Source organism: Lygodium microphyllum, chromosome 3 (genome assembly GCF_053477565.2).
Source record: "Lygodium microphyllum isolate KBCC chromosome 3, Lygodium_microphyllum_v1.1.10, whole genome shotgun sequence".
NCBI lineage: Eukaryota > Viridiplantae > Streptophyta > Polypodiopsida > Schizaeales > Lygodiaceae > Lygodium > Lygodium microphyllum.
In genome coordinates this window covers 87,537,887-87,609,975 of record NC_141137.1, presented here as the reverse complement: position 1 = coordinate 87,609,975, position 72,089 = coordinate 87,537,887, and the positions used below count along the sequence as shown (strand labels likewise).

The 72,089-nt window shown below is 39.4% G+C and overlaps 1 protein-coding gene, 1 long non-coding RNA gene and 2 pseudogenes across 3 annotated transcripts; 3 read left to right on the top strand and 1 right to left on the bottom strand.

Annotated features, from left to right (window-relative positions):
- The first annotated feature begins 21,652 nt into the window (after positions 1 to 21,652).
- On the top strand, positions 21,653 to 22,513 carry LOC148038594 (UV-B-induced protein At3g17800, chloroplastic-like; annotated as a pseudogene).
- Positions 22,514 to 24,464: 1,951 nt separating this feature from the next.
- LOC148038593 (protein DETOXIFICATION 16-like) lies at positions 24,465 to 30,041 on the top strand. Of its 2 annotated transcripts, none has more exons than XM_087673765.1 (8): positions 24,465 to 25,892; positions 26,709 to 27,253; positions 27,508 to 27,594; positions 27,684 to 27,740; positions 27,882 to 28,120; positions 28,489 to 28,668; positions 28,860 to 28,946; positions 29,469 to 30,041. In XM_087673765.1, the coding sequence occupies exons 1-8, from the start codon at positions 25,557 to 25,559 to the stop codon at positions 29,558 to 29,560; spliced, it is 1,623 nt and encodes a 540-aa protein (XP_087529891.1). In that variant the 5' UTR covers positions 24,465 to 25,556; the 3' UTR covers positions 29,561 to 30,041. The 2 variants fall into 2 exon arrangements, with proteins under 2 accessions (XP_087529891.1, XP_087529899.1); XM_087673773.1 differs by having other exon boundaries at positions 24,468 to 25,892; positions 28,489 to 28,607; positions 29,469 to 30,021.
- Positions 30,042 to 33,537: 3,496 nt separating this feature from the next.
- Positions 33,538 to 36,637, bottom strand: LOC148038592 (uncharacterized; annotated as a pseudogene).
- Positions 36,638 to 47,883: 11,246 nt separating this feature from the next.
- On the top strand, positions 47,884 to 51,253 carry LOC148038591 (uncharacterized). The gene is made up of 3 exons (XR_015690437.1): positions 47,884 to 50,815; positions 50,912 to 51,013; positions 51,109 to 51,253. It is a non-coding gene; the product is annotated as an uncharacterized LOC148038591 (long non-coding RNA).
- The last annotated feature ends 20,836 nt before the right edge of the window (positions 51,254 to 72,089 follow it).

Genomic DNA, 72,089 nt, shown 5'->3' with positions numbered 1-72,089 from the left:
GTCTTTTAGTCCCTAAAACAAAAGATTGGACAATTGCCAATGTAGGCAATTGGGAGCATAAGAGAGAACAACCCCTTTTTGGTGAGCAACATGTCATCCGATGTGTACGTAGGGCAATCACATAGGTATGGGCTACTTAGGATCCATCCAATGAGCATATGGGGAAATACAAATAGGTTGGGTCCCTTTAAGTTGTGCCCACATGGCCAAGGGAAAAGAAGTCCTAAGGCAACAAAAAGAAGGGAGTTCATAGTGTGTAAGAAGGGGCTTTTGCAAGTTTCTTGTATATTCATGCACTGCCAAGGCCATTTAGTCTTCACGGATACCATAGAGTACCTCCACAACTTTCCACTTTACATTTGCTTATAGATCCACCAATACCACCGACCCTTACATCAACCTTGGAAACTTTTTATAGAATCTATCCAATAGAGGTGTGGCCTAGGGTGTAAATTACTATCCATTTGCACAATATCACATGCAGTTAGGGTGCATAATGCCCTATGTGTTTGAAACACTAGCGTGAAGCATAAGCCTAGGCACATATTAGTAGTTGGTTTTTGATCATACATTTTACAAATAAAGCATTAATAATCATAATAAAATATAAAGAGAGAAGAAATAAAGTGAATATTTAAAAATAAATAAATTACTATATAAAAATATAGTCTTGAAAAACACAATATAGAAACAAATCCAAGGTCGTGAGTGGGGTTGGAGTGACCTTAGATCAAGGCATAGAGAGAGAAAGGGGGGGGATGGCAAGAAGAGATCATCACACAACAACTTTTCTTTGCACTAAATTCCATAGATTATACTCCCTATTCCTTGATGTCAACCATACATTTAATAAGATCGACCAAATGCAAAAATAATGATACCAATATGAAGCATCAGTAGAAAAGGAGTAAACCAAAGGCAACATTTCCCTTGTAGCATAGAAATGGTACTTGTGAAGGGAGGCATGAAAAATTTCATATTGCCTACTAGCAACCCTTTCCATATTTCCAATCAACCAATCAGAGACAATGCTATCCCTTGACATGGAAACTCAAGTGAAAACTAGTCCATTTGTTGCATGATGTAGCCATTACAAACATTGTGACTCAAAAACAAGGAACTAAAATGCAATGTTAGATTGCCAAAAATTTTTGCAAAAGTATGAGTGGGCTATCTAAGCATTACAAAGTCAAAAAAAAAGTGACAATATAGAACATACTATTGAAAATCTTCTTTTTCAAGATCTTTGGCAAGAATCCATCATGATGCATGACATACACATGATCCAACTTACTTCATCTCTCTCACTCATTCACTCCCTCTCATATGAAAATAAATTGTCCCCTAAGCCTATCACACTTAGGTGATACTAACATTTAGAATTAAGCTAAAAGAGCCTCCTCAAAGGTATTTCATTTTACATGTGTGTATGTGTGTGTGTGTGTGTGCGTGTGTGCATGTGTGTGTGTGTGTGTGTGTGTGTGTGTGTGTGTGTGGGTGTGTGCATGCGTGCGTGCGTGCATGTGTGCACGCGGGCATGTGCACGTGCACTCAAATCCTTATCACACAAACATTGATGATGGGTAGAAGAGTTGAGGTTTGGATGCTAATATGAAAACATCTATTATGGATTTAAGATATTACATTTTTCAAACACTTATATTTTGTTGTATGGGGGGGAGAGAGAGAGAGAGAGAGAGAGAGAGAGAGAGAGAGAGAGGAAGGGGGAGGGAGAACTTTTGGAAGTCAATATAGCTAGACATGTAGCTATCATCCATAATAAGCCATTATTGATGCATCAATAGTAGTTCAAGGGAGCACTCTTGGTGCTCCATATGTAAATTAACATTTAGATACATTTCAAATCACATTGGCAATGTCTCATCATTCACATGTGGCCAAATACTATGAATCCCTTCATTGATTGGATCATTAAGCCCTTCTTGCAAATAGTAAAGATGTTGTAAATATACTTAATGATATCCTAGCTCACTTAACATTTGCATTTCACTAAGACTAGGAGTATACTTTAAATCTAGCCTTATGTGAACCTCCAAACACCTAATTTTGCATTCAAAAGACATCTCTATAATGAAAAGGAGGATCTAGAAGCATAAGTTGGGAAGTGAGAGCTTAGAGATGAGGTGTTCAATGGGCACCCTTGGCAGCAAGACTTGAGTGGAACTTGTGTGGCATTATTATGCTTGAGAGATGACTCCATGCAAAGAGGTTTTGCTAAAAATTTATTATCTAATTCCAACCTATAATGGGTACTAATCTTTCATTAAAGTTATCCTATATGTTCACAGTTTATTGAACATATGAAATCCTTTTGGCAAAAGTTCACTACTTGTTATAGCTCGAAATTGAGTGATAGAAATCTCTAAAAGTTTTGCATATGTAGAGTTTGTAAATGTAATGATAATACAACATAGCCAACATTCATGCCTTGCTTCATGGCTGTTATCACAATATTCACTCGGGTAAGTTACTCATGGATATATGTGTGCATCATGTGGGTTCAAAATAAGGTATTTTTAAATACCAATTTTATACATTTTTTATATATAGAAGGGTGTAATATAAAAGGATTATTTACAAATGGAATAGAAAAGGGTTATGTTTTATTCAAAAAAAATTCACATATAAGGATATTTACAAATAGGCCTTGAACACACGTGATGTAGAGGATATACATATGGTAACTTCCACGAGAATATTCAAATGCCACTACATTCTCTCAATACTTAGTTTGTAGATGAGATTGTCATCTAAATGATCTTGGATACTCATTTTGGCCTGTGTGACATCATTTCCTTGTGGATAGTCCTCTCTTGTTGGAGGATAGTTATACATGGTTAAATAAGATGGCAAACTTTATAATTATTCATCTAAATGCAAGGCCCTTCTTGAATGTCTTCTAACTTGTTGCATTGTCATAGCTTTTTGACAGAAAATACAAGATAACATGTGTCATTTTCCTACAATTAACAACGATTATGGAGTGGACTTAAAGGTCTTTAGGAAGGGTCTTACATTTTGATTAGCCTTTGTAAAGACTCATCTTCTTTTACTAGATATAACTTGAGACTATCCATGATAAAGTGATTACACAAGGAAGTGAATATATATATGCTTGTCACTTTAAGTATTTTGGATTCAATTGGATAATAATCCCAAGTATTGATATCTTGTGTTCATAACTATAATTACTATTATCAAATTCTTACATGGAGTGAGGGAGAAGGTAAGGGGGCAAAAGAGAATAAATAAGAGGGATAGAGAGCATGGGAGAGAGAGAGAGAGAGAGAGAGAGAGAGAGAGAGAGAGAGAGAGAGAGAGAGAGAGAGAGAGAGAGAGAGAGAGAGAGAGAGAGAGAGAGAGAGAGAGAGAGAGAGAGAGAGAGAGAGAGAGAGAGAGAGGAGGGAGAGAGATGGGGAGGAGAGAGAGGGGAGGGAGAGAGATGGGGAGAGAGAGAGAGAGGGAGGGAGAGAGATGGGGAGGAGAGAGAGATAGTGCCTGGTCATTTTATGTAGGCCAACCTAGTTATTTTTATTTCATTCAATTGATTGACCTCATGCATATTGTGCATTAGTTTATGCTTATACATTCAAACTTCCTCCTCTTTGGTCAGTCATTCATTTGTGTACATTGATAGCAAGTATTGGTGGATAGGGGGAGCTAGTGCAAGTGCCCACATAATTGGTGACTCACGTTGTTTCTACACTATCTCATATCTTGCTTGAGAGATATACTTGAGAGATATAAATTAGTATGAGAGATGTGGTTGAGAGAGATTTCATGAAATAAGAAAGATGTATATGAGAAAGAAAGGAATATACAGAACAAGATGATCATGCCTTTCCAAAAGTGGTATTAATTTATTCTCTTTCTTTACTATGGAAGAAATACAATTTTATTTGGTCATGTTTAAATTTATTTGTTTTAATATTTGGTATGCTTAAATTTTTCATTTTTTATTATTTCTTAAACTTTTAATTATCTTGTTGTGTTTGTTTCTGCAAATGGAGGGATATATTATTATTAATCTTATTATGGGTGATATATTACCTTGTGGCATGGTGGCTTGTGTATTCAACAAAACAGTGCAAGCAAGGGTAGAGGTGCATGGATGAGGAGCAAAACATTATGCTCACCCCATGCACGATGTGCATATCATCATGAGGAAATCCAAATCCTCATCCCAAATGAGCACTTCTCAAAGAGCTTGCAAGCCCCACGTGTACCAATAGGGCATACATGTTAGGATTTGGTAGCTTTCAATCCTAAATTATTGTATATAAGCCAAAGTTGGGCCTCTTGTAAAGTGATCCTCCTATTATAATACAAAAAAGAATATCATTTCATCAAGTAGTTTTTTACCCTTCAACTTTTTGTTGTGTCAAGAAATATGTTATTATGTGTATGTTTCAATACAAAATGGATTACACACATTCATATAAATGCATAGTATCATGCAATGACAAGAATAAAATATTTTTAAATATTATGGCTCTTAGCCAAATGAGGCCAAAACATCCCTACCATTCAATTCTTTTTTTCCTCTCCAAGGGTCGCTAATTTACTGGAACTATTGCTTTATTGATGTTGCAAATATCCTTTTGCCAATAATGATGCTTATAACAATAATAATGACACTCTTAGTGATAAAGAGGAGGTCTTTTTCCTAGACTAAAAGCATCACTAAAGGCTCGTCATGGGCCCAATGTGTTGTAGTGTGCACATATGAGGCACATATATCTATTTTGTTGGTTTTAAAAAAACGATTATTATGGTCCATGTGTACTATGATAAGAGAGAAAACATAAAGTTTGAAGCATAATATTGTGTGTCATGCCATAAAAATGGAATAAGAAGCTTGTGTGACATGGATGGAAATTTGAATACAACATGTATCAACATTTGTAGCCAAGTGTGAAGCATCCATCTAGGAGTTATCGCACCTAGTTTGTCTTATGAAGCGTAAACGACCTACCATGGTATGTGCAACAAATTGGCCAATAGTAAAAGTGTACTTGTCGCTTGTAGCTTAACTCAACCAATAGACATGTTAGATGCACTATTTGAAGTGCTCGCATGGCAAATATGGCAAAAAGTAGTTTTAAGATGGTTTGAAACCAATCAGTGTGGTGTGGATGGCAATATGTTGTTTAAATATGCTTTGGACTTCCTCCTTGCATTCATTGTTGCAATAGTTGATCTTTTCACTTGTCCCTCTGCTACCGTTGCTCCTCTACTGCACTCTTTATCATCTGTATAATCCATAATCCACCTTCTTGCCTATTTCTCCACCTTCCTAGCATAATCCACCATAATCTTGCTTTCTTTCTATTAAACATTTCATCACCTTCTTGCCATAATCCACCCTAGCCTTTGATCATAATCCACCCTCTTTCCTTTTTGTTTCACCTTCAACTTATAGCATTATTATTTTCCCACACCCCTCCTCTCCATTAATCCTTTTCACATTAGTCATATACATATTCTTGCCTTCTAAAGTTTCTTCCACTTCTTCCCTCCCTCTTTGGCTAGAAAAGCACATGGAGTGCTCACTTTAGATGTTTCGATTTCTCACCATGTTGGAGATCCTTTCCATTTATTCTTTTTACATTACTTATCTACATATTCTTTGCCTTCTAAGGTTTCTTCCACTCCTCTCTCACTTTGGCTAGAAGAGTAGATGAAGCTCTCACTTTAGATGCTTCAATTTCTCACCATTTTGGAGATCCTTTCCATTAAATCTTATTACATTAGTTATCTACATATTCTTTGCCTTCTAAGGTTTCTTCCACTCCCCTCCCACTTTGGCTAAAAGAGAAGATGCAACATTCCCTTTAGATGTTCCATTTTCACACCTTGTTGAAGATGTTTAAAGTAAAGGAAAGCTCACCCTCTTTTATACTTCTACTTGGCATATTTATGCATGTCTTCATTCTATGTCCAATACTTGTGCAAACAATACTTCATTCCATCTCTTTCTTTCTCAACAATTGGTGGTTTCCCAAGGAAACTAATTTTTTCGCTCAACATTCACTTGGGGGGGGGTGGTCACCCTATGAATATATGTGTACATCAAGTGGGTTCAAAATAGGGGATTTTTTAAATAATATTTTTATTAAAAAAATTACATACAAAAGGGTATCATTTAAAGGGGTTATTTACAAATTGAATAGAAAAGGATTGTATTTCATACAAGAAAAAATCATTGATAAGGATATTTATAAATAGGCTTGAACGCATGTGATATAGAGGATATACATATAGTGAACCCCTCACTACAAGGGCGAGGTGGGGTGGGGGGGGGTAGTGACATTGATGGGCATTGCATATGCGATTCCCAAATGTCATTATACGCATTGCATTGTGACGCACTTGAGGACACAATATGCGACATTTTTGGATAGCTTATATGACATCTTATACATTGCATATGCGATAGCGAACGTTGCTTAAGCAACTAAAAAAAGGCATCGCTTAAGCGACACTCAAACGTTTTTTTTTTAACTTGCATAGACTAAGCTCTCACTCCTCACTCCCTCTCACTCACACACATACTTGCTCTCTCTCTCTCACTCACACACACATATTTGGTCTCTCTTTCTCTTATATACACATACACTTGCTCTCTCTCTCTCTCACACACACACACACACTTGCTCTCTCTCATCCTTATGCACACATACACTTATTCTCTCACTTACACACACACACATACACACACACACACACACACACACACTCTCTCTCTCTCTCTCTCTCTCTCTCATGTGCATGCGAGCGCAACATTGAGTATAAAACAGGCATGCTCTCATACAGAACAACACATACATTGATCACTTATGCAAGACACAACATGGATCACGATATGTACTTTCTTTTTTCTCTACTGATCAAGGCTTTAAAAAAAACATTTTATCAAACATGAGATGGTTCACAAAACTTATAAAAACACTTTATCAAACATGACACGATTCACAAGACCAAAACTGATTAGATATATATAAATGAATATATATACAATGTCATGGGTATGTCATAGAATGTGTTACACGAGTTTGCTGATCAAGTATGTGGGTTAGAGTGGGAGAGGGGAGCTAGTGATCTGATGCGCTATCTAATGTGCTCTCTGCATCTCCATGGGGCCTCCATGGCTTTGGAGGTACTCATGCCACAGTAGCTCAAATCCACTCTTCATCTATCCTCTTGCCCTTCGCCTCCTCTTGGGTGACAACATCCATATCTGTCTCACCATGAATCTTTGCATCAATAAAGATCAAGTATTGACATAATTAACAAATTGAATTAACAAAAAAATACTTGGAAAAATATCTAAAAGTAATAGAATGAATACTCACAAAAGGGTGTGCCGGAGGAATCCTTCTCTGAAGGGCTCTATACCCCTCATAAGTCGCTATCAGAATCTCTGCCTACTGTCAAGGGGCAACCCTAATCTTTGGTCTGTTCAAAAGTAGATCCAAAGTTAGATTATTTTGGTTATTTTTCTTTCTTCTATGCTTCTAAGTACATAAACAGTAAGAACCCATGGCATATGCTTACAAAAGTAGCAACAAAACTATCTCTCCCCATGTGACCTAGGTGAGATGTATGTCCGCTCGAGACTTTGACCGTTACTGCCTCCTATTTCAGTTCATTGAAATCAAAGGACAAATTATATTATACAATTTTAACTCTATAGGAATTTTGAAGTCAAAATACTTCAATAAAGTGATAGAAAAACATACTCTTTGGTATGGAAATGTCACTCATAAATTGTACTCCCGACGGAAGTACATCCTCCACGACTCCTCAAGAAATCCAGCAAGCCTCTTGTTGCTGGGATCATGTGCATACCTCCTGTTTGTGTTTAAAAAAAGAGTGTCAATATACTATTTTGATTTTATGTTTCTCACACTAGCACACCCGCTCTATTTGTGAGTCAATGAATAAAAAAGATTACCACCAAGTTTAATCTTTTATATCTCTATTTATGCAGATTCAAATTCCTCTCGTACACCTCCACATTATAGTCATGGTGGTTGTGTGGCATTCGTAATTCTAGAGAGTACTCCTTAACTTGAATCAGAGTCTTCATCTTATTATGATGAGGAGCAAATTCTATGTTGGTGTGATAGATGTTGAGGCTCGTATTAGAGGCCGCGATGCCATTGTCATTCCCATGAGTCAAAATATGGTGTTTTTGTTCATGCACCAGTGCCAGCACAATGACATTGTCCTATGATTAGCATTCTTTACATCCTATTTACATTATTTTCATTTTTGCCGAAGGTACATATTAGTAATCATCACATTACACATGTAGGAATATGCAACTTCATTTGATGGTGAAGATGACATCTATGGCCGAGATGCTCGTCATTCTCATGCACGATTTGGTCAAGCAATCCAACAGCTGCAACTTGATATCTTATGACAGCCCCTACCTCTTGGCCTTGAGAGCGAGACATCTCGCGAGATTATGCATTGCTCGATCATCTACGATCTCTTGTATAGACGTACGATCGTAGGCTCTACGAGAAGGATGGCAAGGAGGATCACTTCCTAGAGATGGAGAGACTTTTAGCTTTTGGGTCACTCACTATATGATAGCTCCTTCTAGTATTCGAGATGGAGGACGTGGCCTCTTCATTGCACAAGACCTACAAGTTCCACCCGATTCAGAGGTGACACTTATGTGCTTTTGCGGACCCATATATGGATGGGTCCATGGCACCAACTAGTGCGGTATACTTTGAGCATGAGCACTTATGGCATGTGCCTCAATGTAGCCTCTCTTTCAGATAGAGGCATCACTCATGCTCAAGGATAGAAACTTTATGTAGATGGGAGACCATACACACAAGGAAACATAGCAGGTCTAATTAATAGTAGTCAAGGAAGAAGCGCAAGAACCAATTGCACATTTATGGAATGTGAAAATGGTCATGAACTAGGATATATGAGTAGAGATGTTCCAAGTTATATTCTTGTCAATGCCATTAGATCATTGCATGCCGATGATGAACTGTTGGTGAACTATGGATTTCGCAGGTCTGCAAGAGCATCTCCACCTTTGGATTGAAGTTTAGATGATTTGCTTCTCTTAGGATGGTCCTTTTCCTTGGATCATCCCTTTCTATATATACTCGTTCAACTCTCTATATATGGAAACATGAATTGTGTTCTTTGTTTTTTCTAGCTTCCTCAATCTTTACATGTATATTTGATAATAACAAGATCTTTGTTTAATCAGATTGTCTCCTTGCTTAATGATGAACATAGAGAATGATGTGACAGGTTCCAACTTATGATATAGAGAATGATGTGTGTCTACCCTCTCGTGGCACCTCTCGAATGCCAAATGAGTACATGAGACTCCTTTGCAAGAGTGATCCAAAAAGTTTTGACAGTTTGAAGAAAATTTATGACATGAAGTTTTTTGGAAAAGTGCATGAAGACTTCAACAACGATGATGACATGGGTGAGTTTATTAATGATTGGTATGAAGATGGTGAAGCAGGTGAGGATGAAAGCTTTCTTAGAGCTGAAGCACTTCAGCAAATCTACGAAGGCTCAAAATTGTCACGATTAAGTGTGACTTTACTTATCTTGAACCTCCAAAGTCCTTATGCTTGGAGTAACACATCCGTTTCAGCACTATTAAAGTAAGCTACTTCTCCCATGTCAATGTTGAGTGCATGATTCAACAAAATCTAAGAGTTATGTGTGCTTGAAATGTTGTAGGCTACTATCAGAAAAGTCTTTACCTACAAACAAAGTCCTTCCTATGTCAAGAGACAAGGCAAAGAAGATGATCACCAAGCTTGGATTGGACTACAACATGATTCACGCATGTCCCAACGATTGTATTTTATACAAAGGTGAATATGAGAATGAGGAGAGATGCCCAAAATGTGAAACATCACATTATAAAGATGCAAGTGGAAAGATCCCTCGCAAGGTGCTTCGACATTTTCCATTGGCTCCCCATATACAACATAATTTTTGGACCCCAGAGTTGGCAAGACTTATGGATTGGGGAGCAAAGAATGTAAATACATGCAAGATTATGCGAATTCCCTCGAACTGTCTTTCCTTCAAGCATATCAATTCAAAGTGGTTAGAATTTGAACAAGAGACATGACACATTAAGATGGGTGTTGGATTGGATGATGTGAAACCTTTCTCCATGCGTTCAAGTAAATGGTCCACTTGACCAGTAGTTCTTGTGAATTACAACTTGCCACCATTTATTTGTTTTAAGAAACAACACCTGATTTTTTCCCTCGTAATCCTAGTAAAATGTCAAGTCAAAGACCTTAACGTTTATTTGGCTCCTCGTATTGATGATCTCCTAGAGTTATGGAGAGGCATATATGTGCTTGATGTGCCAAAACAAGACGACAAAAGAAGGTTTCGAGTTTGTAGAATTCTAACATGGACTATACATGACTTTCTTGCCTATGGATTTTGTTCAGGTATTTGATTGTGATTTAAGTAGCACATGGCAAGAGTATTTTCATTTTAATTTAATCTTTCATGCTCATGATAAATGTTTTACTATGGACACAAGGTGTTCAACCAAGGGTTATAAAGCTTGTCCCTATGCGGTGATTGGTTTAAGTCTATGTATAGTAAGCATCTCAACAATAACATATATCTTTGGCATAGACGATTCTTGCTTGAAGATCACTCACTACATCAAAAGACACAAGCTCGACACTTCAATGGAAAGGTTGAGAGTGGTCGATGTCCAATACCGATGATACCTATAGATTGGTACAAAAAGTGGATGGAAGGACCTATCATCGATCCATAGTCAGAGTTTACAAGTGATGAAAATGATGAACCTGGTCGAGGATAAAGTTCTCTAGCTCCCTCTATCTCTATATGGTTTTGTCTAGAGTATTGGAAGGATCTGAAGATTTTTCATCTTCTTGATCCTATGCATATATTTAAGAACATAGGACACTCTTTATGGAAACATCTCATTGGTTTGAAGGTCACGGAGCAAGCCAGAAATGACTTAAAGGAGAAAAATTGCAAGCATGTTTTATGGCCTCAAGTCGATGAAGATACAGGAATAAAAGAGTATGCACATGCATCATGGGTGTTAACCCCCACACAGATTTCAACGATCAATCGGCGGATACGGTTTATTCAAACACCCACAGGATATGGTGCATCATTGCAAAACATATTTACTGTGGATGACGCGAGTCTTTCCAACTTGAAAACACATGATTGGCATAATTTCATCAAGGTAACTCTTACTTTTTTTGGTCCGCAGCTCGTTCTTGCCATGACAATTCGTCTGATTGTATTGTAACTCTTACTTTTTTTGGTCCGTAGCTCATTGTTGTCATGACAAGTCATCTGATTGTATTGTAACTCTTACTTTTTTTGGTCCGCAGCTCGTTGTTGTCATGACAAGTCGTCTGATTGTATTGTAAAACAGATGTATGTAGCATGTCCTCCCTCTTGTCATCGATGGTTGTATGTTGAGTGGTGTTCGTGATGTTATCTATCGCTTGGGGAAGCTTGCAAAGTACATCTACACTTTGCACATGCCTATATCTAAGCTTGGAATGGGATTTTACTTAATGTTCATCTATTTTTTCACATGGATCACATCTAAGGAGATAGATGTGTTTTCAATAGCACAAAAGAAAAGGGAATGCATTGAGCTCCTTTTCCTGATGGAGAAGGAGCTACCAACTTCTTTTTTTGACTTCAAGTCCACATACTAATCCATTTGGTGGATGAGATAGAGATTGCAAGTGTTGTTAGCACTCGTTATATGTTTTGGGTAGAGAGGTTCATGGGAGTCATGAAGGGGCTTATTCGCCAAAGAGTCAGACCAGAGGGCTCAATGTCAAAGGGATGGTTGCTCTCGCAGAGTGCATGTACTACCTTTTCGATTACCTTGAGCATGTTGATGAGGATGCTCGTCGCAGATGGACAGTGGATGAGCCCGCTACACTATCAAATGAGGTATTATGTGGTAAGGGTGTTTCTTTTAAGGTCTCACACGAGGAACTTATGAACTTGTCCACATTTCTTATTCACAACTCATAGTGTACGGAAAAATTTGTTGAAGAGTACCATGAAGTAGTTTTAATGCAAAAAGAAGACGAGGAGGTCAAAAATCTAGCAAGACAGAACCTCCCTCAATTCTTTCATGGCTATCCCACCGTATTAGAGATGGAATCATGGAAGGGGAAGACGCCAGTGATGAGCAAAGAGAGATTGGATTTGTTTGGGATAGAGAGGTAACATTTCTTTCTTTCATGTATCCATGTTGATTTGTATGTAATCTTAGTAATGTAACTTAAAGTTTACATATTTCATTATTGCACCTTTAGGTACACGTACAAAAATATGTGGGCATATGGTCAACATCTTTGAGTCAATAGAATTGATCGACTGCAACAGACCCAAGATTCTTGCATTATCTCTTCTTTTAGCCAACAATCATGTGCAAGCGCATGAGACACAAATCTTATTAAAGAGGAGCTTGGCTATGTGGGAGCCATAGTTGGTATTTATGAGCTCCGCCACCATATTTACAAGAGGGTTATTTTTTACAACAATAGTATGTTGACAAACTTTTCTTTAGAATTCCTTCTAAAATGTTGCAAATCTTGTATGTTAACAAGTTGTGTTGAAGGTTGACTGGTTGTGTGGTAAGTACAAAGGAGCTGGAGCCACAATGAGACAAAAGGCCTCTGGGTTTTGGTTAGTTGACTCTTCAAAGCCATTATGGACAACACGGTGTCATACCCCTAGGTGCACATCGTGTGAAAAACTCTAGAGTGTGGCTTCCTTATTGATTTAGAGAGCCAATGCGATTTTATACATTAGTGCTAGTGTCCATGGTTCAAAAATATTAGATTTTTGGACAAGTTTTAGCCATTTTTTGATATTCTAGATATCATCTCTTGTAAAAATCCATAAGACTATAGACAACTTCTAGATTAGGATGATATGTAAAAGAAAGCATGTAGCTTTTAGCCAAATTGAGAGGATTTTATGTAAAAAGAGAGATTGACAAAATCGTGCGACGCATGATCATTGTTTTCAGGCACTGAACAACACTCCAAAGTGGAAGATTAAGAAGGAGTGATTTGGCAGAATTCTGGCCATGTGTCCTAGTATTTTACCTCCCTTTCGAAGCCAATGGAAGCATAAGATTGGCGATCTGAGCAGCATAGAGGAAGGTATTATTTTATACACGTTTTTTTCTACAAGAGTTTTATCTTCTCATAATGCAAGAATAAACTAACACACTTCATCTCTATTAGTATTCTTATATATTTTCTATTTCTTTCTATGAGTATTCTTCTATGTTTTCTGCTTCTTTGAACCCCTTCTCTTCCATGGGCTAATTTGGGGCTAATATCTTCAGCCATATTCAAAGAATTCACTACAACAGTGTTCTTTTAATTCATTTCTTACTCTACAGAAGACATCTTGTTAAAATATGCAAGTATTATGTGCCCCTATGGCAGGGCAGTGTTTGTAGATCATTTATAGATGGCACTTTGAGTTGAATTAAGAGGAGCTTTTTCTCTTATTTCTTGGCTATGGTAACTTATCCTTATCAAGAACTCAATTTGAAGCTCTCTTGAAGCAAGTCTCTTTGCCCTACAAGCCTTGTAATTGACTCATAAGCTTTTGTCCCTAACAGTCTACATTGAATGTAATAATGAAAAGTTGATTCATGCTATGGCATCACGTATGAATGATGGGATGCAGAGTTGTTTATGATACATGACATCATATTGTACTTGATTTTATAATTTGTGATTGCTCTTACAGTCAAGAAAAAAAAGCTTGATTTGAGTTAGAACTTATGAGATAATACTCTTGTGATCTTTGCTAAGAACATGCAGTTCGAAGCTCTATTAACATCTTCAAGAACTTGGCTCGACACCTTCAACCCTTCTCTTATCTCTACCATATCCAGAGTCTAAGCTCTTGAACCCCCATACATTCTTCTCTCTCAAACCCCTATGATTGAGCGTGAAGTACCTCTTGAATCTTTAAACATTCATTGTAATCTACTTATCTCTTGAAGACACATCTCTATCTATCTTGTCTAGTTTTCTTGCCAAACCCCTATGGTGACCTTCAACCCTACGCATTGCGACATTGGTGAGCTTGACGTGAAGGTCGGTGTAAGAGAGATCCAAGATAGGGGATTCTTCAGGAGATACTCTACAACATTGATTACACAGCTATCAAGGCCCTAGAGGAAGTTGGGCGGGTTAAAACAATTTAATGGTCAAAATGTCTCTATTTTCATTCACTTGTATGTTGAGAAAATGCTCTTCTTTGGTGTACTACAACATACATGGAGTCGCTATTTTGCTAGACTAGCCAAGCATGGTCTTCAAGAAAGAATCCATGGTCTTTTTCAACAAGATGAAGATTGGGCTGCATTCAAAAAAACCCTACGTGAAGAATTCTTCTTAGAAGACTTTGGCCTAATGACGAAGAAAAATTTCTCTGATTGGGTTGAGAAACCCAACAAAGGTTTAGCTGCAATAGCTTTATACCATGAGTTTGAAAGTAAATTTGGACAACTTGATGCTGAAGACCAACAAAGTATGGAAGGGAAAAAGATTGAATTATTCCTTAAGGCTACAGATCCCATTCTGCAAGAGAAACTTGTTGATCGCCTAGAAGATGCTACCTTTGAATCAGGAGTCAAGACTGCATGGATAGATGTTACTAATGTAGTTAACATGATTGCTCGAAGAGAGCAGATGCGACTAAGATTGGGCTCTACTTCAACTTCAAAAAATCCATTGATGGAGATTATTCCACATTCAAAATCCCCTATTCCTTTGACTAATCAACCAACTCTTTCTTCTTTTGTTCCTTCTAAAAATGATGTCATAGATGAACTCATTAAAAGCATGCGTGACCTTCATATGAATCTTACAGAAATTAGTTCCAAGGTGGAGAATATGGATGTCAATGTTGAAGAACGAGGATGATCATCAACTCAAAGACCCATAAGAGAAGGCTTTAAGAGGCGTTGTATTTGGTGTGACAGCCAACAACATGACAAAAGGGAGTGTTCTGCCTTCCATGAGGCTGAAGCATAGAAGCTTGCCTTTTGGAAAGACGAAAAAATTCATGTAGCTGAAACTGGTCTTCCACTGGAGCCAAATTTTGGCAATGGTGGAATAAAGAAAATATTAGAAGATTTAGTTGTAAAGAATGCCTACGCAGCAATTGATGCAGCTACGTATGGGTTGCAAATTGAACCAACTAAATCAAATTTGAAAGCATGTAAAGCTAATGTGCAATCTAAAGTATGGATGTAGGCACTAGATTAAATGGAACGTGGTAAATCAACCAAAGAAGATTTGGCTAACGCCAGTCAGTGCATTCGAGGAATAATTGGTTGGAAAGAATAATTGATTTGGCTAATTCCAGTCAATGCATTCGAGGAATAATTGGTTGGAAAGAATTGGTAGATTCTTTTTCCGCCTTTGCACATTTGGTTGATGTCAATCATAAAGAATTCTTGATTCAAGAAAAGAGAAGAAGAGAAGATGAACCAGGGCCTTCCTCTTCTGGTCCCCCTGAAACGGGGAACTAGAAGAACACCTGAACAACCAAAGCTTGATGAAAATATAACCCTAGATCAAGACATGGAAGATGTGCCACAAACAAAGAAGACCAAAGGAAAGAAGAAAGGCAAGTAGCCAAGCTACAAATTGCAGTCTAACATAGAATCTGCAACAACTGATCTCAAACGAGTCCTAGAACAGCGAATTCTGGGAAGCAAAATTGAATTCACCTTAGGCAAAATTCTTGGAATTGCCAAACGTGAATTCCATGATGTAATTATTAATGTAATAAAAAGGAAAAGGCAATATGTTGGTGATGAAACTGAAGAAACAGTGCATGCTTTTTTGCAAGTTCTTCGAGTTTTTGTACATGATGAAGAGAATTTTACTTCATAAGGAATTCATCTTGAAGCAGTTAAAGAATTAATTGCAGCAATTGAAGCTAAAGATAAAGAAAGCACGAATGCAAAAATTAAAGAAGTGAAAGCTAAAAATGTAATGGTGGACTGGTCCAAACCAGTTGGGCAGCCCTGTTGAGATATCGAGCTCCACTCGTGATATGCCAGGGTGACCGTTGTGTATTTATGTCACCGACTTGTTAGTTGCAGACGCGGTTGGTACACCGCCCATGAATAATAGCTACATGATAGCTATCCTTATCTACTCTAGTTCGTGGCTCAGTTAGTATGCCACCTTAGTTAGTTGAGTTTGGTTTGAGACCCATATATAGGGTTCTTCTATTTCTTTGTACTGGAGTTTGAGACCCATATATATTGCCCTCTTGCTTCACTGCGAAGGGTGTCTCAACCTGAGACAATGCACTCCTGCACTTTCCGGCTGTGCTACCTGCAGATATCTGCTTCCAAAACAAAAAATGAAAGCAACACTGCTCCTCTTACCAGAACACCACGATCTTGGCTTGCTTTCTTGAGCTCCTTACCACGAACAAGGCTCTGATACCATGTCAAGATTGTGGGAGAGAAGGAAGGAGTCTCACTTGAAGCTTTCTTGCTTGCACAATGGGGGAATACACACAAGGGTGGAGGCTGAAAACAGTTTTCCTCTTCTTAGTTGTGTAAGCCAAAAAGAACTCAAGTACAAAGAAATAGAAGAACCCTATATATGGGTCTCAAACCAAACTCAACTAACTAAGGTGGCATACTAACTGAGCTACGAACTAGAGTAGATAAGGATAGCTATCATGTAGCTATTATTCATGGGCGTTGTACCAACCGCATCTGCAACTGACAAGTTGGTGACATAAATACACAACGGTCACCCTGGCATATCACGAGTGGAGCTCGATATCTCAACAAGCCCACCTCTCAAAAAGAAGGCCGTCTATAACACATGCATGAGGAGGAAGAGGCTTGGTTCATTCCAAGCAGTCACTACTCTCGTACATATTGTGCAAGAGCAACAATGGAGATAGTCATCAAAATTGGAGAAAAAGAAACAGCATGTATTGCACTCTTAGATCATGGCTCGAAGATAAATGTCATGTCAAGGAGTCTCTATGAAAATGGCAAATGGCCAATAGATGTTGATCCAAGTTGGCGAATGAGACCTGCAAACAACTCTTCTAGAGAGTTATATGATGCATGTCCTAAAGCGCAGGTAACTATTAGAGAGTTATATGCTGCATGCTGCATGTCCTTACATTTCTGAAGAATGCTTGGAAACAAAAGCTCTTTATAATGGTTCTTCCTATGCTCGAATCCGAAGCAAGGATAATAACACAATATTAGTGAGTTTGGGAATCTCCCAATTCCCATTTTTTGAATACTAAAAAGGTGGCACCCGGATAACATACCCATAAGTTTCTCAAATCCACATGATGTGACCTATCATTGGAAAGTGCTTGAAAAATGGAATCTATTGAGCTATAGAGCGCTCCATTTTGAGTTATAGTGTTCAAGTTATGACAAATCTAAAGATTCGACCATGTGTCCCATACTTATGGAAAATTCCCAGATTCCCCAATATGGTGTTTAATGAATGAGTTATCCAATTTCTTACTGTGTGTGTTAATCATCATTGAAACAGAGATCAACTGCGTGATTATCTTGTCCCTCTTAATGCCCGAGAATTCAAGTGTTTTCAGGCTACACTGTTATAAAAGGAGGCTATGGCAGTGCGTCATGTAAAAAGATTGAACCCCCTTATGCTACGGAAACTGTGTCTCTAGCAAAATTGTATGTATGTACAACCAATAGTATGGGTTGTTATAAGTCTCTTCCAGCCATGACTAAAGCTGAAAGAAAATAGTTATGTCATGTAAAAAGAGAGCTGAAAACTTATGACATGATGGCTAAAAATGAAGATATTTTGGGAATTTTCTTTGGACTAATTACTACTGACACATTGATTGAAATATATGTAGCTGCTCATACAGAAAATCGGGCTAAAAATCAATCCATAGAAGTATGTACATTGGGTTTTTATCAAACAATTCAAGAATTTGTTAAGCAGGAAGACATTGGTTTACTCAATAAGGCTAAAGTGCAAATGGAGACAAAATATAAGATGGTGAATAAGAAAGTCAAGCATATGGCAATCCCACTGCCTCCTCAAAGTGAAGGGCTGGTAAAATCAACCAAGTCTTTGTGATCCTTCCAACATTGGTCACAAGTTCATATGTGAAAGTATAAAAGAGCTCAAAATAGGTGAAATTTCTTTCCTTTTGCCAGCTGAAAAACACTCTTTTATGCAAATGCTAATGAAACATGGAAAATATTTTGCATTTCAACCAAGTAAAATTGGTTGTGTGGATCCAAATATTGTGGCTCCTATTGTCATTTTTACGGTCCCACATGTGCCTTGGAACCTTGAGCCTATTCCTATTCCAAGGGTGCATTTGCCCAAATTATTGGAACTTTTAAATGAAAAGATCAGAATGAAGATTTTAGAACCTTCTTCAGCACCTTACTCAGATCAATGGTTTACTGTACCCAAGAAAAATGGATCTTTATGATTCATCCAAGATCTATAGCATGTTAATCGTGTCACAATTCGAAATGTTGGTTTAGATCCAATTGTTGACGAGTTTGTTGAAGCTTTTGCAGGTAGAGCAATTTATTCTATGGGCAACCTATATTCAAGATATGACTAATTTTAGCTTTCATTAGAAATCTGAGACATTACCACAATGAAGATACCTCTTGGATTGGTCCGCATGTGCACTCTACCACAAGGTGCAACAAACTCCGTAGCCCATATGATGAATGCCATGCACAAAGTCTTAAGGGACTTTATTCCAGAACTTACTCCTCCATTTCTTGATGATGTACCTATCAAGGGAAATGTAAAGTCAATGAAAAGAATGAGGAGCTTAACGAAGATGGCTACAAGACATTTATAGTTAACCATATTCATGATTGTGACAGGATTTTGACAAGGCTAAAAGAGGTACATCTTACCCTTTCTAGAGCCAAGTCGATTTTTGGAGTAGAAGAAGTCCTAGCAGATATTCGTGTTGCCCATACCGACATAAGCATTCACCAATCAAGATAGATACCATCAGCAAAACTCAAGAAAAATGCACAAATATGTCAGAGGTGAGAAGATTTATTGGCGCATGTGTATTCTATCTCATATGGATACCAAATTTTGCTCATGTCGCCAAAAACCTTTATCAATTATTAAGGAAAGGCCAAAGATTCTATTGGGGGAAAGAGCATACTCTCATTGTATGCAAACTAAAGAAGTTGTTAATTTCAACCTCCCCTCTCAAAAGGGTTGATTATTCGAATGGTCAACCCATCATCCTTACTGTGGATACAAGTCCCATTGGGATAGGATGGGTTGTTGGCCAAGAAGACCTTGAAGGTAATAGGTATGCAATTCATTTTTTAGCAAAGGTTCTCAATGAACGTCAAAGAAGATATGCACAAGTAAAAAGGGAATTGTGGGGAGTTGTAAAAGCATTAAAGTGTAATTGTGAATACTTTATAGGTGCTTCCATAGTGGTAGAAAGTGATTATCTTCCACTCTTGGGCATGATTGCCAACTACTCTACACCCAACATTGCTATGCTAAGATGGATTGCATATATTAAATCTCTCAACCCTGAATTTAAGCATTTGCAGGAAATGTGAATCCAGTTGCTGACATGCTATCACATGCAAGATATGACAATGAAGAAGAGCTTATGGAAGAAGATGAAAAATCTATACTTGCTGAATTTCATTCCATGGCTGCTGAAAGTACATTTTCAGTTGCTGCATATACAAACCTAAAGTTGAATCTTGTAGGTGAAGTTGATCTTTCTAATGGTATAGCATTAATTACAGTAAGAACAGGAAAAGGTGTTGCTGCAAATTAGCATACATCAACAAAGATCAAAGATTTATATATGGAAGAAGGGTGGTCAACTAGAAGCCAGCATGCTCATTACATTGCTCAAGTTCTAGCTCATATCCTTGAAGAAGATTGCGGCCAATATTTGAGCACAATAAAGAAAGAGGAGTCTTGGACTAATGAGGAGTTCAAGCATATTAAGAGGAAAGCTTATGGATTTTTTCTTAAAGAAGGGCATCTGTGGAAGCACACAAAGAAGAAGAAAGGAGCGTCTATGTGAGTTTTAGGTAACAAAAGATTGCAACAACAGGTAATGAAGGAATTTCATGAAAGCCTGTGGGCTAGCCATAGAGGCATATGGGGAACCTTTAGTAAAGTCAAAGAAAAATATTGGTGACAAAACATGTATTAGGACATAGCACATTTCATTGAAACCTATTATGTGTGTCAAATGTATTCTATGGTCAAGCATCGAGATGGGTTACAACCAACTTATCATTTGTCTATACATTATAGATGGGTTATTGATCTTATAACTATGCCTACAGGAATATGGAATATGCAATATTTAGTGCTTGCAAGAGAGGATCTAACCAATCAAGTTGAAGGAAAAGCCTTAACAACCAAGACCACTCAAGTTGTTTGTAGTTTTTTGCTTGAAGATGTGTTTTGCATATATGGTTATGTGGGTAAAGTAAATGCAGATAGAGAAGAGTTGGATGTTGATGAGGCACACAACTTCTTTGCTCAATTAGGTATTAAGTTGGCTTTAACATCAGCCTACATCCCGAAAGGCAATGGGAAAAGTGAGAGAGGGCACCAACCTATTCTCAAAGCTCTAGTAAAGTCTTGTAGAGGAAATATCAAAGAATGGCCTAAAATGCTACCTTTTGCATTATGGGCTAATCGGACTACTCACAATACAGTGACTGGCTATATGCCAACTGAACTTACGCATGGACAACAACCAATTATGCCAATTGGAGCTGGATGTGTGCCCAAAAGAGGCTTGCCCAGAAGTGGCTTTGTATTAAAGAACTAACAAATGATGTATGCTCTAAGAAGAGATGTCTTGTATCCCACATTCATAGTGAAGAGAGTGGAGAAAGGTCAAAGACTATATAATGATGTACTTGGTTCACTTTTCAAAAAAAAAGTCATAGCACTTGTGTCCTTCAATCAAGTGTCTGTGTCATTGTCTTAGACACAAGATTGTGTTTATGAGTCCAAGTCTCAATCTTGGAACCTATTTCACCTGTGTAGCAATTGGTGTTGTCTGTGTCTATGTCTACATGAGTCTTGTATACATCTTCCATCCTCCCTAGCTCATGCCATGCTCTAGATCCATGCCTTTTGACATGGTATTAGAGCTCAACTGAGCATCGCCTAGCTTAATCTAGCTCTCCTCTCTGCTCTCTCAAGCTTTCTTAACTTATGCTTCTGCAGCTAGCTCTTGCACAATTTGAAGGTACACATGGGACATTGGTGGGGACACTGGCTCTGGGGAGCCTATTTGGTCTAACATCGTCTGCTTGGATCTCCTTCCACCATGATGTGCTGTGGAAGACATCCTCCTTGAGTCTTTGGCCCTGGGGAGCCTATTTGGTCTAGCATCGTCTACTTGGATATCCTTCTAGCACGATGTGTTGTCGAAGACATCCCCCTTGAGTCTTTGGCCTCCCAAATGCCAGATCCCCATGAATAGGAGCCGACTGCATGGAGGGGGGTTTGTAGAGAGGTCTGCTAGCATGGGGAGAGGTGGAAAATGGAAGATTCAAGCCAAATCAAAAGCCACCACCCAAGGTAGCAACAAACCTATTGCTCCCCTGTAGCCCAAGTCACCTAGTGGTCAGTTTCTCACAAAGATCTTGCAGAGACATCCCCATCTCTTCTCTGCTGAAAAGCAACTAGAGAGTTTGGCAGAACCAAGAGAGGTTGCCAATGGAAAGGAAAAGGCTTCCACAGAGGGAACTGAGTTGGTTTTGTACAAGCATATTGCTAAGCTACGAGCCCAAGAGATGCGCAGAACCTTAGAAGATATCATGTACGCTCTGATATCTCAAAGATTTTTCAAAGCAGGGATATTGTTTATCCCTACAATGTCATCAGTTTCAAGAGATCACATTGTAGATGACTGGCCTGCATAGGACAAGGAACTTGAGGCTGTGCATTCACATGAAGCATTTGAACTGATTCAGGAACATTTAACCCTTGTCTTGGGAGGGAGAGAGCCTGATATACTAGATCAGATTGCTATGGCTCAGATCGGTAAACTACAAATGGAGCAAGTATATGCAACATCAGTTATTTATGGATATTTTTTTAGAATAGTGAATAAAAGGTTTCAATTGGAGAAGACTATGAAGGTTCTTCTAGCTGGCTTGGTTGAAGTTGATCATGTAAAGCACAAAGATGGTCAAAATTATGGTTTGAAATCCCATGTTGCACCTGCTATTACAGCTTTAGCCTTAAGAGACATCAAACAAGTTCCACAATCCTTTGGCCAAGGCGAAGGATTCAACTCCGATCGGATGACATGTCATTACTGTGGTAAGATTGGTCATATAGCCAGTGAATGTTTTCACCATAAGAAAGCACAACATGTGTAGAATGGTAACCATCATCAAAATCAATTCATGAATGCAGAAGATGAAGAAGATGCTTCCGCTATCAACAACAACTCTGATAGATTGTTTTGAAGAAATTATCTTTCCCTTAGTGGATTTTCTTTGTAAAACAAAACCCTTGCCAAAGATGTAAAGTTTCAAGCTTTAACTTGACTAGGTTGCCTATGAGCTAGTCTCCCGGGCCATGTCATCATGTAGGGGAGGCAAAAGCCAACAAGTGTAAGAACTCATCATTTCAGTGGGAGGGGGGGTGTTGAGAATAGCAAATGGTGCTTGATATGTATGCCCATAGAGGTTGGATGTCTGCCCAAAAGAGACTTGCCCATAAGTGGCTTTGTATGAAAGAACTAACAAATGATGTATGCTCCAAGAAGAGATGTCTTGTATCCCACATGCATAGTGAGGAGAGTGGAGAAAGGTCATAGACTATATAATGATTTACTTGGTTCACTTTTAAAAAAAAAACAGTCATAGTACTTTTGTCCTTCAATCAAGCGTTTGTGTCATTGTCTTACACCCAAGATTGTGTTAATAAGTCCAAGTCTCAATCTTGCAACCTAATTCACTTGTGTGACAGTTGGTCTTATCTATGTCTATGTCTACATGAGTCTTGTCTACATCTTCAATCCTCCATAGCTCATGACATGCTCTAGATCCACGCCTTTTGATACATTCATCAATCCATATGGGTTAGTGAGCTTGATGCACATGACTAGGTATTTCGAAAAAGATTCAAATTTGATTATAATGCCTTCCAGTAGCTTGGGCATCTATTGCAGCCTCAAAGACCTAGCCTTTGTTCACACACCCATTGAGCCTAAGAGAGCACTTAGTTGTGCTCTACTTTTAGTGGCTCACTATGGATCCACGCATCATATTCTTGACAACTTTGGCATTGATAAGTCTAGGATGTGCAAATATTGCAAAATTGAGCTTGTAAAAGCCCCTTCTTTATAATGGTGCACCACAAGTCCTAATCCAGTTGTGCGAGTGCTCCAACTAGTAGTGTATGTAATAGCCCCAATGCCTTCACTACCTAGCACCTCAAGTTTCTCAGCTGCTACCAGCATCTAAACACCCATCCCTTGTGCAAATAGCAGTGTGGCCAAGCAATGGCCATTCTCCACTTGGACTCGATAGTTTCTTCCCTTCCTCCCTCTCATTATCATCATCATGGCCACCACCATCATTGTTGCTATCATCATCACCACAACAGCAAGAGGCATCAATGATGAGCTAGCCTTCTCCTCTATAGATCATTTCTCTTTAGACCTCACACTACTTTCATTAGCTACTATTGTCACATTAGTCAATGTGATCTTTGCAAACTGGAGCAAGCGACAAAATGGCTCATTTCTCTTATAAGGTGGCAATGTTTAATTTTCATATATGTATATATATGTTATGTATATTAGAGGGCATTGATAAAGGTTAACCTATGGCAATCTACAGATGAAAGATATACGTCCCTCTCCTTCCTTAACACCCAAAAAGCTAGAAAAAAAGAAAGATAAAATTATTTTACCTTAATGGCCATGTGTAATTTCCAAATGGAATTGGACTCGTGAGACCCAAACATACATAATTTGTTAATTTGTTTCTTTGAACAATGTCAATATATCAAAAGCGTTGCAGTAGAGGCCAAACCATGTGATTGGGTCAAGTTAATCTCTATTGTGTCAATAGGGCTTGGGATTCCCTTTGCTGTGATTTTGGGGCAATACACTAAATATCTTCTCCTTTATGTGTTTAATGGTATCTTTTTTGTACATTCCCAACTTCGTGATTAGAAATCAATCACTAAATAATTCCATGTATAATTCTAAAGGGTTTCGATCGAGGCATATGACACTCCGCACTGAGGCCACCCCAAGCACGGTACCATGAGACAATACTGGCATTGCCTAGTCATAGTGATGCCAACAATTCTGACATTGGGATTCCAAAAGAGGAAGCAAAATGCAAAAGCCTCACCGAGGATCAGCTTTCTCAGCCGGGGTGTTTGTTTTGCTCGTTTCGGAAAGAAATTGGGGCAGTTATGCAAGACAGAGACAGAGAGGGATATGTCGTGCGGCGCAAGTCATCTGCTGTGAAGATCGGATGTGAGGACTAAGAACTGTCGTGTGACACACGACTCTCCTCTGGCCCTCTGTCTCTCTCTCGTTCTGTATGTGCATTATATGAAGCGAGAGAGCCAGGGCTTCTGAAGCATCGATCATCCTTCAGATTCCTCACCACCTTCTTTCATTTGTTAGCAGCGTTATGGGCCTGTGGATTTAGAGAGAATCGAGGAGGCTCAATGTAGGTTGCTGTCGAACAACAAGAGATTCCTCCAGCAATTGGCGATACGAGAGAGAGAGAGAGAGAGAGGCGGTTTCCTATTTGCGCCATCCCGTATGATTGCCTTCCCGTGAGTTTTGGGCACCTTTCAGCCCACTTCACTTGCATTGCCCTCTAAGCCCCTCTCTCTCTCTCTCTCTCTCTCTCTCCGGCTCGCGTCTGCGTGCGCGCGCGCCTGTCTGCCTTGGCCCTTTTCGAGAATGCCAATTTGTCTTTCTTTTTAGCCTCTTCCCCTTCGGCGGTTGCATAGAGGTCTTTCTTTGTAAACTTCTTGTTGCCCCTCCCCTCCATTTTCTAATCTCTCTTCTGTGTGAGCATTATTGTATCTCTCTTCTGTGCCAGCATACTTGTATTTGGGCATATTTTCCATTCTCGCGATTCTTTTATCAGAGTGGGTTTCCCCTAGCTTTGGTTGATTGCCTGGATTTGTTTTGCACTCCATTGAAGTTGGGCCACATTGGATCACAGCAGAAAGCACTTCACAATTGAAGGTCTGGTGCAGTACAAGACACCAGGGTTTTGCAACGCTCAATCTAGGCTGCATCCTGTCAATTTACCCGCTCATTTCCAAGTCACACGTTGATCAAAACTGCATCTTCAGAGGGATATCTCGTATGCCTGTTGCGTGATCGCCCGGCCGGCCTGTGCATCGCAATCTGGGACTAGCAATTAGTCCTCCTTTGCGATGGAGAGGCGTCTGTCTTTTGGAGATACCCAGCAGCAGTACATGCCCTTACCTGATGCAGAGAACGTATTGCTTAAGGTGGATTCCAATGGTGTTGCAAAATTCTCGTTCAAGCACGAGGAGACTATCCTCACAGCCAATAATGTCTTCTTCGGTGTCAGTTGGATGGAGCTTAAGAGACAGTGCGTTCTAGCAGGGCCTCTAATTATAGGCAATTTGCTGAGCTTTTGCTTACAGATGATTTCTATATCTTTTGTTGGTCATTTTGGAGAGCTTGAGCTTTCGGGCGCCTCCATAGCCAACTCGTTTGCAGTTGTGACAGGGTTTAGTGTTGTGGTATGTTATCTTCTCCACTCAGTTATCTGTTCTATTCCTGCTTCTCTCTCGTAAACTATAAGCTACTTCTAGCAATATTCAAGGAAGGTCCCCCACACGCATTAGCAGTTTGTCATTTGTATTCACTTCTTCTTGATCAAAGAGATTGTGTTCACTTGGTTTTTGTTACCCTTTCTTAAGAGTTATGAGCTATTGGAGATGCAAACCGTAACAGTATATGAGAGATGACATAAGTTAGTCTCCTACTTAACTCGGCCACTTTACCTCTATGTGCTGGGCCTTTTTTGTTAAGAGAATGGGGCTTGTTGAGCAAATGTATTACAGACTCAGCAAGTAGTAGGCTTTGATTGCCTGAAAGTGAGGCATCGAATATTAGACTTTGGTTGCACGGGAGCTATTGTGCCTTAGTTGGGAGCCGCTGATCATTTTATTGTGAGTTTTCACTCAGTTGATATGCTGGAATGTGATTCGATTAGGGCAGAATACATACCTGACTAACAAAACAAAAAGGTATGCTATAATATGATTCAATTAGGGCTGAATACATAGATTCTATTGGGGCTCTGTGTTGATATGTGAAAGAAGCTTGGTTAAGATGCTTTAGGATGCAGTGCCAGTTTCTTTTTGATTATACCACTCTTCAAGAATATGAAACAAGCGAGGTAGTGCATGCAATACTGTGTTGCTTAGTATCGTGTTTTATGGGTCACTTAGTAACCATCTGGTTCACAAGACGTGCTTTATTTTTTGTCCTCATCATGATTCCACCTACCTTCAAATCCTGCTAACATTTGAATGATTTTATTCTTCTAACAGCTAGGGATGGGTTGTGCTTTGGAGACATTATGCGGTCAAGCGTACGGAGCCAAACAGTATCGGAAACTAGGGATCTATATGCAAAGGTCAATCATTGTCCTCAACACGACAGCAATACCTCTTGCTTTTATTTGGGCCAATATCGAGAAGATACTTCTTTTGCTGGGACAGGATGCAAATATATCACATACAGCTGGAGAGTACTGTGTTTTGTTGATACCCACCTTGTTTGGCTCTGCAACAGCACAGCCCTTCACTAAGTTCTTGCAGGCACAATCACTTGTGGCTCCTTTGCTTGTAATTTCCTTGACAACCATGATTTGTCATGTGCCCATCTGCTGGTTTATGGTTTTCAAATCGGGGTTGGGCTTTCGAGGAGCTGCTGTTGCCAACAGCATCTCTTACTGGATCGATGTGTTGCTGCTTGCTCTCTATGTTCGGTTCTCCCGCAGTTGTGAACGAACCCGAGCTCGTTTATCAGTAGAAGCATTCCAAGACATGAAAGCATTTTTAGCTCTGGCACTTCCATCAGCTGCCATGATCTGGTCTGTGCTTCTTTGCAAATCATTTCCTAATTTATAGGTCTTGTTAAGTCAGTTGTAAAGGAGTTGAATACATACTTCTGCTTTTTTGCACCAGCATGATTGTAAAATCATAGAACCGTGCTGCTTAAAGCATTATTACTTAAGATGCATACATTGTGATCCCGTATGTGTTCAGACGATTATCAGCATGAGTGGCTTGCTAGTAGAGACTAAGGCATTGCATACATGTGTTAATGTGTATAATAAAATGGCAGCTTAGAATGGTGGTCATATGAAGTACTTGTCATCCTATCTGGTCTGTTGCCAAATCCAGAGCTTTCAACATCAACTATTTCAATATGGTCAGTACCCACTTACAAAACCCATTCAATCAAAATATCTCTTTTTAGATGGTGTTTTCTTTAACTTGTCGTTTTCCACTTGCTAACAGTATCAGCACAGAATCACTCATATTCATGTTTCCACTGGGTTTGAGTGCTGCTGCCAGGTTAGCATGCAATTGGCCCTTCTTTGTTGCTTTTGGAGTTTTTGCATTGGTGAAGTGGAAAGCATTACAAGGACACTGAATTGACTATGTAGGCCCTAGAAGTTCTTATTCTTTTTTTTTTGTTATAATGGCATTATTCAGCACAAGGGTGTCAAATGAACTAGGAGCTGGCCATGCCTTGGCAGCTCGTGCAGCTGTAAATGCTGCATTGGTCCTTGCATTGACAGAAGCATTGGTTGTGGCAACAGTACTCCTGCTTGTTCGCAATGTGTGGGGACAAATTTATAGTAGTGAGGAAGAGGTGATCCAAGTTGTAGCTAATTACATTCCTTTTCTAGCATTTTCTACGACATTTGACAGCCTGCAATCAGTTCTCTCAGGTACATGTAGACCCTTTGTGAGAGTTATGTTCTTAATGTAGAGGCTTTTGCTTAACAGTATACATCAAGTTTAATTAGATATTCATAAAGGCTCTTAAACTGAATAAATGGGAAAGCGTTCTCAAACTTTCTTCTTCACACTTCTAGTGGGAGTAGCCTACTTATAGATTGGGCATGCGTGTGTGTGTTGTGGGTGGGTAAACTTTTGAAACAGGAATCATAGGCTATGGGAATTTCAGGTTTAAGAATTGAAGACCAATTTTAATCTCCTAGACTTTTGTGAACCATGTACTAAATCTTGATTACTAATGGGTGTCAGATTGCATGGTTTTTCTCTGTTTTGCTAATAAAGAGAATTGTTTTTGCAGGGGTTGCCAGAGGTGGTGGATGGCAAAAAATTGGAGCATATGTTAACCTTGGATCCTTCTATGTTGTAGGACTACCAATTGGTTGTGCGTTGGCTTTTGCAGCTAACTTTGGTGGCAAGGTGATCTACTGGGACACAATGATTACAAGTTCTCTCTCAAGCATATGTAGCTGGATCACTGGTATCTTGCTAAGTGTGTGCAAGTTTTGTAGGCAGTAGGTGAGCCAACATGAGAATGGGAAAACAGTAATGAATGGAAAAAGAGCAGGTTCAATCTAATAGGGGCTGACCCATCTAACCGGAAATGGAAGAAGAGAAGCTTTTCAATGTCTAAAAGCCTGTAAGATTACCGGCTGTTTTCCTTGTGTGCAGGGTCTTCTGGTGGGTATGGTAGCTGGTGCTGGCTTTCAGTTCCTTGCGTTCGCAGTCATCACACACTTCACAAATTGGCAAAAGGAGGTAAATGAGTGTCTTACAAATGAGGCGAATGTTTCTTAAGTGAATGTCTGCATCATGCGCTTAATGCTGCTTGTGCTTCTGCACATGATCAATATGATTTGAATGATTTGTAAGCCATTTGAAAAGTGGCAAACAGAGATAAATGAGTATCTTACAAAGGAGGCCAATATGTCTTAAGTGAATGCCTGCGTTTCGCATTTGCTGCTTGTGCTTCTGCAGATGATCAATATAGTTTTGAATAATCTACACTTTACTTCTAAATTTGCAAAGAGAGGTAAATGGGTGTGTTACAAATGGGGTCAATGCGTCTGAGTGGGTGTCTTATCTTTTGTACTTGTGGCTTGTGCTTCTGCACATTGTTAACCTGGCTTTGAATGACTTGTTATCCATGTAAATAATGCATAAACATATCCGAATCAATCACCTGCCGTGTGGATGATTGATGTGTGATCCATCTTTTCATTGTCGACCCTTGTTTTTTCAATTTAATGAGGCAATGCATTATATCATATGTGGGTGCAGGCACAGAAGGCTTTAGCGCGCGTGGACGTTCTTTCTGCAGCGACAGAGCCGCTCCTCATCTCTACTCCCAAATGTTGAGAGAAGCCGACTGATGAAATTCACGTATTTCTAGCACCAAATCACATGTAACAGGCCCATGAGAGAGAGAGAGAGAGAGAGAGAGAGAGCGAGCCTCTCCCCTGCAACCAACATTGGGTCGAGGCAGTTTTGTAATGTGCATCTTCGGGAATGGTATGAATCAAAGTTGAGATGCTATAATAATTTGAACTAAATTCGATTAAAGAGTGGGTGGGAGTGTCCATGGGTTTGTGAGTTCAATTCTTAGGTACACCCTTCAAGCATCTTTCAAAATTACAAGCCTTTCTCAAAAAAAAAAACCCTCCTTTTGAGTTCAAATTTGAAGGTTTTTTGTGTCCATCCCATTAAATATTTCTCATCAACACAACGTTAAAACATCTAAATGCAATGCAATTTTTTGTTCTCTTTTTTGTAATGCACTCGAGACATCTATTATCAAAGGAGAAAATATGTATTTGTGATCATATGGGATGAACATGCTAAGCCAAAAGCTTTAGCAACTCTTGAGCAAGCTAAAGTAAGCAATGCAAAATTTTTTACAAGGATGAAGGTTTTTTATACTAGACATTGTGAATACAATAGATTTACATTTAACAAACAGTGAAGCATGTAATATGCAACAATGTGTTAGGTAGGGGTGACAAGGCTAATGGGGTTTTTGTCTACCAATTTTTATCATTGTTGTCATAGCTACTTACATAGTAGTAACTTTTTGAGAAAACAAAAAGAGTGCATTCATGGTGTTTGAGACCCTTTTTTTAATTATCTTAAACTTCTATATATGGTTGTATAAATAATATTTTGCAAGATGTATGCTAAACGAGTAGCAACATAAAATGGTGGGCTATCATAAATGGTGAACAATAATCAATGTCTCATGGAGAAAGTTAATGAAGGCAATGATATATAAGCTCAATGTCCCACCCTCATAAGGTGCCACCAATGATCCATGGTGTTCAAGTTGTAAGGCCCCCACTATGAGGAGAAGCAATGGAGCTTAGACATTGATTGGATCTTGAATTATAAATCTTAATAAGCTTTATTAAAAAGCTTAAGCCTCCAATTCAATCGTCTGGCTGGGAGTGACTGAAGACGAAGACCATCAAGATACACCCGATTTTACAGAAGATGATGATGATATCGGCGATGCTTCAGATATTTTACCAGGTATGCCAAATCCTCATTCATTATTAACAATGAAATGTCTTGTGCATGGTCGCAAAAAGATTGTTTTGCATGTTGATGGGAGCATACATGATTTTATTTCTACAAAATTGATCAAAGAATTGAACTTACATATGGTTTGAACTCATTATCGCATAAAAGTTATATTCTTAGGCACTAGATATAATGTTACACAATAAGTTCATGATTTAGAAATTAAAATTGGTGATTATGTTGAGCGCAAAAATTTATTGGTTGTGCCTTTGCAAGCCAGTGACATTATTTTAGGAATGCCTTGGCGTCACAAATATATTCTTGATATAGATTATTTCATATATTCAATGACAATTAATTCTAACGGAAAACAAATCACATTACATGGAATGCACACCTTTGATAATTTTCCATTGCTTTTAGTCACACATAAGCTAAACGTCACTACAAGGATATTAAGGTGTAGCGACGACACTTTCCGATGCAAAATAGTGACGCAAATAGCGACGGTGCTCAGACAAGAAAAATGCGGGCCGAAATCCGAGCGCGTTATTTTGTGCGCATACACGAAAGAGAGAGCGAAAGGGAGAGCGAACATCTTGCATTTGAGAGGAAGAGGGAGAGAATGAGAGAATGAGGGAGAAGGAAAGCTTCTCACCGCCACCGCCCCATTCGCGAAGAAGAGAAAGAAGTGTACAGAGGGCGAAGAGGAGCCACCGTCGCGAAGAGGAGCCACCAAATCCATCTTCAAGCCTTTACGGTGAGTGCATTGTTTCTTCTTGATTTGTTTTTGTATTTTCTCTTTCTCTTTTACTTGTTTTTGTTAAAATTCATGTGTATTGAGAGAGGGAGAGGAAATGAGAGAGAAAGAGAGGGAGAGGGAGAGGGAGGAAGAGGAAATGAGAGAGGGAGAGGAAAGAGAGGGAAACATTAAACATAATAGGGAAAGAGAGAGAAAGAGAGGGAGAAAGAAAGAAAGAAAGTTATATTAACGTCTTCTAAAGACCAAAACTGGCCTATGAGACAAACTGTGATACAACTGATGAGGTCCAGCTATCCAAAATAAAAGTGCTGAATGAAAAGCTAAAAACTGGAAACTGGAAATACGATGTTGTGAGTGTGATGAGTGTCGTATATGTGTATGTGCGTATGTAGCTCTGATACTCCAGATAATGGCTACAAAAGGGGAACAAATGTCGGCTGTGATAGGGGAACAACTGTCGGCTGTGATAAAATGGTGCGATGTGTATATGTAACAGATGCAGGGAGATATACTATCCTGGGATGTAGTAGCAGTCGTCGAAGTCGCTAATAGCAGGTGATCCCTCCTGGATGCAGGATGTGGTACATCGGCGGTGGAGAAAGAGTAAACTGGAGATCTGAGATCCAATGTATCGAGTGTCGTCGGATCTCAGTTTGCTGTCGATGTAGATCAAGAATCCTTCGGATCTCCTGTCGGTGTGGCTGTGGGGTTCGAAACCCCCGGATCCTCGTGCGGCGTCGGGTACGTTGGTCCTCAGCTTACTGTAGTGTGAGCCCGGAGGTCTGGCTGGAGGCTGGTATAGTAGCTCTCACTCTGTCTGTTTGAAAGAACTGTGTAATAGTCGTTTGAGTGGGCCCCTCTCTGACTGGGACCCGCTGTGTGCTCTGCTCTCTGATGTGCCATGCCTCTCCCAGAAAACGGCCAAATGATCTCTGATCCATATCAGTCATACATCCCTGAAGTGAGCTACTCAATGTGTATCTAGATCTCAACTCTGAGTATGCCGGGCATCTGAGAACAAAATGCTTCTCACTCTCCACCTCTGATTTGCAAAGGGGACATATCCTCTCCTCCCTGGGATGCCACTGGCTCTACCACTCTCAATCATAAGCTAATGTGATGATACCCTGAGCTGTCCAATAAGAACTATCAATCGATGTGGCATATAGATCTGCATATATCTCGGAATCTCTATGAATCCCTGCTCTGATATGCTCAAGAACTGTGTATAATAATGTGCCATCTTCGATGGCAGTGGCTGTGCAGGGCTGACCCATGTTCTCTGTATATAAATATGCCATATCTCCTGTCTGATGACTCTGTTCCTCTCAGAGAGAGAGAGGGTGTAAGTGGGAGCCTGAGTATCATATAGAAGAGGTGGGAGTCTATCAATGTCCAGCCCATGTCTGTCAAACCAAGCTCTAGTCTGTGCATACCATGATGTGGTATCCCCTGCTCGAGCCATCTCCTGAGATGCCATATATGCTCTATATGCAATGCGATCTCTGTCCATATCCTGAAATCTGTGTAAAAAGCAGACTGTCTGAAATAATGCCTCGACTAGCATTGGCGGTGTGGCAAGCTCTGCTCGCACAATGTTATGTGGGACTGAGGCCTTGCTACGAATCAATCTAGATATCATGATCACTTGAGGTCTCTCCATCAATGTCCATACATAATCGGCAAGGCCTGGCCCCCATATAGCTACTCCATATATCAGTGTTGGAGCGACTAGAGTATCAAAGAGCCACCCCTTGGTGCGGGGCTCCTGGAAATGTGCTTGATAACACTGTCGTTCCATAAGAGCCAATGCTGAGTATCCTCTAGTGAGGCGGTCACGAGCTGCCTGTGTCATCGAGAAAGTCCCTGAAGCTGCTGTAAAGGTGACTCCCAAATATACATATGATCCAGTGACCTCAATACTCCCTCCTGCTGCCATGAAAATACTCTGTCTGCGTATCTGAGCTGATGTATGGAATATAAGAACCTTGGTTTTACCAAGGTTCACTGTCATGCCTCTCTGTATGCAAAAATCATCCAATGCTAATAAATGCTGCTGTAATCCCTGAGCTAAGTCTGAGACCCCAACACAATGTCATCTGCATATAGTAAGATATGAACTGTGGCTCCACTAAGATCTATACCTCCACCGGCTCCCTGTTGAATAAACTTTGCTATCTCATCAATGTATAGCCCAAATAGAGTCGGTGAGAGTGGGCATCCTTGTTTCACACCAATGGTGCTCACAAGGGGATCTGATATACCTCCCGGACATCTAACTCTGCCAGTAACCCGCTCATATAGTGCATAAATACCCCACATCATGTCATCATCCACCCCCAGATCAAGTAGGCATCTGAAAAGCCTCTCTCTCGAAACCATGTCAAAGGCTTTGCGAAAATCCACAAAGCAACAGTACAATCTCTGTTTCTTCACTCGTGTCTGGTCGATCAGACAACGGAGAGTGAAGATGTGGTCTATGGTAGAAAATGCCCGTCTGAACCCTGCCTGTCCGGGTGTGCACATGCACTCTCTCTCTGCTAGCGTATTGAGCTCCTCCTCCATCACCGTGCCATAAAGTTTGGACAAAACTGGCCCAATCATGATGGTCCTATATGTGTTAGGATCCATAGGATCCCCTGACTTGTGGATAGGTACAATGGTGTGCTCTGTCCACGAGTCAGGGAACCCCTCCGACAATGCACGGTTGAAGAGGTGAGCAATGAGTGGAGCCAATGTGTCTCTGCCATATATAATATGCTCTGCCTGAAGATCAAACTGGTCTCGAGCGCGGCCATACTGTAACCGTGAGATAGCATGTTTCACCATACTAGTGGTGAAAAAGGATGAAATACCCGGTCTCGGTGTACATGGTGTGGGTATCAGCGGCTGTGCGGGTACATGATATAAACTCTGTGCGTATCCGTGCCATACTGCAGGGTCATGTATCGGTGTGGGTGAGCATGGTTCTCTGATCTGCCTCCATGCCTCTGCACAATCTCTACTCATAAGAAGGTGGTATATATCCCAATATCTCTCCTCCTCCCATTCCCACTTTTTACGGCGGGTCAAGCGGTGCATGCGTCTCTGCGCCTGTCTGTGTGTGATCTCTCCTCTGGCCTCCAAATCGCATAGCTGTCGACGTAGATCTCTGCACTCATCATCATACCACCTGTTCTATGGCATGGTATCGGTCCGAGGGGGGTGCATGTATGTGTGATTTGAAAAACTGTGTGTAGTAGAATCATGCAGAATGCGTGTGATATCAGTGGTCAGTGTATCAAGGGGTGCGTATGGATCAAGTGACGTGATGTGCTCCTCCAGATGCTGTGAGTAAATATGTGAGAGCTTATGAGTGAAGTGTATGGTAGTATGCATGTGGGGTATGATATCTGCAGGTGGTGATGGTAATGAGGTGAGGAGTGAGAAACTGAGAAAGGTGTGATCGGCACCGAGTGGAAGTCTCCCAAGGCCGAAGGACTCGATAGTACGCATCCCATTGATCGGTCCGAGCAGATAATCTACAGTACTCTCGCCCCCCCATGTGGGAAGCATGTAAGACCTCCTGAATATGGCCATCGTGCCATCCCGTTATAAATAACGAGATGATGTCTACTACCAAGCTCAAGTAAATGCCCTCCATACCCTGTGGCATCTGGCCCAGTATCTGCTGACTCCCTACTGATCCCCAACTCCTCAGGGTCTAATGCTCTCATGATCTCTGGCTGCTCCATATCAAAACTCTCACACTGTCGGCTCTGTGTGCGCCCGTTGAAGTCCCCCATAAGGAAGACCTCACCCAAACTAGAATACAGAGTAATGTCCTCTGAGAGCTGTGAATAAGGGGAGGGGGAATCTCTGGCCTGAATATCACCCTGCGTAGTAGTATATCTGGACCCTCGTGGTGAAAAGTAGCATACTGCCATATAGATCCATCTCTCATCTGATATCTGCACTCTGATCCATATGTAACTGGCCTCCTCATCTTGTCTCACTAACTAGATATGTCTCTGTATCCCCTGACGGAATAGAACTACCACCCCTCCTGAGCCCCTAGATGTGCTCTGCCTAGTAGTAGCCCGGTATGCAGATACCCACTCAAATCCTGTAATGCGTGGAAGCCCTCTCTCTGGGCTCTCATGTGTCTCTGTGAGGCATATAGCATCATGATCGGGTAAAATCTCCTCAAGTCTGTCCGGTCGTGACCATAGGGAGCCGTTGCAGTTCCAAACTGCCACACGTATCGGGGTTTTCTGTACAGTCCTCTGCCCATCTCATAGGCCGCGCCCCCCTATTTGGTGGGGCGTCCATCTATAAAAATGTGGCCATCTCGATAGAAGGCCTTACGGCCTTCTCTACGTGCTTGGAGTATCTGTGGCATGCATGCTCGTCTGTGTGCAATCTGCATCTGAGTCATGTCCTCATCCATGAAGATGGAAGCCCCAATCATCCCTCGGAGCGAAGTCCGCTTCCGAAAGAAAGCGGCTCTGTCCTCCGGTGTGCTCATATGTAATATCAGAGCTCTGACCCTGGTAGTATCTCGACCTGCATGCCATGCCTGAGTAAAGGGCATGCTCATGTACCCTAGTCGGGTGCATAGCCCGCGTGCATCCTCCTCCGAAGAGGCCCCTTCGGGGAGCCCGGTAATACGCACGTTCAATCTGCGTGCGTTCCTGAGCCTCTCCTCCTCTAAGGTCTCCTGAACCCGGACTACCTCCTCCTTTTTATTTTCTTCTTGGACCTCCTTCTTAATGTTCTTCTTCACTACCTCAATCCACCCCTTCTTATTCCCTTCTAATTCTTCCTTCATGTTTGTTTGGATTTTTTCCTCCCATCCCTCTCTCGAAGCCTCAACTTCGGTTTTAATGCATACCTGGAGGTCCTCTCGGCATTCCTTCGTGATAGCCTCTCGGAGGTCCGCTTTGAAATCCGCGTCCTCTCTTGCCTCCCGTAGATGTGACACTTCCGTTTGTAGCTTGTCCAGGTTGGTTTTGAGATCCCTCTTCTCTTCCGTGAGTGTCTTCACCATCTCCTCCAGTCGTCGGATCCTCTCATGGAGCCAGCGGATTTCTTGGTTCAAGGCATTATCCGCATCCTTCTTGAAATCTTTCTTCGCCTCCTTGATAGCCTGGCTGATTAGAAGCTCCACATTATGGAGCTCGAGCGGCATGTCGCCTCACGAGGAAAAAGTCCCCCTCGATAGACCTGTTGAATGTCAGAGAAACCACCTTCAATGAAGAAAGTTTTCCACTTTTCACCTCCTCCTGAAACTGCACATCCACAAATGTTGTCCCAGCTTGCACGTTCCAAGAGCCTTCCTTCTACGAAGAGAGATAAGCTCAGTTGCAACTGGCCGTCCTATTCAGGATGTTATTCAAACAGATACTGCTATCAACCCTGGCAACGGCGGGGGCCCCTTGCTTGACAGCTCTGGGTATCTGATTGGCATCAATACGACAATCTATTCTCCATCTAGTGCATCAGCTGGTGTTGGTTTTTCAATCCCTGTTGATACAGTCAGCGGCATTGTTGATCAATTGATTAAGTATGGCAAGATTACTAGACCTATTTTGGGCATCACATTTGCTCCAGAACAATCAGTGGAGCAACTGGGTGTGAGTGGTGTCTTAGTTTTGGATGCTCCCCCTACTGGCCCGGCTGGATAAGCTCACGATGGGACAGGCACGGACTGTGGAAGCGCCTACTACAGCGATGGCGAAATGGGAAGCTGTTGTCCCGGCTTCTGCGTGAAGCTCTCAGATAAATCGATTGGCCTGCTACAGCGATGGCGAAATGGGAAGCTGCTGTCCCGGCTTCTGCGTGAAGTTCATTCAATTGGTAAGAGGATGAATCGATTGGCGTGTTACAGCGATGGCAAAATGGGAGGAAGAGGGAGAGGGAGGGAGAGGAAATGAGAGAGGGAGCGAAAGAGAGAAAATGAAAGAATGAACGACAGAGAGAGGGAAAAAACATTAAACATAATAGGGAAAGAGAGAAAGAGAGGGAGAGGGAGGGAGAGGAAGAGAAAAAAGGAAATGAGAGAGGGAGATGAAGAGAGAAAAAACATTAAACATAATAGGGAAAGAGAGAAAGAGAGGGAGAGGAAATGAGAGAGGGAGAGGAAGAGGAAGGGAGAAAAGGAAAGAAAGAACAAGAGAGAGAGGAAGAAAACATTAAACATAATAGGGAAAGAGAGAGAGAGGGAGAGGGAGAGGGAGGGAGAGGTTGTTGTTATGGTGGTTATTGTTTTGTTTCTTCTTTTCTTTTTTTATTATTTGTTATTGTTGTGGTAGTCATAGTAGCTGTAGCGGTAGTTGGAGATTAATTTCTTATTTTCTTGTTTGTTGTTTTTGTGGTTGTCGTAGTAGTGGTAGTGGTAGTAGTAGTGGTAGCGGTAGCCGTAGTGGTAGTTATTGTTTAATTTTTTATTTTCTTGTTTGTTGTTGTGGTGGTTGTGGTAGTAGTAGTAGTGGTAGTGGTAGTGATAGTAGTAGTTGTTGTTTAATTTCTTCTCTTCTAGTTTGTTGTTGTTGAGGTAGTCGTAGTTGTGGTCGTAGTACTAGTACTAGTAGTAGTAATAGTAGTTTTCTTGTTTGTTGTAGTAGTAGTAGTAGTAGTAGTAGTAGTTTTTTTCTTTTCTTTTCTTGTTTATTATTGTTTAGTTTTCTTGTTTTTTGTTATTGTTGTTGCAGTTTTTCTTCTTTTCTTGTTTGTTGTTATTGTAGTAGTAGTAGTAGTTGTTATTGTTGTTTGTTGTTTTTTCTTCTTTTCTTGTTTATTGTGGTGGTAGTGGTTTGTTGTTGTGGTAGTCGCAGTCGTGGTTGTAGTATTAGTAATAGCAGTAGTAGTTTTCTTGTTTGTTGTTGTTGTTGTTATTGTAGTAGTAGTAGTTTTGTTTCTTTTCTTGTTAATTGTTGTGGTATTTTCTTGTTTGTTGTTATTGTAGTAGTGGTAGTAGTAGTTTTTTTTTCTTTTCTTGTTTGTTTGTTGTTGTTGTTGTTGTTGATATTTCTTCTATTCTTATTTATTGTAGTGGTAGTGGTAGAGAGAGAGAGCTGTTGTGGTGGTCGTAGTTATGGTCATAGTCATCATAGTCGTGATTGTAGTACTGGTACTAGTACTAGTAATAGTAGTTTTCTTGTTTATTGTTGTTGTAGTAGTAGTAGTTTTTTTTCTTTTCTTGTTTATTGTTGTTTAGTTTAGTTTTTTTTGTAGTAGTAGTAGTAGTAGTAAATGTTGTTGTTATTGTTGTTGTTTTTTTTTTCTTTTCTTGTTTATTATAGTGGTAGTGGTAGTAGTAGTGATAGCAGTTTTTTCTTCTTTTCTTGTTTATTATTATTGTAGTAGTAGTAGTTGTTGTTGTTTTTTCTTCTTCTTCTTCTTCTTTTCTTGTTTATTATAGTGGTAGTGGTAGTGGTAGTGGTAGCAGTTTTTTCTTCTTTTCTTGTTTATTATTATTGTAGTAGTAGTAGTAGTTGTTGTTTTTTCTTCTTCTTCTTCTTTTCTTTTTTATTATAGTGGTAGTGGTAGTGGTAGTCGTGGTCGTGGTCATGGTCATAATCGTAGTCGTTGTAGTCGTGGTTGTAGTAGTTGTTAGATATGATCAATGCCCCACCCTCATTAGGTACTACCAATGATCCATGGTGCTCAAAGTTGTAAGGCCCCCATTATGAGGAGAAGCCAAGTGTGAGCCCGGACATTGGTGGAGTCCTGACTTGTATATCAGATGAGGTCTATGTGACCGGATGGCAAAAAGGTGACCATTGTGGGTCTAATCTTTGGGTTAGACAGAGTGGTTAAGCTGGTAGCAACTCGAGGCACATTGCATTGAGTTGCGTAGTAAGGGAGTTAAAAGGGGCCCCTATTGTGGGGTCCGGGGGCCGCGGAAGCGGCCCCTGGCTGGGGGGGCCCGATGGTAAAGGGAATATTCCCTGGCCGACTAGTGGAGGCTCATATGGTAGGTCGGTCAGCAGGCCGACCTAACGACCTTCGCGGGCTATAAAAGCTAAACCCCTTCGCAGCCATCTTACACTCATCTTTCACCCAGTTAGAGTTGTTGTTCCAGCTAGCCTTAAGCTCTTCACCTATCTTCTGTCTAGATCACCATCTAAGCTTCATTTAGTGGAAGCGCACGGGTGGACAGAGCCATCTTTGTATCAGTTGTTTGGAGTTAAAGAATTTTACTGATTCTCCTCTTATCTGTTGTGTACTCTCTATCTCTTTCTCAGATTTTGTTCGCTGCGCCGTGTAATATTTTACATGGTATCAGAGCCCAGGGGGCTCTAGAGATCGGAGAGCGTGCAAGAGGCAAAGGCTTCAACAGCAAAGAGAAACGATGTCGACTCCGGGAAGCAGTTCTGGCGCATCAGGAAGTGGTGCAGGAGGTGGTGCTGCTATACCGGCTATTCAAACACTGAGGATTCGTCCACCAACCTTCAGCGAAGGGAAGTTAGATGGTACAAACTACACCTTGTGGAAGTTCAAAATTACAACTATCCTTGATTCTTATGAGCTTCTGGAGACTGTGCTGGGGACTGACGCAGAACCACAGCCTATCCCCGACCCATCAAATCCTAGTGTGATGATTCCTCCGAATGCAGATCTTCTACGAGCTTGGAAACGAAGGAATGCAGATGCATTGTGTGCCTTAGTTACAAGCTGTTCTGACAGTGTTTTGACTCTAATTCAGCATACAACCAAAGCGTCAGAGGCTTGGAATGTACTAAGGAGTCAGTATGAAACACGAAACCAAACAAGGATTCAAAACTTGGAGAATCAACTAGCAGCGGAGAAGTTTGCTGAAGGAGAGACGGTTGAAGCATTCATCACTCGGATTAAGAATCTACGCGACCAGATGGCTGGTGCTGGGATACAAAAGACTAGCGAAGAGCTAGCTCGAAGGTGTCTTCGGATTTGTCCACAAAAGTTTGATGGACTAGTAACTGCCCTTAATACTCAGGTGAGACCTCAAGCTTTGACTTTTGAGGAGTTTTGTGCATTATTAATGGAGGAGGAGTTGAGGCTTAAAGCCCGAGAAGGAAGCAACAATGGAGATGCTGCATTCTCTGCCAATGCAAAAGGCAAAGGTGTTTTCTCCACCAAAAATGATGGTGACAAAAAGAAAAAGGGCGGCAAGAAGAAGTTTCAAGGAGAGTGCTTCTACTGTAAGAAGAAAGGACATGCAATTGCAGATTGTCGTGTCAAGAAGGCAGATGAAAAGAATGGTACCCTTAAAACTAAAGGGAAAGAGACAGCCAATACGGTTGAAGCAGAGTTGGAATTATTCATGGCGACCATTGAGGAAGTGTGCTCCTCGGCGCAAGAAGAATCTACCACTGACTCTTGGGTGTTGGATAGTGGGGCCTCCCGTCACATGACCAACAAGAAAGGTCTATACAGTTCTATGCAGCCTCTACAAGAATCCATCACTGTGACGGTTGGAAATGATGCTAAATGCCCTACTGCGGGCACAGGTACTATTTCTTTTGTTGCTACAAATGGTGAAGTCAAAAAGCTTTCAAATGTGTTGTATGTTCCCGAAATCAGGAGAAATCTCTTATCAGTTGCTGCCATAACTGATCTTGGTCATGAAGTGAGGTTCAAGAAGACAGGTGCAGAAATTATTGATAGTGCTGGCACAATTGTTGGCAAAGGAGAAAGAAGGAACAACCTGTATGAGCTAAGTGCTCTTACAGCCACCGCTGGAGTGGGCACAAGTAAGCTTTGGCATGAAAGGTTTGGACACATCGGATTTGCAGTATTGAAGGAGATGCAAAAGCAAGGTATGGTTGCTCACCTACCTACAATAACTGAATTGAAGGAACCATGTGAAGCTTGTATGATGGGCAAGCAACAGAGAAAGGCATTTCCACAAGAAAGCAAGAATAGAGCACATGCTCCTCTAGAGTTGGTGCATGTTGACTTGTGTGGTAAGATGCCTACACAGGCCTTGGGGGGATCTTCTTATTTTATGTTGATTGTCGACGACTACAGTAGGAAGATGTGGGTGTACTTCCTTCGTGATAAGGCTCAAGCTTTTGGTAAGTTTAAAGAATGGCTAATACTTGTTGAGAATGAAACAGGGAAAAGTGTGAAGAAATTTAGAACAGATGGTGGTGGTGAGTTCAACTCAAAGGAGTTTGAAGGCTTTTGCAAGAGCAAAGGGATCAAGCGTCAATTGACGACGCCTCATACACCTCAGCAGAATGGTGTTGTGGAACGCAGGAATCGTACCATTGTGGAGATAGCAAGATGCATGCTAAAGGGCAAGGGATTGCCTAACCATTTTTGGGTTGAAGCTGTTAATACTGCAGTCTACATTCTAAATCGAAGCTACACAAAGGCTCTCAAGGAAAAAACACCTCATGAGGCTTACACTGGTAAGAAACCATCTGTTTCACATTTCAGAATTTTTGGATGTGAATGTTATGCACATGTTCCAGATGAGAAGAGAAACAAGTTACAACCAAAAAGCAGAAAATGTATCTTCTTGGGTTATAGTGATGAGCAGAAGGCTTACAAGTTATATGACCAAGAGGCAAAGAAGATCATCGTGAGCCGTGATGTGGTGTTCAAGGAGGAGCCGCATATAGTGGAGGAGGAGAAGGCAAGGTCTTCCACTTTATCATCAAGTGAAGAAGTAGTCCACTATGAACCTGTCCCGAGAGCTATCCCTATCCTTAAGGAGGAGGAAGCATCATCTTCAGATGATGAGGAAAAAGTTCACCAACCTGACATCACCCCACCGGAAAAGCCATTGCCGCACTGGGTGAAGCAGCTCTATGACCACAATAATCCTATGCCTGCATCTGTTGAGGAGAAGGCAGACGGACCAAGGAGGTCTCAGAGAATAGAGGAGCAAAGGAGGGCTTCTGCTCACATAGTCAACATGGCCTTGATGGTTGAGATTATGAGAGAAGTAAAGGAGCCAACTGACTTAGAAGAAGCACTTGCAGATCCATCATGGAAGGCTGCTATGCAGGCGGAGTATGACAGCATAATGAAGAATGACACTTGGGAGCTAGTGGATCGGCCAGCAAAGCGGAAGATTATTGGCACCAAGTGGATCTGGAAGGTAAAGTACAAGGCTGATGGTACCTTAGAAAAGTACAAAGCTAGACTGGTTGCCCAAGGATTTTCACAAGTTGAAGGGTTTGATTTTCAAGAGTCATTTGCCCCAACTGCCAGAATGACCACTATTCGCACGGTACTTGCAGTGGCTGCCCACAAGAAGTGGCCAGTGTACCAAATGGATGTTAAGTCAGCGTTCTTAAATGGTGACCTCAAGGAGGAGGTGTACGTGGCTCAGCCACCAGGGTTTGAGGCCCTCCATTCTGAGAACAAAGTGTGTAAACTGAAGAAGGCATTGTATGGGCTGAAACAAGCCCCCAGAGCATGGTACCAGCGGATAGATAGGTTCTTTTTAAACCTAAACTTCAAAAGATGTGCCTCAGATGCTAACTTGTATGTTTACAAGGATGGTAAAAAGTCTGTAGTGATTGTCCTATATGTGGACGACCTTCTTATTACATGTGACTATGAAGATATGATCAACCAAACTCGAAAGGCTTTGAGTTTTGAGTTTGAAATGACAGACTTGGGCTTGCTGCACTATTGTTTGGGGATTGAAGTCTGGCAAGAGCCAGGAAAGATCTTCATCTCTCAGAAGAAGTATGCATGGGAGATCTTGAAGGCATTTGGCATGACCGAGTGCAAGGAGATAGCTACACCTATGGAGGTGAATGTAAAGTTATCCGTTGAGGATACATCAGCACTAGCAGACATTGGGAGGTATAGGAGGTTGGTCGGCAGTCTAATCTACTTGTGTAACACCAGACCAGATATCAGTTTTGCTGTTGGTGTTTTGAGCAGGTTCTCAAACAAACCTCATGAGAGTCATTGGAAGGCTGGGATGCGGGTGCTCAGATACTTGAAGAAAACTCTTGACTATGGTATCACATACAGTTTCGGAACTTCTCTTGTGGGGAACTGTGACTCAGATTGGGCAGGAGACATTGATTCCAGGAAGTCAGTTTCTGGTTATTGTTTCTCTTTGGGTTCAGGAATTTTCTCTTGGATTAGTAAGAAGCAACCAATAGTGGCATTGTCTTCTACCGAAGCAGAGTACAAGGCAGCTTGTTTTGCTGCATGTGAGGCCGTATGGTTGAGAAGGATTCTATGGCATATGGGAGTGCAGGATGAAGAACCAACTGTGCTGAGATGTGACAATCAGAGTTGCATCGCCATTGCCAAAAATCCAGTGTTTCATGCACGCACCAAACATATAGAGATCCAGTATCACTATGTGCGTGATTTGATGGAGGATGGGATAGTGGAATTGGTCTACTGTCCAACAGAGGAGAATGGAGCAGATATCTTCACCAAAGCACTTACGAAGGATCTGCTTCAAGTTCATCTTCAGAGACTCGGCATTGGGCCGAGGAGATAGTTCACCTATGGGTGGACATTGAGGGGGGTGTTAGATATGATCAATGCCCCACCCTCATTAGGTACTACCAATGATCCATGGTGCTCAAAGTTGTAAGGCCCCCATTATGAGGAGAAGCCAAGTGTGAGCCCGGACATTGGTGGAGTCCTGACTTGTATATCAGATGAGGTCTATGTGACCGGATGGCAAAAAGGTGACCATTGTGGGTCTAATCTTTGGGTTAGACAGAGTGGTTAAGCTGGTAGCAACTCGAGGCACATTGCATTGAGTTGCGTAGTAAGGGAGTTAAAAGGGGCCCCTATTGTGGGGTCCGGGGGCTGCGGAAGCGGCCCCTGACTGGGGGGTCCCAGGGGGGCCAGCGGCCCCCCTGGCGGGGGTCCGGGGGCAGCGCCCCCGGCCCGATGGTAAAGGGAATATTCCCTGGAATATTCCCTGGCCGACTAGTGGAGGCTCATATGGTAGGTCGGTCAGCAGGCCGACCTAACGACCTTCGCGTGCTATAAAAGCTAAACCCCTTCGCAGCCATCTTACACTCATCTTTCACCCAGTCAGAGTTGTTGTTCCAGCTAGCTTTAAGCTCTTCACCTATCTTCTGTCTAGATCGCCATCTAAGCTTCATTTAGTGGAAGCACACGGGTGGACAGAGCCATCTTTGTATCAGTTGTTTGGAGTTAAAGAATTTTACTGATTCTCCTCTTATCTGTTGTGTACTCTCTATCTCTTTCTCAGATTCTGTTCGCTGCGCCGTGTAATATTTTACAGTAGTAGTAGTGGTTTTCTTGTTTATTGTTGTTATTACTGTTGTTGTAGAAGTAGTAATAGTTTTTTTTTCTTGTTTATTGTTTTCTAGTTTTCTTATTTATTGTTATTTTTGTTGTAGTGGCAGTAGTAGTAGTTTTTTCTTCTTTTCTTATTTATTATCATGGTAGTGGTATTGGTAGTCGTAGTCGTGGTCGTGGTCGTGGTCGTAGTTGTGGTCATAGTCGTAGTCATGGTCGTCGTCCTAGTCATGGTCGTGGTCATGGTCGTAGTTGTAGTCATCATAGTCGTGGTTGTAGTAGTAGTAGTAGTGGTTTTCTTGTTTGTTATTGTTGTTGTTGTTGTAGTAAAACACAATATTAGTGAGTTTGGGAATCTCCCAATTCTCATTTTTTGAATAATAAAAGGTGGCACCCAGATAGCATGTCCATAAGTTTCTCAAAACCATATGATGTGACCTATCATTGAAAAGCGCTTGAAAAATGGAATCTATTGAGCTATAGAACGCTCGATTTGGAGTTATAATGTTCAAGTTATAACAAATCCAAATATTTGACATGGTGTTGTAATTATTATTTTTTGTTTTCTTGTTTATTGTTGTTTAGTTTTTAGTTTTGTTGTTATTGTTGTTGTAGTGGTAGTAGTAGTAGTAGTTTTTTCTTCTTTTCTTGTTTGTTGTTGTTGTTGTTGTAGCAGAGAGAGAGATTTGTTTTGTTAAAGAAAATGAGAGAGGGGGAGGAAGAGAAAAAGGAAGAAGGAATGAGAGAGAGGGAATAAACATACAGCATAATAAAGAAAGAGAAAGAGAGAGAGATAGAAGGACAGGAGATAATGAATGGATAAAAAACAAAGAGAGAGTGGTGACGAGGTCCGGTGCAACACCACGAGACAAGAAACACTCCGACATACATCAATTTGTGGGTGGGTGGGTGGGTTGAGACTTTACATACATTAATTTTTGCTGAGTTATAAGAAAAGAAATCCCTTCTCAAACAATTTAAGAAAGAAAAAAAGAATGATAATAAAAACAAATTGTTTGTCGTAACGTAAACAAAATGAAAAATGATGAAGGTCTTGATGTTCAAGATTACGAGGCGTATCTTAATCAGTGTATCCCATGTCCTTGCTCTCAATGTAAACTGGCAATTAGACGAAAACGTCAATTTTCTATAGAACACGTACGATGCTTCGGCGAGTTTCAATATAAGATCATTGATCAAGCGACCTTGGATTTTCAACAAACGGTAAGAAAAGTTAATATCAATCATGCATTGTACTCGCAAGCTAATTGAATACCATATACAAAAAGTTTGGGTGTGGCTGGCAAATTTTCTATTTAGAGAGGTGACGTCTCGTCCCAAGGAGAAATTCGCCCTTTGTGGCCAATTAGAAGAGTTTGTGGGTGTGCGATAGATGGAGTGCCTGAGCCAATCCACCACTTAGAAGGTGCTACCCAATCTATATCGTCAATACCACAGGAGACAGACAACCTTCAAGACTTACCTACAATCTTGGAGCTTGAGATGGAGGCAACGATCGATGCATTGATTCCCATGGATATCGAGACTTCTGATCCACTTAGAGAGGAATCATCCATACCATTATATGATGGGTGCTGAGTATCTCGCCTGAAGGCACTGCTTGCACTCCTAAGCATGCAAGCAAAATATGGGTGGAGTGATGCGAGTGTGACCGAGTTGATCAGATACCTTGTAGGTATGCTTTGTTGATTTCTTTTCGCCACTATCATTAAAAACATTTGTGCTTTTTCAAGGTGTTTTATGATTTTTTTAAAGGTTACTGAAGTATCATATATTACCACTTACAAATACCATGCCTGAGTCTCGTGATGATGCACAACATGTTTTACGAAAGCTTGGCACCGACTACAACAACATCCATGCATGTATCAATGATTGAATACTGTTTTGAGGAGAATACAAGACTACGGAGACATGTCCAAAGTGTGGTTCTCACAGGTATCGACAAGACTTGCAAGGACAAACCATCCCTCAAAATTTCCTAGACACTTTCCGCTTATCCCCCACATAAACCACATGTTTCGTACGTCCGGCATAGCGAGCTTGACAACGTGGCATGCGAAAAATAGGTCCACACATGGAGTTCAACAAATATTAGCGGATTTACGCACATGGAGCCACATTGACTCTACCTTCCTAGGCTTTGCCCGAGAGCCAAGAAATCTTCGGCTCGGTCTTGCAATGGATGGAGTGAATCCATTCCGTCTGTGCTCAACTTCTTACAGTGTGTGGCCTATAGTCCTTGTCAACTACAATATCCCTCCATGACTTTCTAGGAAGAAAGGACATCGCATCTTTAGCTTACTTGTCCCCAGCCACTACAAAGTAAAAAATATGGACGTGTATCTTCATCCATTAGTCGATGAGCTTAAGATTTTGTGGGAGAAGGAGGTCATCGTGGAAGTATATATGAGCAAGCGCAATGGTCGACGGTCCGCCAATATTCGAGCCATTCTCATGTGGATGATGCATGACTTTCTGGGATTCGGAGAGTGCTCAAGTAAATAGGCTTTCATTCTCGTTGGTAATATCTATCATAGCTCTTTCAAGTTTGTATTCACTGGATAGAGGTGTTGGGATAGGTCTGGTTACCTCAGGTTATGATGCATGTCCATTGTGCATGCCACAGTTAGACTCTCAAAGGTCATGAACCATGAAGAAGATGGTATATCAAGGACACGCTGCTTTCTTGTCAGAGGGTCATGAACTCAAGGAAGGTTTTCTTGGATGACCTCCAACACGTATAAATTCCCAAAGCTGGTACGAGCTGAAAATGGTCCACACAGAGTCACATCCAAACGGAATGCGACAGTTCTCAATTTTCTACGAGTTGCCATATTAGACCCACTTATAGATCAACCACTTGTTGGATCCCATGCATATTTTCAAGAACGTGGGCAGCTTGCTATAGGACCACATCACAAGAAAGAGAGACACTATAGGGGCACGAATGGATTTGAAAGAGGTAGACAAGATGGAGAAACTTTGGCCCTAGTTGAGTATTGATGGTCGCGTGTAGCTACCTCGCACTCCTTGGTTTTTGTCCACTAAAGAAGAGTGCATATTATGAAGCAAATAGTCAAGTCTATCCGCACTTTGACGGGTATAATGCATTCTCTCAGATTTGAGTTTTCTAATGATGACCAATTATTAAGGGCTAAAATCCCATGATTTGCATAAGATATGTCAGGTTTGTACTACAAATGGATTGTAAGTGAAATGCGCATTTTGCTATTTAGAGTGTAGTCATTATTCATAATGCTTTCTCATTTATGGCAGTTTGTATTACCGATCTCGATTGCAAGATACCTTACTCCAGAAATCCGCGGGGCAATTTACAAGTCATCGAATTTTGTGTGATGCATCTCATAGAAGGAGATTAAGACATTCTCTATTGAATCCACGAGGCAAGGAGCAGTGGAGACGGTCTGTCTCTTTGAGAAATACCTGCCTACCAGTATGCTCATGATACAAATCCACCTTCTTGTGCATCTTGTAGATGAAGTGGAGATTATTGGACATGTTCATACGCGATGGATGTTCTTCTTGGAGTGCTTCATGAAAACCCTGAAAGGCTTTGTGCGACAATGAGCTTGGCCAGAAGGTAGCATGGCTGAAGGTTGGTTGGCATCTGAGGCACTACTACATATTTCACAATAGCTACCAACGGTGGATCCAGACAACAATATGCTATGGTCGTTGAAGGACGATGATAGACTGATTGGAGATGTGATGGTTGGAAATGGGGTAGAAAAAATAATGGATGCTGCAATGGAGGAGAAAGTGAATCGCTTTTGTATGTTACACCATGTCTCTATGGAGACGTGGCCCGCTAGTAGGTACCAGCAAGCTAGGAAAGATCGAGAGGAAGCGTGATTTGAATTTCGACATAGTATGCGCCATTGACCGATTCGATATCCCGAGGGCATGGAGGAGATGCCATGATTTATGTCAACGCGATGGTTACAATGGAGCTTTGACCGCAATGTCTCGCGAAGGGGCGGAAGTCTCAACCGAGGAGTGGGAATTCTCAAGGGGATGTAGTCCAAAGGTGATGACATATATAGGGTTTGTCATATCTATATTTTATATGCAACAACTAATTGATTGTTTCAATGTATAGTACAAAATATATAGTGCAAGGTGTGGTCGTGAGGACAGTATTTCCGCGTGGAGCGTATTGACAAAATGCGCTCCACAACAGACTGTGGTATCATGGTAAGGTTCGAGTAAGAGAGCCGACGACGAGCAACAGATCCAAACACGGTTATAAATGAGATGAAGTATTTTGGGAACTTGCAAATTATTGTTACGGTGGATTACCATAGCTTCTCTATGATACTATTCGATGTGCAATGGTTCAAAGTGGTACTTGAAGGAGCTAGAGCAACAGTTTGATGAGGTTCATCTAGAATTCTTGAAATAGATTCTAAAAAAAAAATGGACGGATTTGCGCGACACCTTTGTATTGTCGGCCCATTGTGAACAGATGCATGAACTCATTTGTTTGTTAATTGTATTACGACATGGTACATGTCGTCACAATAGTTAAATCTCTCTTTTACGTGTTTGTGAACATGTAATCTTCTATTTAAACCCTTGACAGCCTCGATGATGGTATGTTATACCTTCAGCTCCCCGAAGTGCAAGAGTATATGATCAAAGCGATGTTCCAAGCATAGATGAGGACAATATGCAAATAGAGGGGTCGATATTGCAAGGGATGGAGACCACCAAAATCTTAGAGCATGTAGAGGAGCCAACATTGGGTAATAATGATGGAAATACAAGAGTCCAAAAATTCTTTGAGAACGAGGTGGACTCATCCTTTTGTGGTGACATGTCTATCGACCTTCCAGTTTATGATGAGTTGTTTCAGGAGATTGACATGGGACCATAGAATACTTCATACTTGGAACATCCACTTACTCAATTCGTTGACGAATTGCTTATAAGGGTAAATAAGATATACATTTTAAGGAATATCATTTTTTAAAGATTTATACTACCATGCTTTGTATGATTTAAGTTGATTATGCTAACATCATTTTTTGTCTGTGCAGGTAACCTTTGTATATACTTAAATCATCAGGATGAGTCGAGAGATGAGCGATGAGGAGCTGTAAAATATATTCGCGCGCATATTTCTAGATTAGATGGTGAGATTTAGAGACACGGCAGACCACGATCTGTCTCAAACATTGTCAGGCCTCTCTATTAATCTACTTCAGTGCGATCAGATGCTTTAGTTTTGAGCAAACGAGGTCAATGCTCCAGACTTGGGCCAGACGGAGGGAGTGCTTCAGGGTCAGGGGGATGCTGCAAAGATTCAGATGCAGTGAGCCTGCAGTCGGCTCGGGGTACAGGTGCTACTCCTCGCTCTCATGGTGGTTCCAGAGAGCGTAGCTTAGGTGGTTGCTGTGTGGAGGCACAGACGCAGTGTCTCTGTCTCGTCGTTCTTCTAGAGTTGCGTCATCTCCGGGATTTGTCACACATGTGGGGATGTCTACTCTAGTCACTCCGGCTTTTGCTCAGCCATCCGCAGGTGGCACCCCTATGGGTGCTACTCCAATAGATACTACCCCGGTCGGTACACCAGATGTACAAGGATCTCCTGGATATGTCCAAGAGTGTGGTCGCAGGTGGGAGAGGACCCATCTTAGGCGTACCCTAGAGAGGTATGAATGATGAGGGGAGGAGGGTGATGGCTCGCATGCGAGAGTTATGCCAACAAGTTTTTCGGCACAACGTCTTGGATCATTGGAAAAACATACCGAAGGGAAGCAAGGACTACATAGTAGCATCCTTGCATGAGGAGTTTCCGGAACCAACCATAGTAGATAGGTTTTCTACGGGTTGGATGATGGAGTGCATGCATACATATATGTCATACAGACGATCGGACACACATAAGGCACTCAAGAGTGGGGCTATAAAGCCTAAGTGGCTAGACGCAAACGACTGGCGTCGATTCAGGGAGGAGGCTATAGATTCTCCAGGACATTGGAGACAACAGCGCGAGGTGATGAGGGCATAACTAGAGGCTAGAGTGGTCCATCATCTTGGGAGTGGTGGCCACAGGACATATCTGGAGGACTTTGTAAGTTTTTCTTTTGTTTTGCTTGCTTATTTTTTTGCAATATCCTTTGTATTAACAATCGTGTTTCTCACAGTTAGTATTTTGTTTTCTTTGCAGTACTCCATTACAAATCGCAATCCGATCGGCCTTGAGACTCGATATGCAGAGAGACATGGTTTCACTGCATTGATCGACCAATCGTATAGACGCAGCGGCCCTGTAGGTCACTCGTCTTTCTTGTCCATAGTTACCATGTTTAATTAGAATGCATTATTGTATGGTGGACTGATGTGTAGTTGTTTCTTTTTTTGCAGAGTCCGTTCGATGCTCATTTGTGGTGAGACGAGCTTTCGGATGGCGATGATCTATAGCTCGCCCTTGGATCCCTGGAGCTCACACACCCTTCTTTTTTGGTCACGTGATCTGTGTAGACATTTTCTATGTAGTAGTGATATCTTGCCATGATTGTATTAGTCGCTTTCATTATGTAATCATGTTTTTATTTCATGTATCAGTGTTATGATTTAAGTACACTTTGTCTTTATTTACATGACCATTGTACACAGTGAAAAAACTATTTTGTATGGCCCAAATAAAGCACATAGTTCTATATGTGGCAAGGCTTGCTGCCTTGCCACAAAAATTTTAATTTTCCTGTTACCGTCGCTATTAGCGTCGCAAATTTACCTGCACGCATCGTTATTGGTGTCGCAAAGCGTCGTTATTTGCGTCGGTATCAGCGTCGCATTTGCAACGCTGATATCGACACAAATAGCGACACTGATGATGGCACTAATACCGACGCAAATAGTGACACTGATGAAAATGGTGCACGACCTATAGACACTAATCATGGTTGGCGAATGAGGGCTGCAAATAATTCTTTAGGGGAGCTCTATGCTACATGTCCTAATGTAAAAGTGATGATTAGTGATGTACATGAAGAGAAACACTTCTTTGTGCAACATAATTTCTCATATGCAGTGATTTTGAGATAGCCCTATATTACAAGTGTGCATATGGAAACAAAGGTCCTTAATGATGGTTCTGCTTATGCAAGAGTCAGAAGCAAGGATGGAAGAAAAGCAGTCCAATTTCTTACTGTTTGTGTTAATCATCCTAGAAATTGGGATAGGCTTTGAGAGTGACCTTTGGTTCCAAATGCAAGGGAATTCAAAGACCTAGATTTTCATTAAGCACTGATGTAATTTGGGGCTACAGTAGTGTTATTCTGTGGGGTGTACTCGCCTCTTGATGAAATAAAGCATGTATTTACTATTGGTAATTCTCAAATTACAGCAAGCAGTTCATGTTGGTTTAAGCCTATGGAAGCTATGTGTAGGACTCAATGCGTATCTATGAAACAGGCTACTAAGAAATTGAGAGCATTAGGGTTGTTAGGTAAAAATAATGGCATTTTAGGCATCTTTTATGGGCTAAATATTACTGACACTATGGCTAAAATATCAGCAACCATACATGTAGAAAATGAGGCTGAAAACAGAGTGTTGTCAGTATGCTCTTTGGATATGTTTGATGTTATAGCATTGTTTGCTCAACAGGAAGGATTACAATGGGTTGAAGCACTTGTGGAGACAAAGTATAAGACAGCTGAAAAAAAGGTGAAACCAATTGCTTTGCCACTTCCACCAAAGAGTGAGGGTATGTATGAAAAAGTGTCAAGGTAGCCAAGTTTACAGGATCCTAAAGATATAGGTCATCAGTTTACATTTGAAACATTACAGGAATTGAAAGTTGGTGTAGAGGGGTTTCTTTGCCTGCTGAGAGAGAATATTTTATGCGGATGTTGGCTAGACATGGAAAGGCATTTGCATTTCAGCCAAGTGAAATAGGTTGTGTGGATCGAAATATTGTCTCTCCTATGGTCATATTTACTATGCTACATGTACTATGGGACTTGAGGCCTATTCTAGTGCCTAAATCTTACTTGCCAAAGCTGATGGATTTGCTAAATGAAAAGATTTGCATGAAGATCTTGGAGCCTTCTTTAGCCCTATACTCAAATCGTTGGTTTACTGTGCCCAAAAAGAATGGGGCTTTGAGATTTATTCAAGACATACAACCGGTCAATAAAGTGACATAAGAAATGTGGGTGCAGGTCATGTGGTTGATGAATTTGCAAAGGCTTTTGCAGGTAGAGTAATCTATTCTTTGGGTGATCTTTACTCGAGTTATGATCAATTTCAGTTTGCAATTGAAAGCAGGGATATCACAACCATGAAGACTCATTTGGGGTTAGTACGGATGTGTACTCTTCCACAGGATGCAACAAACTCAGTGGCACACATGACAAATGCTATGAATAGGGTACTCAAGCATTTTATGCCACAATTGACTATGCCCTTCTTGGATGATGTTCCAATCAAAGGGTGTGCAATGGATGAAAAGAATGAAGAGATGGATGCTCATGGCTGGAGACAGTTTGTTGCATACCATATTGTGGATTGTGAGAGGATTTTGACACATCTAAAAGAGGTGCATTTAACTTTTTCTGGACAAAATTCTGTCTTTGGAGTTGAAGAGATTTTGATTGTTGGGCATATGTGTGGGCCTTATGGGCAAAGGCCATCACCAGCAAAAATAGATGGGATTGATAGAATGCAAGATGTATGCATGAATGTATCAGAGGTGCATAGATTCTTGGGTGCATGTGTGTTCTATTTGATATGGATTCCTCACTTTGCACATGTAGCCGATGCTTGTATCAGCTTCTAAGGAAAATTCAAAAATTTCATTGGGAAAGGAAGCATCAGAAAGCAATGAAGAAATTGAAGCAACTCTTAAAATCTGCTCCTACATTGAGAAAGACTGACTATTCACATGGAAAGCCTATCATTATTACTATTGATACAAGCCCAATCGGGATTGGATGGGCAATTGGGCAAGATGATGAGGGAGGGCAAAGATATGCAATTCGCTTTGGTGCTAAAGTATTGACTGAGCGCGGCAGAGAAGATATCCACAGGTTAAAAGAGAATTATGGAAAATTGTGACAGCCCTTAAATGTGATAAGGAGTATTTTATGGGTGCTCATGTAGTCATTGAGACCGATTGTTTCCCGATATTGGGTATGATTACTAGTTGTGCTACTTCGGACATTGCTATGCTTCGGTGGATTGCATACATCAAATCTTTGAGTCCTGAATTTCAGCATATTGCAGGAAGAGATAACCCAGTGGCAGACATGTTATCTCGAGCATGTGATGAGAATGAAGATGGGACGATGGATGAGGAGGAAGAAGATGACTTTCTTATGGCTGAAAATGATGTTGCAAGAGTGAATTTAGCAATGCAAGGTATTGCTATAGCATTAACAGAAGCTTGAACAACAAAGAAGACACTTTAGATGTTTTATATCTTGTGTAGAAGTTTTTCTGGAAGACAAATATACAAGAGAGTGGCTGAGAATTGGTTAATAACTTAGTACATTAACAAAGAGAAATGAATGGTCAGATGAGGAGTTTAAGAAAATCAAGAGGAAAGCATATTGGTTTTTTTTTAAAGATGGATAATTATGGAAACATGCTAAAAAGAAATAGGGTATGCCATTACGAGTTTTGGGTGACAGAGCTTCACAAGTAAAAGTAATGCAAGAATTTCATGAAAGCTTGTGGGCTGGTCATAGAGGTGTTTGGGATACTTTTACAAAGATCAAAGAAAGATATTGGTGGTAGGGTATGTATAAGGATGTTGCTCACTTTGTGAAAACATGTACGACATGTCAAATGCATTCATCTGTGAGACATCGGGATGGATTGCAACCCACATATCCATTATCTCTTCATTTTAAGTGGGTGGTGGATTTGGTCACAATGCCTACAGGTCTTTGGCAAATAAGGTATCTTGTGCTTGCTCGTGAAGACTTGACTAATCAAGTGGAAGAGAAAGGTTTATGTACTAAGACAACAAATGATGTGTGTACTTTTCTCTTAGAAGAGATCTTTTGTTGGTATGGTTGTGTGGAAAAAATTACAGCAGATAGGGGTGAGTTGGATGCAGATGAAGCTCATGATTTCTTTGCACGGTTGGGGATAAATCTTGCTTTAACTTTAGCTTATAACCCTGAAGGAAATGGAAAAAGTGAAAGAGGTCACCCACCTATTATGAAGGCATTGGCAAAAGCATGTGGAGAGAAGGTAAAATAGTGGCCATGATTGCTTCCTTATGCTTTATGGGCCAACAGAACAACTCATAGTGCTGTTATAGGATATATGCTTGCAGAATTGATGTATGGTCAAAAACCTATCATGCAGATAGAAGAGATAATAGTCACATGGAGTGTGTTACCTTGGGAGGAGGAGTTGAATCGAGAGGAGTTGTTGGCCTTACGCACTAGACTGTTGGAAAGAAAGTCAGAAGACATAGAGGCAGCAACTGCAAAGTTAAGGGCAACAAGGATACAGAACGAGAAACAATTTGACAAAAGACATAGACTGAGACCAAGAACCATACAAGATAGGGATTGGGTATTGGTTTATGATAACATTTTAGATAACCAGGATAGTGTCATGCGTAAAGTTTCCAAAAGATGGTTTGGACCCTATGTGGTAAGACATGTGTTTGATAATGCTACTTATGCATTAAATGAGCTTGATGGGACAGTCATCAAACTTTCGATAGCAAGGAAAAGAATCAAATTATTCAAAAGGCAGAAATCTACTACCTATGAGTTACCAAAATTGGAAGAAAATAGTGGTCATGATACAGGGGCTAGCTGGCAAGATATGAAAGATGAAGAAGTAAAGGATATGGTTGCAGAGAATGAGGAGGACTTAGAATCCGGTGACAACAAGGATTCTGGCACATACTAGAGGATGTGCAGGTTCAGAGAGGGGGTGAATTTTGTGATGTTATGAGGACACAGTGTGAAAAAGTATGGAATGCATCATCATCTGACTTCTTTATTGATCTAGAGAGTCAATGTAATCTGAGCCATTAGTACTAGTGTGAGTTGCATGGATTATCCAAAAATACTAGATTTTTGGATAATTTTAGCCTATTTTTTATATTATTTATTGTAAAAATCCAAAAAAGTTATAAAAAAGCTTCTAGATTAGGATGGCATACAAAAAGCTAGTTGCTTTTTCAGTCAATTATGGGATTTTCACACGAGAGACATATTGACGAAATTGCGCACATTGTGATCACTGTAAATAAATTAAAAACTATAGATTGAATTGAAATAAGAAGGAGTGATCCGGGAGATCTGTGAGCAAGTGTTCTGAGGTTTTACCCCCCTTTTGGAGCCAATGGAGCCATCAGATTTGGGTTCCAAGTAGCAGAGAAGGCGTTGTACTTTTGATGCACATTTTATCCTACGAAGGAGCTCCAGGAGAACTAATGCATGGAGATTGCTTCTAAGTAGTGCAAAGATTTCAGGTTCTTTCAATACATATTGATTCAATTCATTGTGCTTTGTCTTTGTCATGTTTACCACTTGTGTATTCTCTTTCTTCTCTTCCATCTCCTATCTCTACTTCCTTCTACCGCTGATCCCTAGTGGATTCAACCTTTCGACAAAAACCCCTCCGACACCATAAAGACTCGAATATGGATTCGGTAGCTCCTCTTCGCGATGGGGGCTCCTCTCTTCGCCCTCCGTACACTTCCTCCTCTTCTTCGCGAATGGCGGTGGCGACGGTGAGAAGCTTTCATTCTCCCTCTTTCTCTCTTTCTCTCCCTTTCCCTCTCAAATGCAAGATGTTCTCTCTCTCTTTCGTGTATGTGTGCAAAATAACGCGCTCGGGTTTCGGCCCGCATTTTTTCGTCTAAGCACCGTCGCTATTTGCATCGCTATCAATGTCACATTTGCGATGCTAATAGCGACACAAATAGCGATGCCGCTATTTTGCATTGAAAAGCACCGTCACTATACCTCCATATCCTTGTAGTAAATGTTTCCATCCACTTATCCAATATCAACTTGGAAAAGAGAATGTTGTTGCCGATGCATTGAGTAGAAGTCCAAATATCCATAATATTTCCGTTCTATCTTTTGATTCCCTTATCCCTATGAAAGATACCTATGACAAAGATCCTAGTTTTCAAGCTGATTGGAATAAATTAGTTGCTAATAAGTGGATTCCAATTGAATCTTTGTCTTATTCTGATGGATTTATGTTTTATGAGAAAAGATTGTGTATCATTGTTCCATTTAGATCATTTGTGTTGGACAAAATTTATTGTCCCCCATATCGAGAACATAGAGGTATTATTTCTACTTTAAGAACATTAGTTGAAGATTTTTACTAGCCACAAATAGAATCTTATGTTTTTAACTTTTTTTCTGAATGTTTAATTTGTCAACAAGTCAATCGACACCGTGGTAATAAATATGGTTTGTTAATGTCTTTACCAATTCCTAAACAACCATGAAAACATATTTCAATGGATTTCATAACTGGTTTGCCTAATACACAAGCTAATCATGATATGATTTGGACTATTGTAGATCAATTGAGCAAACATGTATATTTTCTACCATGCAAGAAAACATTAACTGCATCTCAAGCTGGACAATTGTTTTGGAAGACTGCTTTCACTAATCGTAGTTTGCCAAAGGTTATTATTTTAGATTGTGATTCTAGATTCTGTAATAATTTTTGGACTACTTTGTTTGCTAATTTAGGTACTAAGATTGATTTCTCATCTATATTTCATCCTGAAACTAATGGGCAAACATAAGCTACTAACATTACAATATTAGATCTTTTGTGTGCATACACAATTTCAAAACCACAAACATGGGATACACACCTACATTTACTTCAATATGCATATAATAATACACCACATACAGCTACACATAAAGCACCTTTTGAAATCATTTATGGATATTGATTGCCTACACCTGTTACATCATTGTAAAAACAAAGTTAAAGTTGCTTATGATATTGCCAATACGCATGCTACTATTTTTTCTGAAGTAAAAATATGATTGTGAAAGCCCAGCAATCATACACTAAACAAGCTAACAAGAGAAGAAAAGCCATGAGTTTCAATATTGATGATTATGTTTGGTTACGCATTGAAAAGAGAATATTACAAAGTGTTGAGAAACACCCTATTGTTAAGTTAGCCCCTAGATTTTGTGGGCCTTTCAAAATCATTCACAAAATCAATGACAATGCATTTAAATTAAAACTATCCCAGCATTGAAAAATTCATAATATTTTTCATATCAGCTTACTACAACCTTTAGAGACCAGTTACCTGTTCACCCTGTCTATGAAAACCCCCCTTTGTTAGAAGAAGAAACTGAAATACTTGAACCTGAAATTTTTCTAGATACAGACTTTATGACCACTAGACTGGCCATAGATATTCTAGATATTTGGTAAAATTAAAAAATCATCCAGTTGAAGACGCCCAATGGATGTATGCCCATGACCTAAGTGCATACCCCTCATTGCTTGCTCCACATTGAGCTAATAGCAATTGAGAACAATTACTATCCCACCCCAGGAGGGTATGATGCTGGGAGGCATATTCCACTGTGGATTTCGTGAGACCACGATGGATTCCGTGAGATTTTGCAATGGATTCCATAAAACTGTATTTATTTGTTTCCGGGGCTCGTACACAAGGTGGATTCCTTGTGCAAGAAATTGATGGGGATGCCTATCCTTTTCTGGCGTCAAATTAATTTAATGTGCATATTGGTGATTCCATAAAATACATATTTAAATTAATGGACGTTTATGAGTTTAGAGTGCACTCATATTAAACTAAGGTTAGGACAGAGTTCCAACCTATTTATTTATTTTGTAGCTAAAGAATGCCAAGTATTCACTTTCATCAGTTTAATTTTTTTATTTTCTAACAATTGTGAATGCTTCAGTTGATGTGTAGAGTAGGCAGTAGTGGCATTCGGAAACACTAGGGTGATAGAGTGTATTCAAATTACCTAGAAAAAATTATCATTTTTGATGGATGCGTGCCTTATTATTAAAGGCGTGGTGCTAATATTTATTTAGGAGTGCTTATTTATTGAAGCACTTGACAAACATTTATTATTTTGTATGTGCATAGGCACTTGGTTTAAATATTTCATTATTGGCCATTGTATTTGGACACAACCTGACTTTTGGGGTGCCCAACCACTTTATTTTTTATTTAGACAACGGGGGATTCACTACTAGTAATAAGGAGACGTCCCCTGTGTGTAAAAAATATATGAAAATATCCCTTATCTACCCCCTATTTATGGGACCTTACCTTATAAAATGTACATTCCTTCCCTTAAATAACCCCCTCCCTTACACTCACATGGTACCATATGGTAAACCCTAGTGGACACCCCGAGATTTTGACAAAAGCAAACACAAAAGCCAAAGTATGCTAATTGTAAAATTGGGCTATTTTTTAGCTTGTAGATTAATAAATTTATACATACATGCCTTGTGGAGCACTCACACAAGGCATGGGGGGAGATTAATTCTGTCATGGCTGATACTTTGCAGGCCCACATACGAGAGAGAGAATCAGCCACTATGTTATCTTTGCCCCTTGTATGAGTGATGTCAAAGTCATAATTTTGTAATGTTGCTACCCATCGTCGTTGCTTTGGAGTAAGATTTGACTGAGTAAGGAAATACTTGAGTACGCGATGATCACTATGTACTCTGAATCGGCTGCCATATAAGTAATGGTGCCATTTCTTGATTGCATGCAAAATAGCCAACATTTCCTGATCATAAACATTCATGGCCATCTCCTTATCAGTAAGCTTACGGCTTTCAAATGCAATTACTCCATGCTCCTGAAGCAAAACAGCCCCAATGCCACGGCCACTAGCATCACATTGTATAGTAAACTCTTTAGAGAAATCCGGGCATACAAGAATAGGAGCGGAGGTAAGTAATTCCTTTAACTGGTTGAAGCTGCTATCTGCAAGAGAATCCCAAAAGAAAGCCTCTTTCTTCAACCTGTCAGTTAAAGGGGCTGCAATTGCCGCATAATGCTTTATAAATCAGCGATAGAATGAAGATAGACCAAGAAATCCTCTAAGAGAGGTAGTAGTAGTAGGCGTTGGCCAATCTTTTATGCATTACGCCTTCTTGGGATCAGCCTGTATTCCTTTTTCACTGACTATATGTCCCAAGTATTCCACTTCAGTCTGCATGAAAGAACACTTCTTCTCCTTAGCAAAAAGCCTATGATGTCTCAACACATCAAAAACCTTCCTCATATGCGCCTCCATAATTTTTCGCTTGAAAGAAGAAGTAGAGGGAATAACAATCTTGCCCTTCCACCAAATAAGACCATTTTTAAGCTGGTAGTGCGAGTTTTCTTCCATAAGACCTTGCTGTAATTTCTGAAAGATTTGGCTGAATTCCTCATCTAAGAGATATGCCTCTTGTAGCTCTTCAATCCAATCACCTCTCCTCTCCTCTCCTCTCCTCTCCTCTCTTCTCTTCTCTTGCATAATGCGGTTATGGAGCATGGAGCTCAAAGGAGGAGGCTTGAGGTTGCGTGAGCTTGCATCTTGAATCATGGAGCTACTAGCTTTCTTGAGGAAGGAGACTACTCATTCGGGCATCAAGGTAAGCTTACTACACCCGCATAGGATCAAAGGCATGTCGAATAGCTAAGAGATAGCCATTTGTGCTTGCTTGAAATGCTTGAAGCAATAAGTGGTTCGTGGGTCTTGGAGGTTGAATGTGAGCTCCCATTACAAGCCTCTTGTATGGCCCATACAATGGTTGGACGTGAGTACTTGATGGCACCTTGATTGGATGGTTTCCCCCCTTGACTTGTAGTATGTCCTATGCCTAAATATGGAAATGATTATTTTGGTTATGCACACTATGATCTAAAATGTCCCTTCTTGATGTGTGTTTCTTAGGTGCTAGGTGTGCCAAGTCCTTGTGATGTGACAAAGTGTTTCCTAGGCCTCTTCACCTTGGTTTCTACAAGCTTCTTAGTGAATTTCCAAGGTACTTAAATGCTTTTTCCAAAAAATTGGTTCCAAAACATAATGTATTAGAGAAACTTGAGACACTTTGAACATATAAGAGTGAGATGTGCAAAATTAAGTTGTCTTTCAATTTGTTATGCATATGTGTAAGTAATATGATAGGATAATAACACAACTAAGAGGTTAATAAGTCAATGATGGCTTGATGGGAAGTGCAAGGGTGTATATTGCAAGAAAAGTGGACTTAGTGAGAGTGAAGTGATAAGAATGAACTCACGAGAGTGAATGTATGAGAGTGAACTCAAGAATCAATTGGAGAGAGTAAACTATGAGAGTGAACTTGATATGAGTGAATTTTCAAGATGAATAGACTTGATATGAGTAAACCTAATGAGTGAACATGATATGAGTGACTTTCAAGATGAGTGAACTTGATAGAGTGAATCAATATGAGTGATAACTAGACATGAGTGAACATCATATGAGTGAACTAGATATGAATGAACTTGATATGTGAACCTAAAGAGTAAACTAGATATGGGTGCACTTTCAAGATGAGTGATAATTAGACATGAGTGAAGTTTCAAATGCAAATACAAACAAAAAACTATGATAAGCACAATGTAGTTTCAATCCTCAATAGTGTGACACAAATTGTTCACATAAGACAAGTATGAGTTTTGAGTTTTTGCCTTGCCTTTTGTGTTTTGATTTTTTTAGTTTTGTGTTTTTTGACTTTTACTCACTCTTCTTTCTTCAATAGTCACACTATCAATCATCATAATAAGAAAGTTGCATCTACGACATTGATACATGGATTAGTCAAGTGAAAAAGTTGAGTTTTGAGTTTTGCATTTTTTTAGTTTTACATTTTGCGCTTTATGTTTTTGTGATGTTTTTGCTTCAATATACACACAACCCAATAAGTATGGCAAACATGATATATCTTTAATCCACAATAATGTCACATGGTTTGTTTAAGCAAGAAAAGTTTGAGTTTCATGTTTTTGTGTTTTTGTATTGTTTTTTAGTTGGATTTTCTAGTCTACCAAATCCAATCTTTCTAATCTCAATCTAATGAAATAGTCCCTCCTAGTTTGGCCTTCCTAAACTAGCTACATGTGTTTTAGAATATGCAAGTCACAAGTGTGGATGATTGATTACCCATCAATACCGTCCACTCAAATAGATAAGCCTCCTATTCCACCACACAGTAGGAGTGTGAGAACATAAAAAATTGCACTATTCTTTGTCTCGGCAATGGAACCAAAATGTTGAGTTAAACACACAACAGTTGGGACATTTGGACAAACTTCTATTCTTTGAGAAGCTACAACTCACTTTGTTGACAATCTCTCACATTGTCTCTTGACAATCGAGTCTAACTAACCATGCATTTGTCTCTCTATCCCAAGAAAGAAAGAATCTAAGACTAGCTTTAAGATGTAATGAACTCACCTATCTTACCTTTTCACATTGTAGTTCAAAAGCTTGAAGATGTGTCCACATCCCAAGAAATACAACTCGATGCCCTTGTTCACATCCACTATTGAGCATACCAATGAGTTGAGAAGCTAGTAGAGAATAAGAAGAAGAGAAAGAATATGATAAAGAGCTTTATCTTTCCATAGTCCCTCACTCAACACACTTCTCACTCACTCACTCTTTGTCACTCTCAATAATGGAAGCCAAATGATAAAATAGAAGGAGAGAATAGAAAGCTTCAATAGCTATTGTGATAGAGCTTCCATAGCATGGATGCACTGAAAAGGTAAATACAATTGAGACCTCCCACTCTTATATAGACACAAATAAGGGTTAAGGCTAGGTAAAATCTCTAGTATGGTTCCTCATTTGAATTTTAGGGTTTGCACCCCTTTTGCATTTTAGGGCTTCCACCACAATGATAAGATTTGAGCCCTCTTTTGGGTATTGTATCCACTTTGTGAGATCTAGGATAATCATTCCTTGAAGCATAATTGATCCTTATCATAATTAGATGTAGCATATGCTATTCTAATCACAAATCCATGTGTACAACAACCTATGCAATAGTTTCGAGTGCGACAAATACCACTATGATTGATGAAATAGAATGTGTGTGAGAGTAAGCCAGCCAGCTCCCACAAATAATACAACCATGATAATCTGATGCCCTTGAAGTATAATAATAATACACAAGTTCCCAAAAATAATACATTGAAGCTACAAAAATAAGAATCCACCAAAAAATAAATCTGGCACTTTAGCTATCACTTTTCTTTAACCCTATTTTACTTTAGCCTTCACAAATACTATTAACAATCACAAAAACTTAAAATGTGATGTTGTTATCTCATGAGTAGCCACCATCAATCCATCACATTACTTTGATTTCTTCAAAAAAATTCCCAGCTTAGTTTCTTGCACTACCCCACCACAAGCCTCATCCCTAAAGTCTATCATAGATGCATGGGTTTCAAAACAAAGATAAAGATGATGGAATCTTGTTAACTTGCATGAGAATATTTGAGCTGCAAGGCATTACAAGCATGGGAGCTCTAAAGGTAAACTAATACTGATGACTCTCTTAACAGTCACAACTGTCCTAGTTGACTTATCCCATGCACATTAACCTGGTGTTATGATCTTAAGCAAAAGTTTCCAAACCAAGATAGATGTAGTTCTTGCTCAACCATTGATTGGAGCATCTTTTCTTTACAAAAAACTAAAAGTAGCTTGCAAGTGAGAGTGTACCATTATTGCAAATGCAAGCACATGCAAGTTTTACAAAATACATGCTTCATATAATATTCTTTTAGCAAATTGGTGCATGCATGCAAGTACCACCTCTCTTGATTTAATGTAGCAAATCATGACTATAGTGTGGAAAACCCTAGATCATGCCTATGTGTACTCACTAGTTATAGTTGACCTTCCACAATATCACCCATTTGGAATCCACTACAAAGGAAGCACATGGGTTATGTCCCTATTTCTTCTTGATGACCCCAACTTTAGATGGCCTTCACAATCATCCAATTCTAGCCAAATAGCTCTCTTTTCTTGAAAAAGCTCTCTCCTCTATTCAGAACGCGCATGTAGGTTATCACAATGAAGATGTTAGGAATTCCTCTCCTTTTCGAATAAATTTAGTGCTATTAGTAGTCTCTAATGATTACATTTTTCAATTGCCCGCTCATAGGCCTGATGAGAAACACTATCGAATTTGAAACAATTTTCAGTTCATGAAACATCACTTGTAGCACTCGAATGGATCCCTTTTGCTTCTCTACAATCATCACCTACTCTTTCTCCAACTCACACCTTGCCTCCCCCCACAATCATCACCTACTCTTTCTCCAACTCACACCATGCCTCCCCCATGCCTCCCCCCACAATCATCACCTACTCTTTCTCCAACTCACACCATGCCTCCCCCCACATGCACATACATAGCCCCTGAATCCCCTCAACCTCCCCATACCATGCTACATAACTCATGTTCTAGATATCACGGGAGAAAGAAAGGCATGGCTAACCCAAATGAGTACCACTTCTCCTTGAATGGCATTTTCTTTCCAAAAAGCCCAAATCTCCACTTGGAGATTAGTTTATATATTGTAATCTTTATGATAAAGCTCTTTTTATCTTACATTAAACACCAATGGAAGTATTTTTTCCATTTCATGTTGACCCAACATGCCATGAGTATGCCCTTATGCTCAAACTTCAAATGAGACTTTTGATACCTTTCAACTTCTATTTTTTTCTAAGCTTTAACCACTCCTATTAGAAGGAAATTTTGATGTCTGACACTTTAGAGCCATGCTAGTGCGAATTGTTACCTTCTACCGACTATTACATAATTATATTGAATAGAGGATCCATATAGACAACTTTGCTAAGGGAGTTCCACCTTATTAAGGTAGATCAAACTTGCCAAAAAAAAAAAAAACATGACTATTTAGCCCTTGCCCTAAGGTTTTTTGTGAGTGGATGTATATCATCATGACAATGTTACCTTGGGACTGTGCAAGAAGCCCTTGCCATCATTGACCCCTTTTGATTGGAGCCATTATTGGCCACAATCGTCAACAAAAGATACCCATGCAATGTGCCACTTGGGCTCCACAATCTTTTCCTTTCCATCTTCAAACTCCATAGCAAAAAATCTTGCAAATGCTATACTGAACTCCCCATTAATGACATTTGCCTCATGATACAAATGGTTGTACAATGTCTTCACTTCACTCTTTAGGTCATCTCAAATCGAGCAAGCTGTTATTAGACCTTTGCCATTGTAGCCTTCTTTGAAGACACTTAGCCACAAGCCTAGGAGTACATCATGATAAGAAAGGTGGCATGGGATCAAGCCTTCTAAATTCAAGCTAAAGATATATACTCACTATGAAATTCTTCTTTTGTAGTGTAGAATGCCACACTCAAGAGTTTGACCTGCCTTGTGCTTGGTGCATCAAGCCTACGTTTATTTCTTATTTCATTGAGTAAGCTATGCAAGTTAATAAGGAGCATTATGGCTATAAATAGAGTACCAAAAGATAGAGCAAGGAAGCTGAGTAGAAGAAATAGTCCATGCAAGCATTTCCCAATGCTCACATGAAGGAGAATGTACCTAGTTAGGTGCCACAACATAGAGAACCTTTGCCAACAAAGAGAGCTCATAGCTTGCAATGAGATGATTCAGGACAAGCAAGACTTATCGAGGGAGCTATCAGTCTGAAATTGGTTACATTTGGACCACACCACTTCTCTAATGGGGCATGCATGAGGTTTTAGTTTTCTTTCTTTTCAAATCTAGAATATCTTTATTATTAAAATTTTTTATTATTTTCAATGTAATGCCAACTATGTCCAATGACTATAGCACCCTAACTACATAGGTCCCAAAGTGGTCCACCTTAGTAGACTTTCACCATGTTTCCATTTTAAGTTTTCCTTAAAGCATGTTTTAATTTTTTTTAATTCAAATGAAAAACAAATTTTAAAATTAATTTTAAACTATTAAAATTAATTTAATTAATAGAAATTATAATTATAATTATGATTTAAATATCAAAATTATTATAATGTATTTATATTTTAAAATTTTAAACTTTTTATTTACCTAAGTTATTTATAAAATAAATTCTAGTAATTTAATATGATATCCTATTTTAAAGGTCTTTAATCTCATAAGAGGTCATTAAGCTAGATTACATAATTATAAAATTTTACAATTTGTTTTTAAATATCTTTACAAATGCCTTCATAGTCCCTTAGTTATAGGGACCAGTCAAACATGTCATAATGTCGCAATCTTCATTTTCATAGGATAATATTCCTTCTTATGAAAAAACTTTTTGTTCATAATAATCTTTTGTATGAAACAATATTTTAGTTGAAAAAGTATTTTTTTTCTATGAAATATTTTTTCACTAAAACACCTCTTAATCCAATATGATAATCAATGTTTTTAACTGATATGTCCCTATATTATACTCTATATTTTTGGGACTCATTGTATAATAGTATCATATTTTTTGAATTGTACAAATCTCGTATTCATATTAATGAAAGCTAGAGAGAGAGAGAGAGAGACACACACACACACACACACACACACACACACAAAGGGAGAGAGAGAGAGAGAGAGAGAGAGAGAATGAGATGATTACACCCTTGTATTCTAGCAAATCAAGAATCTACTATGCAATGGAATAAATTTCTACCATACCTTTTAGAAATAGATGGTGCTTGGCTAAGTCACATTTATATCTCTATATTATATAAAAATATATTAAAACATTTAGCTAGTTGCATCTTCTGTCAAATAACTTAATTACTATATAATAATTAATCTTTCATAAGAAATAAAATTTTATACAAAAGAATATTTCGTACAAAAGAGTGTTTCATATAAAAGAATGTTTCATATGAAAGATATGTTCATGATATAGATATATATATATATAGGATCTCACAACTTACATTTTGTTTGTACAAAAGAAAGAATTGTACTATTCCACTCTTGCCAATGACTTTTAGTTTTTGTTGAAACTCTACTACTTAGGATTTTCTACATAAAATAAATAAGTTAATAGTCATAACTTACACTTTTTTCTTAGTGTAGTGTGCTTATATTCTACACCAATATTTTAAAAAATTTGTTAATTTAAAATATTAAAAAATATTTAAATATTTTATACATTTAAAAATGAGATAAAATAACAATAAATGTTAGATATTAGTAGCACCTTAATACGTTATGATTACATCATATACACAAACACTTAAGATAAGGAAAAAATAAATGTTAGTAAATAGTAGCAGCTTGGTGCAACATGCCTGCACCTTGCACCAACATGCTTAGGGTAGAAATACCCTAAGACTTGGTAATATAGATTATTAGAGTAATATATGTAGGGTATAAAATTAACTACCCATCCCCATATCATCAATGATGTAGATACTTACATATATTGGTTTTTACCCTACCTTAAAAGTATTTAAATGATTGCCATGTTGTGACCTATATAGGTTAGGATAGTTATAATGCGTTGACACTTCAAGATAACAAAGTTAACAAGTTAGATTTTGGCTCAAAAGTTTTGATATCGAAATATGAAAATGCATGATTGCATATTAGATGTTACATAAAAAGTTTTGAGATAACAAAGTTAATCTTTTAGAATTTGGCTAAATAATTTGGATGTCATGTACACACTAGATATTATTTTGATAAATAAAATTATTTAACTTTTATCATGTCTAAAAAGTCATTAAATCTATAATTTTACATTCTAAGTTTACATATTAGGTGCATATGTTTAACACTACTAAAAAGTAAAGAGAGATTTCACTTAGTAAAGCCAAGCAAAAATCCTTCACCATTGAAGTGATGAACATCTTGGCCAACTAGAGTAAGAGTACTTGGGAGTTCACTTTTATAGCGAAATTGCCTATGAGGGTTGTAGATCAATTAATTGCTAATGGATGTGAATCAATGGCAAATAAACATCCATATATATTAATAATGAAGAATAGGCATCCATATATTAATTGCTCATGGGTATGGTGAATAGACCTTGATATATATGAGTCACTCATGACCCTAGCTCAAAAACGTTTTTAAATTAGGTTAAAATTTTTCTAGGGAACATTATAGAGAGAAACAATATTCAATATTTGATTCCTAATGTGAAAGAGAAAATGCAATTGGTAGACTTAGACTTCTTGAAGTCATAAAGAAAATGGCTCAAGTTCTCTAATAGTAGAGCAACTTCCACAATCACCACTTCAAATAATCATGATTGGAGAATTCTCTATGAGAGACTTACGTATGAAGGACATACAAAGACATATCAAGCAAGCATTGGTATGTGAATAGATGCCTAATAAGCTCACACAATGAAAGAGAGAAGTCACTAAATATAGAGAAAAAAACTCTACTTGCTCAGAGCTTGAAGAGCAAGATAGATTCCTCATGCACATGGCTCTCCACTCAATGATGGGGTGTTAGGGATGCTTCAAGTAATTACATTATATGATGGAAGATTTTATAAGACATACATAGAAAATACTTCCAACACCAAAATTACAAATGCAAGTTGTTGTAGAGAGCCTTTGTATAATTGCAAGTTGTTGTAGGGAGCCTTGTATAAACTTTCACCCTCCTAGCATTGTGTGTTGTTTAAGATTCTACATGCATATACATGAGGGATGTCATGTACTTGTATTTCATCTTTATAAAGCCTCTAGTATCCATAGTTTAAAAATGCCACCATTTTAAAGATAAATAAAAGTACCATATCTCTCAAAATATTGACTATTATAATTCTACCTTTGTAAATATGCAAGTCTTTATATCTATCTATATATGTAGCAAGAGATCCAAATTTTACTTGGGTAGTTGCTCACTAAACAACATGCATACTTGTGCATGTGTGCATGCAAACACCATACATGTTATAAAGGTTTGCTATAAAATGTTGCATCTGCATGTGTAATTGCTATAGTACAAAGTGAAAATAAACTTTAAAGAAATCACCTTTTTCTTGGCACAATGTTAAACTAATCTAATACTTTAGCACACACTTTTAGATAAATTAGGAAAACTTGTTTCTCTAGACCTTAAAGGTTCTTTAATAGCTCCATCTGTGTAGTGTCACATTCTCTTTTGGAGAATATTGGATGTATTCATTCCAAATATTCTGTTGTAAGTGATCAATTTCTCAATGCATCTTTGCCAATGTGCCAAAAGTGAATAGTTTCTTATGTATCTTTGTCAAACACTTGCACAAGTGCCAATATGCCAAAAGTGATCATGTTTTCAAAGAGGGTCTATCTTTTTCAAGTGATAACGTTTTCAAGGAGAACAAAGACCTTAAAAACCTAAATTCTTACCATCTCTTTTGGAGGTAAATATGTCCAAATGGTCTGACCACATTGACATCCTTTCCAATCGACCTAAAGCTAGTAGTGAGTCCTTTATAATACCCAATATGAGTAGGAGAACAATGTGATGTTAGTTCAGTATATGGGGCTAGGCACATGATGCGAAAAATTTCTAGTTGGTATATTGTCATCATCTCACTAGAGCTTGGTATCATTGTTATGGGGAATACCTCTTGACGGTATTGAAATCATCTCACTAGAGCTTGGTATCATTGTTATGGGGCATACCTCTTGATGGTATTGAAATCAAGATAGAGGTACACATTGCTTCATTATTAGGTGTGTTTTCCCGTATGCTTGGTGATGGTTAATTGGATTGATCTAGACTTGTTATTCTTTATGGTTTGCATGTTCACTAGATGAGAAAGGTGCTTGGATTATAATAGAATGAATGAGTCACATCTTACTTGTGTAAAATTGTTAAGAGAGGATGTCTTTTACCCTACTTTTTAATTCCTTCTTCATGGATGGTGGCACCCTTGGTATGCCTATCTTGACCTTAAGGTGTTTAGGCCTCCTGGGCCGCCATAACATTTTATAGTAGTGGCATATAGATGATATTACCAAATTTTTATCCCTACAAAGTGGATTGCATCTACCAAGTAAGAATGCACATGCACAATATTCTAGCATGATACAAAATGAATATGTTAACTAGAAACTCAATGTCATGGAGAATTGGGTTATGCCTAATACTCTAATAAAATTTTTCACACAAATATATACTTTAGCAAATGGTGGTACAACACCTTAGGACCTACAAGTGCATCCTTCTTTCCAATTCCATATCATTGACAAAGACAATATGTTGAGCTCTTCTTTGACCATATTTGGACAAAAAGTACCTCAATATTAGACTTTTCATTGGAGTTCGTAGTTTTTAACATTCCATTTTGAATTATTTATAGAAAAAATTTCATGCTATCATATAAGACAAGTGTGTTAACCATTTACATCTTCATCACATTATTTCCTTGTTTTCCCTAACTCTTGAGCCCTTGCATTAGATCTCATACATTGTAGTTGTTTTTCAAAGGGGTGTGCAATATTCCATTAACAACATGTACTAGGTCAAAACTCACAAGGGCTAGTACATGAAGCTAATGTTAATTTATTGTTTCAATGTACACATACCTTAAAAAAAGTGTTCAACATGCCCATAAAGTTCTCAAAAACTTCAAGGTAGGCTATAAATTTTTCTAAACATTGATCTTTAGTACTTTGTACAAATACTAGTCATTTCTCAACTCTCACCTTTGTGGCTTCTATCTAAAGGTCAGGCCATTTTCCAACAATACCAAGAGAAATGATACATGACCAAATTCTCAATATTGCCACATTGACCAACTAAGCTTTGTCAACAAAAAAAAGAATTGTGTCCTTATGAAATGGGTTCTAAGAAGGCATGTGATTTCTTCTCTTCGGAATTTTCGGACACACACTAGGATTTTCCTCCTTTTTTTTGTAATATGGTTATCTTCACATATGCTCTCAGGGAAGTTACTATCCTATACATCACCTGCGTTCGAGGCCTATTTATAAATATCCTTATCTGTGAAATTTTTATGAAAAAACATAACCCTTTTCTAATCAATCTATAGATAACTTCTTTATATTACACCTTTATGTATGTAAAAAATGTATAAAAATGGTAATTTAAAAATGCCTTATTTTGAACCCATGTGATGCACACATATATTCATGAGTAACTTACCCGAGCATATGCTTTAGCCAAGGCATGATATTCTCAAGTCTTGAATGGGTGAATCCCCCATATTAAGGCTTAATATGCTTAGAGTTTAAAATTTTTATTTCATAAATATATACATATACATGAAGTAATGGTTGATGTTGACTATGAGCTCATATAGGAGATGACATGATGGAAAATGATGGGAATGATGATGAAATGTGGTAGCCTAAAATAGTGACTCCTCTAAAGACCAGATTTTAGAGCCCGTTGGGAAGTGGAAAAGTGGCCCGAGAGAGGCATAAGAGACCAATTTCTATGCAAAATGCAACAGTTGCAGATCGATGAGCTAGAGTTTCCCTAGATGGAGTTCGATGCTAGGAACCCAATGCAAGTCTTGGTTCATCAATCGAAACTTTCCTAGATGGAGTTCGATACCAGGAACCCAATGCAAGTTTTGGTTCGTCGAGATCGAAGTCTGTTTGACCCCCCATTTAATCCCCGCAAAAGGTTTGGCATTATGAAGTAGCTATGAGATTTGAGAGTCAAAAAATATGTGACAGAGGTCAACTTTATAGATTTCAATGTCATGAAGTCAACTGGCTACTCGAATCTCGAAATTGAGCTCGTTTGCCCTGCCAAAACACAAAAAAACACTCAGACCAAGTCCGAACATGAAAGGTGGAACCGGTTTTTTGAGGCTTAAAGATTTAAGCTTGGAGAAATAAAAAGCCAAAAAAATCATGAAGTGGGGGGAGGCACTGTTTTTTTAACACCTCCCAAATTGGCATTTTTAAATCATTTTTTTCCCAGCTGAATCAAGCCGAGGCAAGAGACGAGTAAAATACTCAATTTCTTTGCCCTTCATCACAACAAACTAATCAAAAAATGATGCAATGAATCAAAAGATCTGATTTTAGTATCTATGTCCTCTTATTGTATGTTTTCATGGGTTTATGTGTGAGAGAAAGGGGGGCTGAGATGAAAGACTTTGATTGTGTAATGATGTGGAAGTGCAAAGAAGTATAAATTGGGGTTGGAAGGATCATCAGCGGTTGTTGGGAAGCATCAACGGGCCTCCAATTTCGAAATACATATACCATAAGGCACGATTTTAAGAGTAAGTCGTAGATTTCATTGTTTTTTGATAAATTTTGGTTGGAAATTGTTAGAAATTATTGTATTTTATTGCCAATGCTTTGATTTATCAAGAAAAATCAATCATATAA

What these genes read in the sequence shown, in the direction of transcription:
- LOC148038593 (XM_087673765.1), top strand. Translation starts at nt 25,557, where the DNA reads ATGGAGAGGCGTCTGTCTTTTGGAGATACCCAGCAGCAGTACATGCCC. An exon ending in CCATCAGCTGCCATGATCTG is followed by an intron (nt 27,254 to 27,507) that starts GTCTGTGCTTCT and finishes ATAAAATGGCAG; the next exon opens with CTTAGAATGGTGGTCATATG. An exon ending in GGTTTGAGTGCTGCTGCCAG is followed by an intron (nt 27,741 to 27,881) that starts GTTAGCATGCAA and finishes GGCATTATTCAG; the next exon opens with CACAAGGGTGTCAAATGAAC.